Below are 70,490 nucleotides of genomic sequence, written 5' to 3'. Positions count from 1 at the left end.
CAGCAGCTGCCAAAGGGATGCGGGCAGGGCCACGACAGCGCCTGCCCTTGAGATGGGGCCTTGCTGTCCGCTTTGCCACAGTCCCCAGCACTCCCTGTCGTCTGTCTCCCTGACAGGAGGCTGAGGGTTAGTTCCTCACGTTGTCATACTTGTGCTGCCGATCTTCTCACAGAGTAGAAACGTCCCTCTTTGCCCACATCGCCTTCAAAAGTGGGAAGGTGAACTATTGGCTAAGAGTGGCCTGTGGTTATGAGTACGCTCTGCTGCTGCTCTGATTTCTGTTGCTGGCCTGGGCCCTGAAGGGGGCTGAGCTGGCAGCCTCTCACCCACCGTGTGAAATGCCCATCCATTCACGTGACATTCAGGGCCCTCGAGGTGCTGGTTTTCACCTGATGCCGCCGCCAGGAGCTTCTTGCTCTGCACCCCCTGTGGGGCCGGGCTCTCAGCCCACATCCTCTTCTCTCTCCTCACGACAGCCCTGTGCCGCCCCCCAGAAATGCTCCACGCCCCGGGAAGCAAGGGCGTCACCGGGTCCCTCACCAGAAAGAAACGCTTCCTGCCTTTAGCCCATCCCACGCAACAAGGGCCCAGAGGAACCCATCGGACCCACCCTCTGATTCTCCCACACCTGCTGGGTGTCCCACAATGCAGTTCAGCTCTGATGCTAACCAGAGTTGGTGCAGACCCCACAGGTTAGGGGCTCGGTCCCACAAGACTGCCCCCACTCCAGACGCCAGCCGTGAGTGGGGTCCCCAGGCTGCCTGCGCTTCTGCCCGGATGACCACAAATTCCGGGGCTCCCACACCCCCGACTCCAGGTTCAATAATTTGCTAGAAGGACTCACAGAACTCGGCTAAGTGCCATCCTTACTCTTACAGTTGATTGTCAAAGATCCAGGTGAACAGCCAGGTGAGGAGGGACGCAGGGCGGGGTCTGGAAGGGTCCCGAGCACAGAGTTCTGTCCCCGTGGAGTTGGGGTGCGCCACCCTCCCGGCACGTGGATGTGTCCACCAGCCCGGAAGCCCCCAAACCCCACCATTTCTGGGTTTTCATCGCGGTTTCATGACACAGCATGGTTGGTTAGTCCTTGGCCGTGGGTGACTGAACTCAGTCCCCAGCCCTCGCCCCTCCCGGAGGTCAGGGGTCAGGGTGGGGCTGAAAGTTCCCGCGCTCTGAGCGCTTGGCTGGTTTTCTGGCCCCCAGCCCCGTCCTGAAGCACCCCCCCCCCCACCAAGTCACCGCATCTGCACACAAAACACGCTCCTGTCGCGCAGGAAATTCCCAGGGCTTTGGGGGCCTGTGCCAGGAACCCGGGGCAAAGACAATATATATTTTTATTAATGCATGCACGCGCGCGCGCACACACACACACACACACACACACACACAAGCGTCTTTCCTTTTCAACTGAGTTGCCACCTGGAGCGCTCAGACCGCAGCAGATGGGGCTCCAGGAGCCACTTCTTTCTCTGGGATTTCCCTTCTTTCCTTCCCCACCGTCCTGTCCCCATGGGCTTTCCTGCCTCCCTTTCCCCCAGAGCCCCACTGCGTGCCTGCCTGCCTGCCTGCCTTCTTCCTTCCTTCCTGCCCTCCCTCCTTCCTTCATTCTTCCAGTATACGTGCTTACTGAGCATCCGCTCTGTGCTAAGTGCCCTGAGCTGGGTGCTCTGAGCTAGGTGCCCTGAATTGGGTGCTGTGCACTGGGTGCTCTGAGCTGGGTGCTGTGCACTGGGTGCTCTGAGCTGGGTGCCTTGAGCTGGGTGCCCTGAGCTGGTTGCTCTGAGCTGGGTCCCCTGAGCTGGGTGCTATGCACTGGGCGCACTGAACTGGGTGCCCCGAGCTGGGTGCCCTGAGCTGGGTCCCCTGAACTGGGTGCTGTGCACTGGGTGCACTGAGCCGGGTGCTCTGTGCTGGGTGCCCTGGCCCTGAGCTGGGTGCTCTGCACTGGGTGCCCTGAGCTGGGTGCCCCGAGCTGGGTGCCCTGAGCTGGGTGCTGTGAGCTGGGTGCTTTGCGCTGGGTGCTGTGAGCTGGGTGCCTTGCGCTAGGTGCCCTGAGCTGGGTGCCGTGAGCTGGGTGCTCTGCACAAGGTGCCCTGAGCTGGGTGCTTTGCACTGGGTGCCCTGCGCTGGGTGCCCCGAGCTGGGTGCCCCAAGCTGGGTGCTTTGCACTGGGTGCCCTGAGCTGGATGCCCCGAGCTGGGTGCTTTGCACTGGGTGCCCTGAGCTGGATGCCCTGAGCTGGGTGTCCTGAGCTGGGTGCCGTGAGCTGGGTGCTCTGCACAAGGTGCCCTGAGCTGGGTGCCTTGGCCCTGAGCTGGGTGCTGTGAGCTGGGTACCCTGAGCTGGGTGCCGTGAGCTGGGTGCTCTGCACAAGGTGCCCTGAGCTGGGTGCTTTGCGCTGGGTGCCCTGAGCTGGGTGCCCTGAGCTGGGTGCTCTGTACAAGGTGCCCTGAGATGGGTGCCCTGAGCTGGGTGCTCTGTACAAGGTGCCCTGAGATGGGTGCCCTGAGCTGGGTGCTTTGCACTGGGTGCCCTGAGCTGGGTGCTCTGTACAAGGTGCCCTGAGGTGGGTGCTTTGTGCTAGGTGCCCTGAGCTGGATGCCCTGAGCTGGGTGCTCTGCACAAGGTGCCCTGAGCTGGGTGCTTTGCGCTGGGTGCCCTGAGCTGGATGCCCTGAGCTGGGTGCTCTGCACAAGGTGCCCTGAGCTGGGTGCTTTGCGCTGGGTGCCCTGAGCTGGTGCCCTGAACTGGGTGCTCTGAGCTGGATGCCCTGAGCTGGGTGCTTTGCGCTGGGTGCCCTGAGCTGGATGCTCTGAGCTGTGTGTCCTGAGCTGGGTGCTCTGCACAAGGTGCCCTGAGCTGGGTGCTTTGCGCTGGGTGCCCTGAGCTGGATGCTTTGTGCTGGGTGCCCAGAGCTGGGTGCTGGGGAAACAGCTGTGAGTGAGACGCAGGGACCGGCTCTGGTTTGTGGGTCTGTGCCTGGCCCCATCTGGCAGCTCTCCACGAGGTCCTGGAAGCCAGGGGTCCACTGGCACCTAGTGGCCGCTGAACTCCCCGCTGTCCCGTAGGACAGAGCTGACCCAACTGAAGTGTAGTGTGTGCACACGGGCAGTTCAGATGTTCTAGTAGACACGTCTACAAAAGGACGAAGACACTCACAACAGCCAAAGATGGAAACAACCCAAGTGTCCATCACTGGGTGAGTGGATGGACGAAATGTGGTCTATGCATACAATGGAATATTAGTCAGCCATAAAAAGGAAAGAATTTCTAATACATGCGACCACATGGATGAAACGTCCAGATTAGGTAAACCCATGGAGACTGAAGCAGATCAGTGGTGGCCATGGGCAGGGGGGAGGGGAGTGACAGCTGAAGGGTACGGGTTTCCATTTGGGGTGACGGAAACGTCTGGGAACCGGATAGAGGGGATGGCTGCGCAACACTGTGAATGGACTACGTACCACCAAATTACACGCTTTAAAATGGTGAATTTTGGGCCGGCCCTGTGGCTTGGTGGTTAAGTGCGCGCGCTGCAATGCTGGCGGCCCGGGTTCGGATCCCGGGTGCGCATCGAGGCACCACTTCTCCGTCCATCCTGAGGCCGAGTCCCACATACAGCAACTAGAAGGATGTGCAGCTATGACATGCAACTATCTGCTGGGGCTTTGGGGGGAAAAAATAAAATAAATAAAATCTTTAAAATGGTGAATTTTATGTGATGTGAATTTCACTGCAATTAAATAATAAAGGAGTAAACTTAATTTGAATAATCATTTTTAACCCAATAGATCCAAAATGTTATCACTTCAACCTGTAATCGATATACGTAGTTATGAATGAGATATTTTACGTTCTTTTTCTGAGCTAAGTCTTTGAAACCCGGCGTCTGTTGGACGCTGGCAGCACAGCTCAGTGGGACCAGCCACATTTCAAGTCTCAGCAGCCAGGTGTGGCTGGAAACTCGCACATTAGACAGAGAAGTTCTAGAAAGAGGCAAGGGCTTCTGGCTTCTTCAGAGGGGCCTCCGGAAAGTAAACCCCTTCCTGCGAAGCCCCTCTTCGCGTAACTTCTGTGTGTTGGTTTCTCATAAAGTCTCTGTGGCCTTGCCCCCTCTGACCAGTCCGTCCTCCCAGAGCGGAGGGAGTGTCGTGGGTTGGATGGAGGCCTCCCCAAAGAGACGTCCACCCAGAACCTGGAATGTGACCATCTTTGGGGAAACGGTCTTTGCAAATGTGATCCACTGAGATCGTCTCGAGGTGACATCATGCCGGATTATCCAGGGGCGCCCTACATCCAATGACACGGGTCCTTATAAGAAAAGGGGACACGGACACAGAGGGCACGGCCACGTGATGGCAGAGGCAGAGACGAGAGACACGCAGCCACAAGCCGAGGGACTCCCAGGATTGCCAGTAGGGGAGGAAAAATTTTCCTGGACCATCTCCGGGTCCCGGCTAGGTCTGGAAATTGACCAACAAGGATAGATGAAGAGGAGAAAGGCATCCACCTCTGGTTGAATCCCTGCCGGCACACGGGAGCCCGCACAGGAGCGCGAAGGCCCAGGGAGGTGCCCAGAGCAGGAAGCCATCGGTCGTAGCTTTAAGACAAAGAAACAACACATTTGTGAAGAATTGACAAGACAGAGGGGTTTGGGCTGGGGAAGTAAGTGGTGAAGAAGCTACCGGGAAGATAAGGGTGAGTTTACCCAGATTCGTTAGTGCAGGTTTCTCAGCCCCAGATTCCCCGTCCTGGTGAGAAGAGTGTCTCCCTTCCTCCGGGTGCAGGAGGGCCCCTTCTCCTGGGGGTTTATTCACCTGTTTCAGGGAAGAAGGGCAGAGCGACCTTCCTGCTTCTGCCACTTTCTCAGACTTCTCCAGCTTGGGGCATTCCGCATGCCAGCGTGCAGTATTTTGGGTCAGAGTGCCCTGAACGCCATCAGCCAGAAGCACCCAGAAGCTGGGAGAGAGGTCTGGAACAGATGCTCCCCTGAGCCTCCAGGAGGAACCAGCCCTGCCGACACCTTGATTTTGAACGTCTGCTCTCCAGAACCGTGAGAGAATGCATTTCTGCTTTTTTGGAAGCCACCCGGTTTGTGCTAATTTGTCACGGCAGCCCAGGAGGGAAAAAGGAAGTGAGAGACAACAGCATCCGTGTCCCAAAGAGCATCGCCCCCCGCCCCATCATCCACGGGGCGGTTAGAACCTGGCCTTGCGTTGCTGGGCCTGGTTCAGACCCTGCTCGCCTGGGGACCTGCAGGAGCCTCGACTGCCCCGCCTGTAGGATGGGGAGAACAGTGCCGCCTGCTTCCTGGTGGTGTGGGGATGAGTGAGATGTGCGGGGAAGTGGGTAAACATGCCAATCCCAGGGCCGTGCAGGGAGCAGAGGGGCCCCGCAGAGCAGCGACGTGCATGTCTATCGTTCCATCTTACAGGTAAGGAAAGCCAGGTCCAGTGAGAGACGTGGCTTGGCACAGAGTCATGCGGCAGGGCAAGGCCGGCTCTCTGAGCCCAGATCCCGATTCTCAGGATGCTCTTTCTGTTTGGCCTTTTCTCTAGCTACCCCGGTCTTCCCAGTTCCACCAGCCTGAACCGCCCAGGGGTCACCTGCCTGCCGAGCCTGCACAGGCACCACACCTTCCATCTTGCTGCCTCTTGGAGACAATGCCCTTCCCGCTCCTCCCCCAACGAACCCTGGCTTCCACCAGAGCTGCTTCCCCCTGGAAGCCCTCCCTGACTACCTTCTCCCTCTGGGGGCCCTCCCAGGAGCCCAGCCTGGATCAGCAGGGTCCCTGCCCTCTCCCCCAAGGGGAGAATGTGAATTATTGATGCCTTCGCAGTGGGGCAGGTCTAAACAGGCAGAACAGGGGTTGTGACCGAATTACCTAGATAATTAGGAGAAAGCAGCCCCGGGGACCGATGGCTGGCTGCATTGTGTGTGGCCCCAGGGGACGCAGCTCTGGTCTCTGCCCATGTGAGCGTCTCCCCCTCTGCATCCCACAGGGATCAGAAGTGGAAACACAAACTAGAGTCAAGAACCCAACTGGCTGGTCCTCTTGTGGGAAGAAGGCATCTCAGGCCCTGGTTATGCCCCCCGTGGGGCCACTTTTGCAGGGACCAAGGGCCGCTGTGCCTCTCCAGGGACAGGACAGTCTTCAGGAGCCACCGGGAGGCTCCGAGATGCCCAGCCCCGCCTCTGGTCTGGCAGGGAGGAATTGTTCCCGAAGGGCTGACTCATCTCCTAGGCATGTCACTTCAGTCCCTCCTCACCGCCCTGACTTCCCAGGGGCTCGGACAAACAGAGAAGTGGGAGCAGGAGTGGGGAGGTTGGTGGCCAGTTCTGAGCGGGGCTGGGGAGTAGGGGGCAGGGGAGACCCTCCTGCCGCCCCCACGGCTCTCACCGGGGGCTCAGGATCCAGGTCCGTCCTGCCCGGGCCTTGGGAAACTTTCTGTCCAGGTTCCCTGTGCACGTGAGTGTCCTGCCAGCTGGGCTGGCTCCACCGCCCCAGCCACATGCAGTTTGCTCTGGCCACAGGTGGCCCCACAAGAGGTCAGCCAGCCGTTCCCATGGAAACTGCAGGGAGTCACCTAAGGCCCTTCCTTCTTCATTCTGTCCCTGCCTTCCAGAAAGCCCAGGACAGCCCACCGACCTGGCCTGGGCCTGAGTATGACCCCCCGGGCTGACCCCACCTCAGACGAATGAAAGGACCCTGAGCTCCCAGGAGTCACAGTGTCACCGGCCGAGGAGCCGCCTGGTCTGATTTACTGGAGAGGCCCCACCGTAAACCTGGGCCGGGCAGGCCTTGCGCAAGATCCCCCTCCCCCAGTTCCTGGGCCGTGGGCAGGGCCGTGAGGTCCCCAGCCTCCGAGGCAGTGTTTCCATCCTCCCCACGGCCACGTGGCCGTGCGGGCGCCCACATTCAGATAAACCTCTCAGCCAGGCCAGGTGGCGATTTCTGAGCCCCAGGGGAGGAAGGAGGCCGCTGCGATGACATCTGTGTGTGTGGGTACGAGGCTGTCACACCTCATATCCTGCCTCCTGTACGGCAGCCAAAAGGCTCGGGGGGACTTGCTCCTGATTTGCTGCTGCTTATAATAACTATTTCCAGGCACTGGTGGGTGGTACAGAGTTTTTATAGGCATGTCCTCTGGGGGTAGGAAATAAAAATAGAGAACGCCTAGTGAAATTTGAATGTGAGATAAACAACAGATCATTCTTTAGTGTAAGTGTACCCCATGTAATATTTGGGACATACTTATGCTAAAAAAGGCTTCACTGTTTATCTGACATTCAAATCTAACTGTGCGGCCTCTGTTTTCTTCTGACAACTGCATCTGGGAGGTAGGACGGCCCACAGATTTTGAGGTTTTATACCCTTGACTTTTCCTTCCTTCCCTCCCCGCCTCAGATTTAGCTGTTTGTGTCTGGGGGGGGGGGGTGGCGTCTAAGTACTTCAATCAGGGTTGATACTTTTGACGGTCTTGCTCTGTCCCCCACATACCATCTGGCCACCGATTCACATCCCCCCAGCTTCACCCGAGTGAGGCCCTGGCCACGTGAGCCAGCTGGTCCTCCTTCTGCTACATTACGGGCCACCTCGAATAACTGTACGGGTTCTACACAGTGCAACTCTGTATTGAGAAGAGCAACCTCTGCAGTTGTGCAGTGCACAACCTGCACAACCCTATATAGCAACCCTTTTCCCCGCGTGTAGATTTTGACCAGCAGGAGTTTTCTTCCTCTCATTTACTCCTCAAACTGGGCTGCCCAAGGACACCATCCCGTTCCCCCCAAATCCCTCGATCCAGAGAAAACTTGAGCAATCTGGGAAGGCACTGAAGCAATGTTGAAAAACAGTTGAGTGCCCAGGCCGTGTACAGAAGGGCTTTTGATGCTCGGGGCCGACCTGACATCTGCTGGAGGGGTGCTCCTTTCCCGCTGCCTGGCGAGCAGGCTGGGGTGCAAGGAGCTGGATTAAAGATTTCCTGCCCGCCGCCCGCCCGCCACATCCTTTCCCGCTCCTCGTCCTGGCCAACCCCGAACCTAGGCATAATTTTAGAAACTTAATAGATGCCGCGCTGCACATTCTTGGCCTGCAGCCCGGGGGGCCGGTCCTGCAAGAATACAGACATTTCTTTCTTAGGCCATGTCCATAGAGAGCCTCTGTTTTCCCCGGGGGCAGGTTTCTGAGGGGCCATTGTACGCAGACCAGCTCCTCGCACACTCGCTCCTTTGTGGGGTCCCCCCGCCACCCCATCCCACCCGGGCTGGATTATTTTGCAGGGTCAGTGCCAGCTTCTCTTTGCCTTTCCTGAGGTCCCCAAAACCACCAGAAGCAGTGGGGCCACAGATTCACAGACCCCAGATGGTGGTGGCCGTGAGGACCCCTCTGCAGATCGCTGGGGTCGTTCAATGTCTTGAAACCACAAATGACGGACGGGGCCCTCTGGGCCCAGGGAAAGAAGGCCGGCACGATTGTAGGGTCTGGAGCTTGGACGACAGTGAAGGCGTTTGTTTCCTTCCCAGGCCACAAAGGCCTGCACGGTCTTTTCCGATTTTAAAGAATTGCCCATTCCCGGAATGGGCGTTCTTGAGGCTTCTGGAGAGTGAGGGAGAAGCTGGCAGGAAGGAGACACAGCCAGCTTGTAAGGTCTGCGGGGCAGTCGTGTGCAGGCTCTGGGCTGCCTGCTTCATCGCCTTCATCTTCCCCTCAGCCCCAGCACGTGGGGGACCGCTGATGTGCCCATTTTACAGATAAGGAGACTGAGGCTCTGGGAGGTGAAGTGACTTGCCCGTGGTCACCCAGCCAGGCAGCAGCACAGCCAGCACTGAAGCCTGGATCCTCTGCCTTGGGAGTACCCCCATCTTGTTTTTTTAAACAGCTTTATTGAGATATCATTCACACACCATACGCTTCACCCACTTGAAGAGTGCTGTTCCAGCAATGGCTTTTAGCACACACAGTCGTGCAACCATCACCACAGTCAGTTTTAGACCATTGTCATCATCTTGAAAATAAACTTGTGCCCTTCCAGTCCCCCCTCCCCCCAGCCCCGAAGCAAACGCTCATCTACTTTCTGTCTCTCTGGAGGTGCCTGTCCTGGACATTTCATGTGAGTGGAATCAGACAAATGTGACCTTCTGTGCCTGGCTCCTCTCCCTGAGCGTCATGTCTTCAAGGCTCATCCACGTCGCAGCCTGAGTGGGACTGCGTTCCTTGTATGACTGCGTCATATTCCGCGGTGTGCACAGACCACGTTGGTTCATCACTCGTCTGTTGATGGGCATTTGGGCTGTTTCCACCTTTCGGTCTTTGGGGCTCGTGCTGCTGTGAACGTTCCCGTACACGTTGTCAGCTCTCACGGGAGTCCCCAGGCTGCAGCCAGCCGTTCACACGTCCACCCACAGCCCCTTCTCGGGCTGGGGTTTCCTTTCCTCGGATCCCCCTGCCCAGTCAGATCAGACCTCTTCCCCAGCACCCAGCTCACATCCCTGTTCTCACCGTGACTGCTCCCGGTTCCTCTTCCCTGGCAAGGGGCGGGGAGGTGGCTCTGCTCTCCGTCCTTTGCCCTGTCGCCCACTTGCTGCGTGATCTCGGGCCACTCGCTCAGCCTCTCTGGACCCCAGTGCCTTTATCTGTAAAGTGAGGATCTAATTCTGACCCCACGGGGCTGCTGTGAGGCTTGAGGGGGCAAGAGCTCCGTGGGCTGGAAGCCTGGAAGGGGCGATGCGGTCTTGGGTGCGCATTTTCTCATCGCTTCCCCCAGCCGTTCTCCCCCTGCCAACTTCCAGCCCCGAGCTGGGCCCTGGTTACGTCATAAACCTCCCTCATCCTGCCCTCAAGGAGCTCGGGCTGGAGCAGAGATTCCTAACCAGGGCTGAGTTTGCCCCCCGGGGACATTTGGCAATAGACATCTTTGATTGTCATAGTGGGGTGTGGGTGCTGGTGGTATCTGGTGGGTGGAGACCAGGGATGCTGCTCAACATCCTACAGTGCACAGGACAGCCCCACAGCAGTGAATGATCCAGCCCCAAATATCAATAGCACCGAGGCTGAGAAACCCCGATCTAATGACATTATTGTTCCTCACTCATTTTTCATGTGTGTATATTTATAACCTTGCCTCTTGCCAAAATAGATTAGAAGTAACTAATAAAGATACAATGAGATTTTCTTTAAATGAGGAAACTGTGGTTAAAAAAGTAACAGAAGGGAGAAAAATAAAACAACACCTGTGTTAGAGCACACTACTGCTTCTAAACTGGGATGTATATTTGGTCTGAGCTTCCTAGTGGCCAGAGCAAAAAGGGAAACAATGAATTTCAAGATTCTCAGCGTTCCCAAGTTGAAAACAAATTAAGAGCTCAAGGAAAGTCTGGCTTTCCTGGGCCTGAAGAACTCAAGTCTGTTCTCTTACAGGCCCTTACACAGGGGCCATAGACATGTGCTGGAGCTGGTGGCACTGTCCTCAATGAAAGCCCTACAGGAAACACAATAGCAAGTGTCACATTCTCCAAAGCGGGCCTGTGAGGTAAGGCTGAGGCCAGCTCTGCAAAGCCAGCTCTGCAAAGGCAGCCCTTCTTCAAACACCTGCCCTGAGCATGGTGGTTTACGTCCCCAACTTGATGGCAGGAAGCAGTTCAGGACGGTGATGGAACAGGGGCTCTGGAGCCGGACTGCCCAGGATCAAGACCTGGATTTACCCCCCAGTAGCTGTGAGACCTGCGGCCATTCTCTAAACCTCTCTGAGCTCAGTTTCCTCATCCAGAAAATGGGGCAGAAATAGCACTTACCTCCCAGGGCTGTGGGGAGAATTAAATGAGACAGCGTGTACCCAAGGCTGCTCCAGGGCTGGCAGAGCAAACGCTTCACCTGTACCAGCTGTGACTTCTGTGCCGCAGAGGCTGCTTGGGAAGTACTGTTGGAACACCTGCCCTTTTACAGGTGATGAAGGACTCAGCCTTTGGGGTGGGGTATGCGTATGGGGTCCAGTCCTGCCCTGGAAGGCAGCGCAGGGGTGAAGGCTTGTGGCTGGGGGAAACCCTGCTGCCAGACGCGGTCAGATCGGATCCTGCTCGAAACCTTCTCCGTCTCCTCATCACGTAAGGGCAGCATCTAACGCTTCATCCCGGACCCGTGGGGCCCGCCCCTGACTTACCACAGCCTTTCTTCTCTGCACCCACCTCCATCCTGTGCCCCAGCAATTCCTAACTCCAGACAGTTGTCAGCCCACCGGGCGTTAGCCCATGCAGTGCCCTCTGCCTGGAAAGTTCTCCCTCCCTCTCTGCCTCGCTCACGTATTAAGACTTGACTCGAGGGCCCGTGCCCTCTGCTTCAGCAGCACAGATTTGGTTCCCAGGCACGGACCTACACCACCCTGTTAGCAGCCACGCTGTGCTGGTGGCCCCCATGCTAAAAAACAGAGCAAGATTGACGTGGATGTTAGCTCAGGGCAAATCTTCCTCAGCAAAAAAGAAAAAAAAAAAGAGAGGACTTGAGCATCAGCCCCTTGAAAAGCCTTTGTTGAACTTCCTTCCCACTAGGGAACGGTAGTTTCTTCTTTGTATCCCCCTCCTTCCCCAGCTACTCCGCTAAGACTGCCGTCAGAATGCGTATTCATTCACTCACTCACTCATGGACTCATTGCCTCAATCACTCCCTCATTCATTCACGCACTTGCTCACTCATTCATTCATTCAAAAGTCAATCAACTATCGGGGGCCTGCTGTTTTCCAGCCACTGTTCTAGGCCCCGGGGATACAGCAGTGAACAAAACAGACAAAAATCCCCACCCTTGGGCCTCTGTGTCCCCAGCCCTCGTGCCTAGGAAGTGCTCAATAAACGGCCCCAGCATCAAGTTCTCCGGCTCTATCTTCCGCCTCCCCATACCCGCGCCCCGTGCCCTAGGGACACTGCTATTCAGTCCCCCAGACACGCCCCACAGGCTCCCGCCTCCTTGCCCTTGCTGGTCCTTCTGCCTGGAATGCCCAAGGTCGGCCCCTTTGTCATCCCCGCTTTTCGGGGGCAGCGGCTCAGAGAGGTTGCAGAGCTCACCTCAGGTCACACAGCTGATGTACCCAAGGGCCATCGTCGACCTCAGGGCCTTCTGACTGCAGAGCTGGCTGTGCAGAGCCTGTGGCTCTGACCCTGACCGCTTGTGACGGCCTAGGGTCCAAGGTCAGAGAAGGGAGGTGACCTCGAATGATGCCAGGAGGCCCCAGCCGGGGTCCAGTGAGCGGTCCATCAGCATGCAGGTGCTCTGGAGAAAGGAAAGGCAGTCAGAGCCTGCGACCCCGCTGGCCTGGGTTCAAACCCCAGCTTCACCACCTACCGAGTCCTGTAACCGGGCCGAATTACTTCACCTCTCTGAGCCTCAGTCCCCCCATCTATAAAAGGGGTTTATAATAGTCTCTACCCATTGGGTTATTGTAAAGATTAAAGGAGATGCCACATGTAAAAAAACAAAACAACATAATCCAATAATTGTTAACCATTGGATTATTGTTCATAATTGTTATTGTTAATAGTACTTTATTAATTAGAGTTGTTTAAAATAAATCGTAAGAGGACTCAGCCACTCTCTTCAGGAGTTGACACTCATCAGCCTTGGCCTCACCTCCCCCAGGAAGCCCTCCCTGACCACCCCACCCAGATGCACCTAGATCTTCTACATCCTTCCCTTGTGCCCTTTTCCCATTGACTGTTATTAACGCATTTGGCAGTCTCATTTAAGGCCTGTCTTCTCCCCACCAGGCTCAAACTTGATCTTGGCCATTACCTCTTTCCTGCCACTGTGGCTGGCATCTAGTACTGATCAATAAACATTTGCCGCATGACTGAACGGGGACAGGGTGGCCTGAGATCTTTGCTCTTCCCTCTGGGGCCCAGGGGAGGGAAAGCAGGTCCAGAATTCCTCTGCAGGGCACCGATGGGGCCCAGGGGGCCCAGGTGGGTGTGGGTAGGGAGAGGAGTAACCCCCGGCCCTGGAGACTGTGCCAGGTGCCCGTCTGTCTTCACGCTGCTGGGGCACTGCGGGCAGCGGTGAGGCCGGCCCCGCACAGCCTGGTGGCGTGCATCTCAGCGTCGCACCTGCAGACTGAAGGCTGCTGCCAGGTCAAGTGTAGCACCTGGCACAGTGAGCTAGGTCCGCCTTCTTCACCTGTTCATTCAGGTGTCACCTCCTCGCTGTGTGGCCTTGGGCAAATCACTTCACCTCTCTGTGCCTCAGTAGTGACCTCTGTAAAATGGAGACCACAAAAAGCTTACCTCTCTGCATGGCCGTCAGGATTAGATGAGAACATCCACGGTGCCCAGCTTGAGAAATACTCTGAATATGTGATAAAATGTTGTTTTTATTATTCTTGACTCTTATTCATTGACCCAGCAAGTATTTACACAGCACCTACTGTGTGCAAAACGAGCTGAGGGCCAGGTGCTAGAGACACAGTGACCAGGATCCTATTTCGAACAAGCCAGATTCTTCTAGGAATGTTTATGAGACCGTTGGGGAAATGTAAACCCAGACTGGATGACACTGGATGAAATGCAGGAATTGTTCATTTTTTTCCGGCAACTCGTAGTTTTGGGGTTATATTTTTCAGAAGAGTCCTCATCTTGTAGAGACTCACACCGAAGCGTTTACAGATGGAATGATCTGTCAGGGATTTGCTTCAAAATAATCCAGTCTGTGAAATTAAAATTATTTCTCCAAAAAAAGTTTATTAAAAAAAAAATCGAGTGGCAGGGTGGGGGCGGGAGGACACAGGTGCTATCAGATGGACCACAAGTAGATGGTGTTGAAGGTGTTCTGTAATGGTCTGTAATGAGCTTAACAGAAAAGCAATCGATTAACTAAATGGATAATTACACATCCGGCCTGAGCAATGAATGCCCTTGGGGAAAGTGGGGAGCCGGGCGGGGGGACAGGAGGCTTCCATGGTCCAGGTCCAAGGCCACAGCGAGAGTTTGGTCTTGATCCTCAGTGGGCGGATGGTGACACCTGTCTCAGGTGTGCTTCGAGAACTCGAGAGTCGTGTTGAAGCGCTCAGAACACACAGACACCCTGCGAGGGGCTCTTTCTTCTTTTCCTCAGTCCCTCTCCTCTTTCTCACTCCGCATCTTGTCTCATTTCCTTTTCTTTCCCTTCCTCGCCTTCCCTCTTTCTGTGTCACCCTCCCTCCCGCTCCCTCCTCCACCTGCTGTGGCCGCAGAGAACATGTGGCAGGGAGGGGCCGCACACTGGGAAGGGGTGGGGGCCAGCGAAAGCGCTCGCCAACCTCCTTCCCTTCTTGCCAACCCTCAAAGAAGTGTGCGGGGTCTCGCCTGGAAGCAGACGCAGCAGCTTTTCATCTGCGAGGAGCCCCAGGCCTCTTGGAGGTCCGTGGGGGTCCCTGAAGGCAGAGCCGACACTGAGCTGTGTCCCCACCCGTCTATCTGCCCCGTCTGGACAAAGGACAGCCCTTGTCTTCTCTGCTTAGCATTTGCCCAGAGCTGTGGACTGAACGTGCCCCCCAAATTCATCTGTTGAATCCTGTTCATCTGTTGACGGTAGTCAGGGAGGGCTTCCAGGGGGAAGCAGCTCTGGTGGAAGCCAGGGTTCGTTGGGGGAGGAGCGGGAAGGGCATTGTCTCCAGGAGACAGCAAGATGGAAGGTGTGGTGCCTGTGCAGGCTCGGCAGGCAGGTGACCCCTGGGCGGTTCAGGCTGGTGGAACTGGCAAGACCAGGGTGGCTAGAGAAAAGGCCGAACAGAAAGAGCATCCTGGGAATCGGGATCTGGGCTCAGAGAGTCGGCCTCTGTTGAATCCTAACCCCAAGGTGATGGTGTCAGGGGTGGGGGGGCCTTTGGGAGGTGATTAGGGTACAAGAGTGGGGCCCTCATGAATGGGGTCAGTGCCCTTATAAAAGAGGCCCAGAGCTCCCTGCGCCTTCCACTGTGTGAGGACACAGAGAGATGAGCATCCGTGAACCCAGAAGCAGGTCCTCACCAGACACCAAGTGTGCAGGCGCCTTGATCTTGGATTTCCCAGCTTCCAGAACTGTGAGAAATAAATGTTTGTTGTTTATAAGCCATCCTGTCTGTGGTATTCTGTTTTAGCAGCCCGAGCGGATTAAGACACCCCGCATAACACCTTCTGGACCACGTTCTTCATGGCCCCAGCCCAATGATGAAGTCCACGGGGCAGAATTCAGCCAGAAAAAATGCCCATCCTCCCAGCCCTGGCTTCGGGCCGCTGAGGGCCTGGGATCCAGGTTCCCACGGTGGGAGGAGAGGGACGGAGGCCGTCACTGCCCTCTGAGGCCGCTCTGGGGTGTCTCCGGCCCTGGCTGGTTCCTGGAGGAGGAGGGGAAGTCTCCTTCTTGCTTGCGTTGCTCCCGCTTCCTGACACGGGGCGCCTGGGTCACAGATGTCTCACGTCAGAAGACAGAGGTGGTGGTGACTGCCAGCCAGCAGTTCCCTAAAAAGGCCTGGGTCGCAGCCCTTGAGAAAAGCAGTTGGCAGAGTGTTTCGGAGGCCTGGAAAGGTCTACGCTTTCATTTCCAGCAATCACACTGCTGGGAATTTGCCAGAAGGAACTAATCCTAAAAAGAAAGAAAGGCCACATGCCCAGTGGTATGTACAGCAGCAACATTTATAACAGGAAATCGCTGGCGCAACACGGATGTTCTAAGCCCTGGGTGCATTCTTAAGAAGTATTTGTGAAAAGGAGTTATGAAAACTCTTCATCAACATGGAAAATACTTAACGACATCACGCTAAGCTAAAAACCCAATGTGCGCATGCGCAGATGGCGGCCGGGCCAGGGGCGCGGGGGTCCATCGATTTTCCTAATGGTCTGTAATATTGTCACATTGGTCTAAATGCAGGAAAACCGGCCTGCGTGTGGCGGGGAGGGTTCCAACCCCGCTCCCCAGCTGGCAGCCGCATCCCCAGCGCTCCGCCAGCTAAAACTGGGGTTTCTGTTCCATTTTGGAAAATGAAGACTGACATCTTAAGGCGTGTTTCCTTTTTGGATGATCCTGTGGCTTTCTGGAAAGGAAGAGAAGGACGTGTGGAAAAAAACCAGGGAGGCCCCCGAACCCCCCTGGGAGGCAGAGCCCCTCCAGGCAGGGATTTGGTCTTTTTCACATCAGAAACTTGTTGACAGCTCAAACAGCCCAGCCTCTTTCCTGGAGACTGAGGCAGGGATGTTTATTTTTTCTAGAAGGTTTAAAAAGGTCTTTGTTTTATTGCAAAAGCAATACATGCCCAGGCGCCCCGTCTCTTCAGAGAGAGCCACCCTTGGCTGTTTGCATCCTTTCTTTCTTTTAGATCTTTTCCATATCAAGGGTTTTCCAATTTTTTTTCAGCTACGAGCCACAGTGAAAAAATAAAGCATTGTAACTCAGTGCACACACGGACACTGGCATATAACTAAAACAGAAGATTCATGCAATGATCCTTATTATAAGGAATGCTGTGGGGGGGGGGTGTCTATTCTGTTTGTGACCAGGGAACCAGGCAAAGAAAGGATTACTGAGGATCTGGTCAACAACTAACATGGTCTGTCAATTGTTTTTCAGACAAGAAGAAACTATGTGTTCTCTTTTGCAGAAATTGATGTCGCCATTTTGCAGATGTTACTATCTTGCAGAGAAACACGTATTTGCAGCAAAACCCCTGCAAAATGCTGCAGCACCAAGCGTCCTAACGTTACTTTAACTCATTAGCATCTTAAATTCTCCTCTTCCGGGAGGGTCCAAATAGCCATTTTTAGATCATGTGGTGTATGTAATAACATGTTTACCTGCTATGCATGCGCCCTGGATGAACATAATTGTTACACAGTTGTTACAAATAAACCTGTTATCCTCTGCTCTCTTGCGTATAAAGTCTCTAGGGAACTGAGCTGGGGGGTGGGGGTGGGGCACTGCTTTGAGAACTATCCCCGGTGTTCTCTGTTGCTTGTGCAAGCGATAAACCTTTTCTTCACCCACTTCTGCTTTGGTTGTGCTGTTTGGCTCCGCACTCACAAAAAGAACGAACCCATCGAGGTCAGTTTGTCGATGCAAAATAATCAACAACCAATCTCTGGATGAGAGAAATCAGGTGCCCTTTACTTGAGCCAGAGGGAGGATCATAATCCGGGAAGGCAGTCTTCACAAGGGAAGAACGTGTTCCAGAGAAATGCGGTGTTTGTTACAGTCATAGCTGTTTAGAACAAAGAATGTACATTAAACACACTCAGGATGCGTTTTCATCAAAGTTTCAAAGAGATATTTAGTTGCAAATTAGCGGGTCAACATGACCCTGATGTTGGGAAAGGGAACTTATTTTAGGAGTGCAAATAAGGGCGTTACCAATAGGGCTGTACTGGCTTTGTAGGAGCAGAAGTATGCACTTTTTTTTTTCTTTTTTCTGGTGAGGAAGATTCGCCCTGAGCTAACATCTGTGCCAGTCTTCCTCCACTTTATACGTGGGTCGCCACTACAGCATGGCTGTCCAGTGGTGTAGGTTTGCGCCCAGGATCCCGGCCTGTGAACCTGGGCTGCCCAAGCAAAGCGTGCTGAACTTAACCACTACGCCACGGCCGGCCCCTGCATTCTTATTTTAATGGTTAAAGCAGACGTACAATGTATGTTTGATAGGCCTTAACTCAGGCTTTTTTTTAGTTCAAGCCAAATGAGTTTTGAATCAGAATAGTTACCCCATATACCCCAATATGTGAAAATCCCCTGTCACTGTTGCCTGTTCTGTTCTGTTCTATTCCATTTCATTTAAAAAGACACATGATTGGTCATAACCCAGTCAAATGGTTTCACGCCCCACTTCTTGGTGTGCCTTTCAGCGAAACAACGGCTGTAGATGTGAACACAACAACACGACACCCATTGTTGGCACTGGCTGTGCTACAGCCCGCCTTTTGCACTTGAGCATTTTGCAGCCCGCTTTCCGTAACTGGACAGACAGGGCTGTTTCTTCCTCCTTCCCGGTGGCAGAGGAACTTATGGAGTGGTTTTCATAACGCCATGTGTCCTGCTCTGTCCTAACAGCCATTGGCGTTGTCCCCGCTTCCGGCTGTCCCCAGCGAGGTTCTGCGGGAGCCCTGTCCCCGCACAGCTGCAAGGACGGCCGTGCGCTGAACTCCCAGCGTGGAACCCCCGGGGCAAAAAGCAAAGCGCCCCTCAGCCATCCTGACTGCCGCTGGGACGGCCAGGGAGGGGTCGTGGAGGTGTGCGTCTGGGGGTGCAGAGGACCCTGTGCTCCGCCCAGGGCACCCCCCATCCGATGACCACAGGGACTTGTCTTCTGTGATGTTTCACAACTCGCATGTGATGCTGGGAAATACCTATGTCTGTTTCAGAAATGAGTCGGGTCCAATTCACTTCTCGTTTCTCCTCCTCGCTTCCTCTTCTGTCACTGGAGGGCTTCCGAGGAGGGGACCCTCCTCAGTCCCGACTCCAAGCTCTTCTGTGCCGCTGGCTTTCTCTCCTGGGGCCTTTGGGCCTTTTAGATTGTGCGACTCGGCCAGCAAGTTCCCCGGTGGTACAAGCTGGCTCCACGCGTGCGTTCACACGAGGGGGCATGGGACCCCTCGGGTGCAGTGAATCGGAATGGGCTTTTTATTTGCAGTTCTATCTTAAGTTCAAATCCTAGTTCTGAGACTTACAAGTGGCAAAAGCTTGGGTCTCGTTGCTTCATCATTTATAAAACAGAGATTGTAATTCCTACTTGGGGAAAAAGATAGAATAATGGGTAAGAGCACAGACTTCAGAAAGAGCCTGGCTGGATTCTGATCTTGCCTTCCCGCTAACTAGCTGTGTGACCTTGGGCAAGCTGCTTAAACTCTCTGTGTCTCAGTTTCCTCATCTGTAAAATGGGAGCATGACGGTACTGCCTCATAGGGTTCTTGTGAGGATTGAATGAGTTAATATACACGCTGGATTGATGCCTGGCTATGTGTTTATTATTGTTATTGTTATTATTAAGAATGATAGGTTGTCATGAAGATGAAACAAAATGATGCATTTAAGAGCAGCTGCTACTGCATTCGGCATGTAGCGAACGATCACGATTTTTTCAAAAATCCTGATTTTAGAAAGAGGATATTCTTGGTGCAGAATGCGGTAGGTCTAGCAATGAACATTGAGCCCTCGATCTGTTTAGCCAAGGAAAGAGAAGAAATCTTAGAGGCCCCTTCCCCTCCAGACTGCCCACTCTTTATTCACGTGCCGGCCTGTGCTGGGCCTCCAGGACACATCCGTGAGCAACACACGACAAGGCCTGCCCTCCCAGAGCTGGCAGTCTAGCTGGGGGGACAGACATGGAATCATGAACATAACGTCGTTAATTAGAAGGTAGTCAGTGGTACAAAAAAGTGGGGGCAGTGTCAAGAGGCCGAGGGATGGCTGTAATTTCAGATAAGGGTCAGGGTGGGCCTGGTTGAGAAGGTGACATTTAAGCAAAGGCTTGAAGGAGGGAGCGAGCCATGTGGATACCTGGGGTGCCAGTGTCTAGGCAGAGGGAACAGCCAGTGCAAAGGCCCTGAGGCAGGACTGTGCTGGAACAGCAGGGAGGCCTGTGTAGCTGGAGTGGAGTGAGTGAGGTCAAGGGTGTTTGGAGATGAAATGGGGCTTAGATCACATAGGGCTCTGGAGGCCTTAGGGAGGGCCCTGATGCCTCTCTAGACTGTGAGGAAACTGAGTCAGGAGATCAGGTTGGGGGTGGTTGGTAGTTTGTACATGAGTCATGAGTACATGAGTGTATGTCATGAGTACAGTCACTGGGCTGGGACCATTCTTATCACGAGGTTGTGGCTGCTGCTAGCAGATGAAAACTGATTCCAGCAATAAATGGGGACACGCTCATAGGCCTTGTGGGTTTTTGTTCTGGATGGAAGGGGAGCTGAACAACAATAGCAACACAACGGTAATAATAACAGCTATGAACAACTGAAGCCTTACTGTGTGCCAGGCATGGTGCCCTTGCCGAGTTCATCTCATTGTCATGGCCACACTGGGAGACGGCAGGACAGCGGAGAAAACGGGGGAATATGGAATTTGGGGCTGGTGAGGTCCTGTTGCTGGGTGAGAGCCAAGAAGGGGACTTTGGCCCAGGTCTCGTGACAGACGCGAAGTCATCACCACTGCTCAGACCATTTCCTCAAACCGAAGGGGCTGACCGTCCGCCCGCCACCCCAGAGCTCTGGTCAGACCCTCTGGAGGTTGGGCAATTCCAGGCTGCCCTGGACCCACAGGCACAGCCCCTGCCTGCACTTCTCCTTCTGGCTGGGAGAGAAACCGGCCTTGACCCAAGCTCTGCAGCTGGCGCCAGGCGCCCAGAGCTGGTGGACAAACACTGGTGTTCAGATCCAAATTCCAGGCAGCACAGAAACAGCTCAGCAGTGGTGCGCCTGGGAGAAAACCCCAGACAGGGAAGCTCATTTGAAAGTCGGATGGGCAGGTGGCACCGGTGTCTGGTGTGCAAGTGACAGAGGACCTCGTGGGTGCCCCGAGTGGGAGGAGGAAGTTGCCCAGAGACCCCGGATGGATGGGGCGAAGTTGACAGACTGTTCCCTTTCAGACGGGGAGGGCAGGGGCTTGCTTCAGCAGAACTGCTTATTTCTGTTTTGTGGATTGAGGCTCTGTAGGAGACCATTGGAGGGAAAGGCTCTGAGATTCAACAGCTTGAAAGACACAGGTCTGTGTGTTCTAGAAGGCTCGAAGCTCTCTGTGACCTAGTGGCTAAACACGGACTTGGAGCCAGGCAAGTGGAGTTCAAATACCACTGTTACCATTACTAGCTGTGTGACCTTTGGCAACTTGCTTAACCTCTCTGGCCCTCAATTGCTACATCTGTAAAGTAGAGATGATAATACTTCCCTCATAGGGTTGTTGGGGGAGCAGTGCCTGGTGCACCATGTGACTGTGGGTTAGATAAATATGATTCCCGGATTCATGCTCCGCCCACCCTACCCTCCTCCCGCCCAGGGCTGTGGAGTGGATCTCAGAGAATGAAGCTCTTCTGTGCCATGAAGACATGTGTTTCCTGGAGCCTAGAACATTGAGAAAGAGCCAGTGATGACTGCAGAGTCACAGGGTACTCGTTTATTATTGATTTATTATCTATCTCCCCTGCTCCCAACCAGAACATAAACTCCAGGGGTACTAGGACCTTGCTCTTTATTTTGCTACCCTAGTCCTCGCCCCTGGAACAATCTCAGCCCCCAGAACATGTCAGCTCAGGGAGCGGACAGGCTGTGTGGCAGCCTCAGGAGTCAGCCAGACCCCATTCAAATCCCATCTCCAGTCACCTTCTTGCTGTGTGACTTCAGGCTTGTTACTTAACCTCTCTGGGCCTCAGTTTCCTCATCTGTAAAACAGGAGGGTTTTTGTCAGGAGATAATGAATATAAAGTGTTTTGTCCAGGGTCCGGCCACCAATGGGGACTCAGCTAGTGTTTCCCGTCACCATCGCCATCATCATCGTTCTGTATTGGCGGCTCATTCTGCATCCTTGGCCCATTGCTGTGGCTTGCCTATGTCTTGTTAAATAGAAACACAGGCGCTGGCTGCTGATGCCACGGCCCACGGGCAGAGACCAGGCCCTGCCCGCAGACTCGGGCCTCCTGCTCCGGCCAGGAGCAGACCAGGCGGGTAGCACTGCCAGATAGAACAGAGAGCACCCAGTTCAATGTGAATTTTAGACAAACAACGGGTGATTTTTTCAGTTTAAGTATGTCCTGGGCAACACTGGGAATATATTATACATCTGCAATATTTGGGGCCTACTTACACTAAACAACTGCCTGCTGTTTATCTGAAATTCAGATTTAACTGGGCGTCTCGTGCTTTTATTTGCTGCGTCTGGCAAGCCTACCAAGGCCTTTCTCTGCCCCTGAGCTCAGCTGGGTTGGGCTCCATCTTGGCAGCAGCAGAAACAAAGGGGTTATCTGGGCCAGGGCCCCAGCAAGGACAGGACACCAGGATCTGGGCAGAGGGTGGGGGCGCAATGTCAGGCAAGCCTCTCGTCCCTCTGGCCTCAGTTTCCCCATCTGCCTAACTCCCCAGTAAGAGTCTCTGTGGCACAGGGCTTTGGGGAGAATGAATCACGTGACGTGTGTGGGAAACGTGTTTTGGAAATGGAAAAGGTGTTATGGAAACATTAGTTACCAGAATTCCTTGTTATGAATAACACAGACCAGTCAGAGGAGGCTGTTTCTGGCAACTGGGTTCCTTTTTTGAAAATTCATTTTTTTTAAACTACAATTTGTATTTGTCCTTAAAACGTTAGAACATGGAATATGGAGAGTAGCAAAAGGAGAAAAAAAATTCTCATCACTCAGAGACAACTATTTAGAGACTTCTTTATCTTTGAAAAAGTGTGAAGCCTTTTTCCAGGTGTGTGTATGTACTTTTTTTTTTCTTTTAAACAAAAAATGGGATCATATTCTGCGTTCTTTTAGGCAGCCTGTTTTTCTCCCCAGCTGCAGTCATTTCTGAAGTGTCAGAATACACCAGAGGAAGGTTCTCCCTTTCCGCCTGGTCCGCGGGATTCCAGGGGTATAGAAGTGTGTGTGTCCTTCCCAGATCTCCTTTCGGGCCCTTTTGGGTTACACGGCTGCAAAGTCTTCACTGGGAAGAGACGCTGTCACAGATGTCATGTAAAAACTGTGTGGGCCCCTCCTGCTGTGTCCTAATAGAGCACACAGGAATTATCTGGTTTACCTTTTTTTCTAATTGAGATAAAATTCACGTAATATAAAATTTAACATTTTAACCTCTGCAATTCAGTGACATTCAGTCCACTCAAAATATTATGCAACCATCACAATTATCAACTTCTAGAACATTTTTAGCACCCTCAAAAAGAAACCCCATTCCCATGAGTGGTCACTCCCCATTTCCCACTCCTTCCAGCCCCTGGCAACCACTAATCAGCTTTCCATCTCTACAGATTTGGCTATTCTCCAAATTTCATATAAATAGAGTCATATGGTATGTGGCCTTTTGTGTCTGGCTTCTTGCACTGAGCATCAAGTTGTCAAGGTTCATCCATGTTGTAGCGCGTGTTGGTACTTCATTCCTTTTTACGACCAAATAATACTCCATCGTATGGATTACCACATTTTGTTTATGCCTCCATCAATTGATAGACATTTGGGTTATTTCTATCTCTCGACTATTGTGAATAATGTTGTTATGAGCATTCCTGCACAAATTTTTGTTTGAATACCTGTTTTCAACTCGTGTGTGTGTACCCAGGGATGGAACAGGGGCTGCACCATTTTACATTCCCACCGGCAACGGACGAGGCGTCCAATTTCTTCACATCCTTCCCAGTACTTGTTATTTCCCATTACCATGACCCCACAGTGTATATGAAATGGTAGCTCATTGTGGTTTTGATTTGCATTTCCCTGATGACTAATGATGTTGAGCATCTTTTCATGTGCTTGTTGGCTATTCGTATATCTTCGCAGAAATGTCTGTTCAAGTCCTTTGTCCATTTTTAACTTAATTGTTTTTTTTCTGGTAAAATATACAGAACATAAAATTTACCATTTTAACCATCTTTAAGTGTACAGTTCAGTGGCATTAAGTACATTCACAATGTTGTGCCACTGGCACCATTATCCATCTCCAGAACTTTTTTAACAAAAGACTATTTTTTAAAAGCAGTTTTAGTTCATGGTAAACTTCAGAGGAAGGTACAGAGAATTCCCATATACCCTCTGCCCCCACACATACATAGCCTTCCCCATTATCAACATCCCCACCGAAGTGGTACGTTTGTTACAACTGATGAACCTACGTTGACATCATGATCACCCAAAGTCCATAGTTTGCATTAGGGTTCACTCTTGGTGTTGTCCATTCTTTGGGTTTGGACAAATGTATGACATGTGTCCATCATAGTATCATACAGAGTATTTTTACTGCCCCCAAATTCCTCTGTGCTCTGTCTATTCATCTCACTCTGACCCCCTCCCCAATCCCTGGCATCCACTGATCTTTTTATTGTCTCTATAGTTCTGCCTTTCTCTAGAAGTTTTTCATCATCCCAATGCCCATTTTAAAAATTGGGTTTTTTTTTTGTTGTTGAGTTCTAAGAGTTCTTTATAAAATCTGGATACTAGACCCTGATCAAATGTATGATTTGCAGATATTTCTTCCATTCTGTGGGTTGTCTTCTCATTCTCTTGATAGTGTCCTTTGATGCACAAAGGTTTTTGATTTTGATGAAGTTTAATTTATCTATTTTTTCTTTTGTTGCTTGTGTCTTGGGGGTTATATTTAAGAAACCATTGCCTAATCCAAGGTCATGAAGATTTACACTTTTGTTTCCTTCTAAGAGTTTTATAGTTTTTCCATTTTGAGTTAATTTTTGTATATGGCATGAGGTAGGGATCCAACTTCGTCCTTTTGCATGTAGATATCCAGTTTTTCCAGCATCGCTTGTTGTAAAGACTCTTTCCCCATGGAATGGTCTTGATACCATTCTCAAAAACCCTCTGATCACAGATGTATGAGAGTGTATCTGGACTCTCAATTTTATTTCATTGATTTATATGTCTATTCTTATGCCAACACCACATGCTTTGATATACCGTACCTTTGTGGTAACTTTTGAAATTGAGAAGTGTGAGTCCTCCAACTTTGTTCTTTTTCAAGAGTGTTTTGGTAATTCGGGGTCCCTTGCAATTCAATATGAATTTTAGTATTGGCTTACCTATTTCTGCTAAAAAGGCAGTTGGGATTTTGATAGAGATTACATTGGATCTGTATATCAGTTTGGAGACTATTGCCATCTGTGATGGTTAATTATTTATATGTGTTGACATGGCTAGGCTATAGTAGCCAGTGATTCAAATAAACACTAGTCTAGGTGTTGCTGTGAAGGTAGTTTGTAGATGTGGTTAACTTCTACAAGTTGACTTTAAGTAAAGGAGCTTATTTTGGTAATTTGGGCCTCATCCAATCAGTTGAAAGGCCTTAAGAGCGAAAGTGAGATTTCCCAGAGGAAGAATTCCTCCTATGAACTAGAGCTTCAGTTCCTGCCCAAGAGTTTCATGTATATTCTATCTATCTATCTATCAATTATCTATCTATCTATCTATCTCATTTTCTGGTTCCATTTCTCTGATAGAACTCTGACTGTTGTACCACATGAATGTCTATTTATTTAGGCCTTCTTTAACTTCTGTCAGCAATGTTTTGTAGTTTTCAGTGTACAAATCTTAAACTTCCTTAGTTAAATTGCTTTCTGAATTTCCTTTTTTCTTGTTCCCTGCCAGTGTACAGAGTTGCAACTGATTTTTGTATGTTGATCTGGTGTCCTGCCACCTTGCTGAATTTGTTTATCAACACTAACAGTTTTTTTTATGGATTCTTTAGGATTTTCTATATTATAAGATCATGTCATCTGTGAACAGAGAGTTTTACTCCTTCCTTTCCAATCTGGAAGCTTTTTATTTCTTTTTCTTGTCTAATTGCCCAGGCTAGGACTTCCGATACAATGTTGAATAGAAGTCGTAAAAACAGACAGCCTTGCTTGTTTCTGATCTCAGGAGGAAAGCATCCAGTCTTTCACTGTGGAGGATGACGTCAGCTGTGGGCTTTTCATAGATGCTCTTTATCAGGCTGAGGAAGTTTCCTTCTCTTCCTGGTTTGTTCAGTGTTTTTATTATGAAAAGGTGTTGGATTTTGTCAAGTGCTTTTTCTGCTTCTATTGAGATGATCATGTGGCCGGTTTATTTTTCTTCCTCTGTTGGAAGTGTTGGGTTGGAAATTCGATCTCTGTGGTTTTTTGGGTATTAAAAAAAGTTACAGTTTTACAACTCTCCCCATAAATAATCACAAGCTCACAGCCCAGTGTGTTTAGGACAGATAAAAACAAAGCCAGCTCCTGTTGTGGCTCAGCAGTTGGAGGGAGAAAAACAAATGAGGATGTGGTGGTAAAAGAAAGAAATTCACGTGTGTGAGTGCTTTTCCTTCTATAGAGGGGAAGAAGAAACACACAGGGCTGTTTCTTGAACATTTTGCTTTGACAGATTTTCTGTAGGGCTCATGTCCTGCTAGCGATGGTCTATGATACTCTGGTTTAATGTCAGGAAAACAGGTCTTTTTGACCCCTGAGAATGGAGAATGGCAGAGACCAAGCATAACCCAGCTTCCTCTATAGCTTTAAAACAATAAAAGGTTGGCCTCATTAATAACAGCTACCTGGCAACTCCCATGCTCGGGAAGACTTTGAAATCCCGTCCTCCAGTTGAGTAATACGTTCACAGCTGATGGTAGCTGGGGCAGCGTGGCAAAGGTGGTGACAGCTTTGGATAGGGAGGGAGGGGACAGTTTGCTGTGGGACCTTGGGCAAGTCACTCTCCCTGTCTGGGTCTCAGTGTCTCTAGGGTCTCAGTGAAAAGGCCGGGGATTCCACCACCAGAGGAGTTCTAGGATCCAGACCTATGAATCCACCACAGGGCTTATAGGCTCTCCACCCAAGTGGCATTTCTCTAGATGGCCACATTAGGGATCTGCCCGTCTCCAGGACTTTGTACTCTTCAAGCCACACAGGCTCGTTAATGCCCTATAATGACTTCCCAGAGGGCCCTCTGGATCAGGGCTGCTGTTATGACAGGAACAGGCAAATGGGGCTCTTATCAGATACGTAGACAGCACCCATTTACGGGCAGAGGGTTGAGAGGATGTTGAAACAGAAATTACTAATTTCCAGAGCTTTCAGAGATGGAGTGAGACAGTACCTAGGGGCACGGGCCACCGTGGGGGCATGCAAAGTAGGAAGACAGATGATAGGTTTTATTTAACACTTAAGGTGTGCTAACCCCTTTGCCTGCATTATGTCAGTAGATCTTAGGAGATGGGTACTGTGATGCCCATTTTACAAACAGGAAACTGAGGCCCAGAGACACTGGGTGATTTACTCACAGGCAACACGGAGTGTCTTGGGCTGTCCGGATGCGTCTGAACGTACAGAATTGAGTTATGGGGCGAGAAGGGTCGCCCTCCGGAGGACAGGGAGCACGGGATCCCAACTCGAGGTTGGTGGTCCGTTGACTGAGAGCGGGAAGAAGGACTGCCAGATGGAGGACCCAGGGCAGTGGGGAGAGCAGGGGCGGGAATCAGGAGAGGAGGGTGAGGGGTGTCCGGGGCACGGACCGGGGCTCCACGTGCAGGGGCAGAATCCGAAAAGGGAGACACCAGGAGGCGGCGAGTGGGGGGCTCCGAGGTCAGCGCGAGGGTTCCAGGAAGTGAGCGGGGCCTGGGGTGTACGCCGGGGGTGACCGCAGGGCAGTGGAGATCGCAGGGGAGGAGGGGGCGGGCAGGAGCGGGGGCGGCTCTCCGGCGGGTGTCCGGCCGCGCCGGGCGGGCGGCGGGCGCGGGGCCCGGCAGCGCGCGGAGGCGGGAGCAGCCGGAAGCCCGGGCGCCGCTCCGCCCCGGCCGGTCCAGCCCGCCCCGGCGCCGGGCCCTCCTCCGCGGCCACCCCGCCCGCCGCCCGCGCGCCCCGCTCAGACCTCCCGGCTCGACTGGCGGCGCGGGCGGCGGTGAGTGCGGGGCGCGCGGCGGGGAGCGGGGGCCCCGCGGCGCCGCCACCTGCCCGGGGCTCGGAGCGGGGAGACCGGGGCGTGGCGCGGGTGGTGGCGGCCGGGGACCCCGGCGGTCCCGGGGGTCGAGGCGGAGTGAGGGCGTGGGAGTCCGGCCCGGGCCGGGTCTCCAGCCTCCCGGCGCTGGTCCCGGCCGTGGGACAGGCTGGGTCCCGATCCTGCTTCCCCGAGGGGGCCGATCGCCCGCGGACCGCGCGCGCCAGGGTCGTCGGGCCCCTCCTCGCCCGCGGTGCCGCCCGCCCCGGAGAGGACGCCCCGGGGCTTTTCAGGAAAGTCGCGATTCGCTCTGGTGGCAGCGATCTCAAAGTTGACATGTCCAGAGTCGTCAGCCGGGGATTCAGAAACAAAAACAACACGCACAAAAAATCCCGACGAGTTTCTGGACGCTGGTCCCAGAAATTCGGCGTCTAGGGGCCACGGCATCTGCGTTTTTGCCCCTGCCCCCGGGGTTCCACGCAGGATCCAGGACCGCCCTGGGCGGATGCCTGTGTGGACACCCGGGGGCCTAGGGAGCCCCCAAGAGGTGAAAATGCGGGACTCACCGCGCGCGCAGGGAGCCGTGGCCATGGCTAGACCCCTCCCCACGGGGTAAGGTGGGCCCGTGTGAGCTCTGGGGGTGGCCTGGACCCCGTCCCCTGCCGGCGCAGGATGGATGCTTCGGGGAACCTGTGGCAGAGGTGGACGTCGCCCCTCCTCTCTGCTCTTCAGATCAGTTTGGATCTGGACAGTGGGGTCGGTGTGGTGCCCGCAGATCCTGGTCAGGGCCAGGGAGAGGAGGTGTGGGGGGAACGAGCGTGTTCTGGAAGGGCCATGCATTCCAGGGATCGGGCCAGTTGGACTTAAGTAGTTTTCTAGTCGCTTTTGTGTTTCCAGATAGTGAGGCTGATGTCGTTGCCTGTTGGACTGTGCTTTGGTGGTTGGGAAATCCACAGTTTCTGGAAGCCACAGGGCCTTCCCACCTCAGCCATCAGGTTTGACTCTCCAACTTGTCTTCTCAAGGGAAATAAATCCTTTCCTTGGGCCAGTGACCTGGTGCTGGTTGAGGGGCTGCCTGGAACACGGGTTGGCCCTGAATTTCCCCTGGGGCCCTTTTAAGGAAACACACGGTTTGCATTGGTGTGTGTTGACTGCCCTATTTCCCTTCCTACCCCCACCCCCAGTCTTGGCAGGGCGACTTTTATTTTTTTTATTTCTTTGTGAGGAAGATCAGTTCTGAGCTAACATCTGCCAATCTTCCTCTTTTTGCTGAGGAAGATTGGCCTTGGGCTAACATTCGGGCTCATCTTCCTCCACTTTATATGGGATGCTGCCACAGCATGGCTTGACAAGCGGTGCGTCGGTGTGAGGCCGGGATGCGAACCTGTGGACCCCAGGCCACTGCAGCGGAGCGTGCTCACCTAACCGCTTGTGCGGGCTGGCTGGCCCCAGCAGGGTGACTTTTAAAATAGAACTACTTTGGATGCTGTGTGAAGAGAGGCATGAGCTGGTATCTGGGACTCCACTATTGTTTGGTGTCATTGTAACTGGATCAGAAGCCAGAGAGCAGGTGACTTGCCCTACCTGGCATAGAAGAACAATCATGTTGCGCTTGGCTTTCCTCTCAGCCTTGCTCTGGGAGCTGAAGGTGCACCAAACTCTCTAAGAAACATTTGTTGTAGATCTACTATGGGAGAGGCCAGTCTTCCTTCCCTCTTTCCTGTTACTTTAAGGCATTAATAATAGATGTTTTTATTCACATTTGAAAAAGTATCCTTGTAATGTTTTTGTGGATTAAGTGAATCGCTGATTGCTCTGAGGCAGAGGATCAATTTCTTAAGTCTCTAAAATACTAGATTGAAGTGATTCTCTGTCTTTGAAGTCAACTTCCCTTTGTGTCTTCACTCTCTTTTATGAGCTGGCTGTGGGGAAATAAAATGCTCCCCTTTAAAGGGCACAGACGAAATGGCTCCTAGTCCTGAGGGGTGTACGCTGTGGGTGGAAAGGGGAAACACACACAGGTGGAAAAGCCAGTGCTCACTAATGCGTGGGAGGGGCTTGAGAGGAGTGGAAAGGAGGGAACTGTGAGCCTGGGGCCAGGTTAGGGGAGTTGAATAGAAAAGCAGAGGCCTGAGTACCTGTGGCAGAAGGGACCTGTGGACATGGTGGGCAGCCTTCCAGACGAGCGGAAGGGTCTTAGCAAAGCTTCAGAGGTGGCACAGACAAGCCCGGGGTTGACAACAGTGAGAGGGGAAGCGCTGAGAGGGAAGGAGCTGGAAGTCATTTCCAGCCTGAGTTAATTTTCGAGGAGATCAACATGTATGTGCTCTGTTGCTGTTAGCCATTCCTGCTGGTCGGAGGCCTGTATCACGCTGCTCTGGGAATGGGCTGGTACCCTGCAGGGACTTAAAATTCTCCCCCCCAAAATCAATCAATCCAAGCTACAGTGACAGTGGGGAAAAGGGGATCCATAGGAGAAAGTCCTAGTGTGTTGGCACGGCCACTTGTCCTCTTTCATTTTCACTTTTACTGCAGTAAAAATAGCCCAGTGGGCGGGGTGGTCCATCCATCAGGCAGATAGACCTCCCAACTCGGCCTTTCTTTGGTACAGATGTGTGTGTCTTTGGTGCCCGTTTGGCTGCCTGTGGCGTGTTCTGAACTTGGTTGGTGTTCACTTATATTGAAATTGTTATTTGAGCTCAAAGTGGGACTTTCCTGGGTCCCCACAATTTCATCTTGTTGTTGGAAGGTGAGTTGGCACCCTGGGCAGCCGTGATAACACTTCCGTGACTAATGAAGTTGCCCCTGGGCTGCGCACTGTTTCAGTGAAGAACTGTGTGTAATTTCATAGGGTTTAAGGCATGGACAGAAGAAAGGCAGTATGGAGGATGTCTGTGTTGTCATTCTCTGCTTGGCCCGTACTGGGTGGGAGGTTAATTCACCATCCTGAAAGCCGGAGGCACTTTTTTTTATCGATGTTAACTTCAGAGAAAATAATGATGGAGAATTTAAGCTGCATAGCTCCTGGAGCTTTAGAGTGGACAGTGTTCCTGGGGTAAATTGACTTGCCTTAACCTTGAATCCAAGGACGTTATTCATAGATGATGCCTTGATATTTTTAAAAGTTATATGACAGTTTGGAGGATCAAGAAGATCAGGCACAATCTCACTATGTGAACGAAACAGCTAGCCTTAGTTTTTCTTGTTGGGTGTCTTGATCTTTTCTTATGGTGCCTGTTTTTGTATGAAGTTGTAATCAGGGTCCATGCAATTTCGTCTCCTGATGCAGTCCTATTAATGTTCTCATTGCCCCGTTTCATCAAGAAACCATCATTCATGTGGAAACTGGGGATGTGGTTTCACCAGGAATCCAGAGTGAAATTACCCTCTCTGATTCTGGGGGAGCAGCCCAGCTCCCCAGTGGAAGCATTTTCCATTCCACAAATCACTGTAATTTGTAGTTACACCGCACTTGAACCTGGCTTTCAGATTGTGGTAACTTTACCTTTGACTTGTGGAACACATCGCTCTGCAGAAACAGACTGAATTCAGAAGATGCAATTTGAAAACGTTTCTTTGACGTATTTTTCTGTGAGCTTCCACATTTTTACTGAGATATACTGAATTTGAGTTTGTTTTGGGGTCAAATAGCCTAAGAACTATAGTGCAGTTTCTAATTTCCTTTCCTGAAGGGGCCTGGAGATCCCCCTTTTCCCTTGTGTCTAAATTCTGCCTCCTTATTAATCTAGAGTTTAAGAAGCACCATTTGCCTTGGATGTTTTCTGGAGCCATAGGCAAGTTAAATTCTATTAGGACAGAAACAGCGTTGCAGAATCTTTGTATTTTAAAGCTTGCTAGCCAGTGGCCCTCAGTGTAAGGATTTTGAGCAATATTCCATTTAATAAATGTACAAGTTGCATAGTTCCTTAGGGTTTATTGAAATCAGGTTTCACTATGCTCACATTATTGGAAAGAACATTTTTCTCCGGAGACCCTAAAAGACCAGATCTTTTTGGCCTTCCTAGCCGGTTCTCCACCTGTGTACCAACTAGGCTGTTTTCTTAGGAGACTTGGCAGTTTGCATGTATGCCCCTTTTTTGCTGAAGGAATGCCTTTTTTCCTGGGGTCATTTCTGTGATATATTCTCAGAGACGCTGCCCTGGGTTTCTTTTCTGGAGCTGGAGGGTGGGTGCGGGGAGTGGAATTGAATAATCTTCCTTTTTCTTCCCGCAAGAATTGATCTTAGAGGATTAAGTTGGTGATTGAAAAGCTGCTTTATCTTCTTTCTCAAGGCCCTGCCTGTTGTGCGTCGATCTGATGCTGAAATCAAGAAAACTTCTACGTGCAGCATGAGGGTGTATTTTTAGAAGACTTTATCACCCACGTGTGGTTGAAACCGCTCTGTGAGAGTTCGGAAATCTGCATCTGAAGGGAGGGGAGGTTTGTGGCTGGCATCATTGCTTTCAGCTTGGAGGAGTTGGGAGCGTCCTTAAACTTTAAGGCCTGACCATTATGCTTAAATTTTGAGATCTCTTTCCCTTTCTCTCTCTTTTTTTATTTCCCCGATTAGAAATATTAGAAACCCTCATCATCCTCCCCGCCTCTACTTAATCTTTGGTATTTAAGCAAAATACACTTAAAAAGTGTATTTTTTTAAGAAAGTATTTTTTTTTTTTTTGTGAGGAAGATTAGCCCTGGGCTAACATCCGTGCCCATCTTTCTCTACTTTATATGGGACGCCGCCACAGCATGGCTTGATAAGCGGTGTGTTGGTCCGTGCCTGGGATCCAAACCTGGGAACCCTGGGCCGCCAAAGCGGAGCATGCGCACTTAACCACTGTGCCACCAGGCCAGCCCCAGAATACACTTTTTAAAAATTTTGTTTTTTTAAAATTGAACTTGAATGCCTTTGCGTGAGGCCAGCCTGTTCCAGTTCGCCCTATAGTTTAATTTTAGATTTGCAGGAAAGTTGCAAAGTTGGTACTGGGGGTCCCATAAACCCCTCACCCAGTTTCCCCCACTGTTTACATCTTATATCGTCACCACAGAACATTTGGGAAACTGAGAAACTGACATTGGTACCTCGCTATTAAGCAAATCCAGACTTGATTTGGAGCACATCAGCTTTCCCACTGATGTCTTTTTCTGTTCCGCGGTCCCATCCTGGGGACCACACTGCATTTCATCGCCCTGTCCCCAGTCTCCTCTGGTCTGTTACAGTCTCTCAGTCTCTCCTTGTTTTTCATGACTGTTTTTGAGGAATACCTGTCAGGGATTTTGTCTGATGTGTTTCTCATGATCACACAGGGGTTATGGTTTTGGGGAAGAAGGCCACAGAGGTGAAGTGCCCTTCTCGTCACATCCCATCAGGGAGTACGTGACATCGCTAATGACGTCATCCTTCTCCGCTAGATTAAGGTCGTGTTTGCCAGGTTTCTCCGTTGTAGGATTTTTTTTTTTCCCCTTTTCATCGACTATTCTTTTTTTTTTTTTTTATAATTTTATTTATTTTTTTCCCCCAAAGCCTCAGTAGATAGTTGTATGTCATAGCTGCACAGCCTTCTAGTTGCTGTATGTGGGACGCGGCCTCAGCATGGCTGGAGAAGTGGTGCGTCGGTGCACGCCCAGGATCCGAACCCAGGCTGCCAGCAGCGGAGCGCGCACACTTAACGGCTAAGCCATGGGGCTGGCCCTCATCGACTATTCTTTAAAAGCAATAAATCCAGCCCATAGCCAGGAGAGGGAGGCTGGAGATTAAACTCCACCAGCCGGAGGTGAGAGAATCTGTGTGTATCATTTGGACTTCTTCTGTAAGGAAGATTTATCTTTTCCTTATTTAAAAAATACACACTTCTAAAGAGCCCGTGCTGTGGAGCTCGCCATCGTCTACGGGATACACACGCACTATGTATCAGCTCTGCAAGGGGGTGCTCTGCGCGTGGCTTTCCCAAAGCCCCATGGGGAATCCAGAGAGATGTGGAACACAGCCTTTCCCCTGGAGGGGTGTCGTGTGGTCCAGTTAGGGAAAGGAGTCTAACTTGCAGACAGGAAGCAATCAGGATGCACGAGGAAGGCATATGTCATCGAGGGCTGGATGGTGTGGGACGGTCAGGGGACGTGGGACAGGCTTTGAAAGAATGCCATGGGTAATGTTTACCACCCTCTCCTCACCTTATCCGTTAATCTTGCTAAAGGCGAGACTGTGGTTTTCTGTAATTTTCAAAGACATGACCGTTACAATACCTGCAGTCATCTGGAATTTAGCCAGAATTGAGGAAATAAACAAATACAAGACTCCCAAGTAATGCAGATCTTTATCATCCAGCCAGGTGCCCAAGCTTGTTATCTTACCCATAGGAGGCACCCAAGGAAACTAGTAACTCTTCCTTCACACAGAGTTCTTACACCCTGGGTTCTGGTTTCCCCGTCCTCAGAAGCTGTGAGGCAGCAGATGGAGGGAGCGATGGGGGCTGCCAGCAGCCCCAGGTCGGACCGTGGGCAGCCTGGGACAGCACAGAACCACAAGAAGCTGACACAAGCATTTTCTTGTTTGTTTATGTTTTAGACTTAAGAAGGCAGTGAGAAATATGGGCTCGATTTTAGAAAATGGTTAAGATACTTTTTGGGAGAGATGTTGAAAGAGACCGTCGATCAGAGTGAAGCAGCACACTGGCGTTTTCCCTGTGTGTAGACGTGGTCTGGGGAGAGGACCTCCCTGGCTGCGGGCCATGGGCCTTTCCTGTGTGTTTACCCTCCTGGGGAGTTGTTGGGTGGCTTTGCTATGGTTGGTTTCTCCTGGTATTCTGGGCTTTGAGGCTTATTTTTGGAGTCTGAACTCTCCTTCTTGGCAGGAGTTGAAACTTTTGGGGGGTTTTAAAGTCGCTCTTGGGCTGCTGGTTAATTAAACAGAAACCTTTTGTAGGGTCCTTCCCCAAAGGTCCAGCTTGGTACCCGCCTCGCCCGGGCCAGGCCCTTGGTGGTGTGAAGGCTCCCGTAACCCAACCCCACCCTCCTGGTCAACCATTGTTTGCCTGCCCACAGGACACAGGTGTGCCTGCTTCTGTGTGCTCGGCCACGCTGTCCCCTACCTCCTGTTCTGACATTGCTCATGTACCCTAGATCCTCCACTTACCTTGGAATCTGGACTCAGTTTCCCCTTTGTGTCTGCTCCCACATCTCCCCATATTGGTTAACTTTGCCTCCCTTAAATGGGTTCGTTAAGGCCAGTGAGGGAGGGTCTATGTGTCCCCAAACCCTCGTCCACTGTCAGCCTTAAGAACCTCCCTCATGAAAAGTGGATCATAGCACAAAATGGGAAGACAAGAACTTGATGTTGGTGAAATAGGATGTTATTTGTATAAATTCGGGGATGATATAGTGGGAGTTGTAGAATGTTCAATGCTCGTCTTCTCATCAAACAAATAATCAGAAGCTTTAATCACTCTGCAAACATTCAGGGAGGGCTGAGGGCCAGGTGCTAGGCAAGGATGTGAGACAGAGTTCATGGGACAAAGGGCAGTGATGACGTCATTTCACCCAGAGGCAGGAGGACATGGGAGGCTACGGGAGGCCAGCCTGGGGAGGGCAGATAGGGGTTTGCAGAGAAGGCTTTTTTTTTCCCACTAAAAAAAAAGAGATTTAATTTGTTTTATTTCAAATTAAATTAAAATTTTAATTTATTTAATTATAAGTATGTTATAATTAAATATATTAAATTATAATAAATTATAAAAGTATAAACTTAAGTTATAATTAATAAGTATATTTTATTTAATTTACAAGTTTTTCCCCCACTGTCCAAAAGTAGAGTGTTCCTATGAAACCTTTGGTAAGCTGAAATGGCATAGAGCAAAGAAGCAGTTACTGTTAATTTATATGGGAAAAAATTTTGGCATTCCCAGACCCAAAAAATAACCTACCAAGTCATTTATAACACATAAAACCTAAAACCACACGAACATATAGTGAAAGTAGGAATGATATGATGAATACACAGCCTATAGAAAGTAGAAATAATGTATGCACAGTGGAGTTTCACTTACCCGAATCGAGAAGACAGGAGCACGCTGGAAGGCTGAGGGGGTGGCAGTGATGATGGTGCTCTAGGCTGAGTCATCAGAGATTGGGGTGTGGGAGTACAGGAGACTGGAGTGTAGGAGAGAGGAAGAGGGTCCTCTGTGAACATCTCATCAGGGCAGGCAGGTCACTAACATCTACACCTTTTTCTATGTCTCCTGCCTCAATGTCAAAAGTCGGGGTTCGTTGTCTGCTGTGGGTGACGAGGAAGGCTTCAAAGACGACGGTATGCTTGACTGCTTAGCCTCTCTTAACAGCTGACTGCAAAACAAACGCTGAATGCTATTTTCGCCTTTTTTCATGAAAGTGAAAATCATCTTCAGATGTCTTTGGGTTATTGAAAACAGGTACTAATGTAGGTCTTTAGTAAAAGAGGAATAGTGTAAAGTGAAATTTCAGATAGTGGTAGAAACCTGTATTTAATTTTCTTAACTTAATTTTTTGATCATGTGATATTGCTATGGCTCAACATACAAAAGACCAGCAATGGTGTAGGAGTGAAAAGTGTTCGTCCACTGCATCTGCCAGCCCACCTCCCTCCCCTGCGTACAGGGAGCCGCTGTTGTCAGTTTCTTGTGTACCTTTTTGGAGACATTTTGTGCATATTAAATAAGGAAATATGTATATCCTCCTTCGTCGTACACAAATGATGGGCTACTGTTGGGGCTTTTTTCACCCTATGATACATCTCAGAGATAACTGATTTCTGCCCATAAAACTCTGCCTTGTTCTGTTTTTTGTTTTTTTGTGAGGAAGATTAGCCCTGAGCTAACATCTGATGCCAGTTCTCCTCTTTTTTTTGCTGAGGAAGATTGGCGCTGGGCTAAAATCTGTGCCCATCTTCCTCCACTTTATATGGGATGCCACCACAGCATGGCTTGACAAGCGGTGCGTGGGTCTGCGCCCGGGATCTGAACCTGCGAACCCTGAGCCGCTGAAGCGGGGCATGCAAACCTAACCACTGTGCCACCGGGCCACCCCCTTCCTTGTTCTGTTTTGATGGTTGCATACCATTCCCTGGTGTGGACAGGCCGTAACCCATGGCCCAGTTCCCTGCCAGTGGACAATTAGGTGGTTTCTAGCAACATTGCACTGAATACTCCTATGTGCTCATCATTTATCACTTAACTATGCAGGGAGTTATCTCTAATACAGATTCCTAGAGGAGGAATTACTGGGTCAAAGGACTCATGCATGTTAAATTTTGATAGGTACTTCCATTCGGTGAGCCTCAGTTTACCTTCCCACCAGCCCTGGGTGACATCCGCACCCAGCCCAGCTCCATGTGCCACCAAACGTTTTCTTCTTTGCTAGGGTGAAAATGGCAAATCTAACGATGGGTCAAAAATATCTTGGTATCAGGTCTGGGTTTTTTAAAAACACAAACCTTTTATTTTAGAATAGTTTTAGATTTACAGAAAAGTTGCAAAGTTAGTGCAGAAGTCCCATATACTCCATCCAACTTGCCCCGTTGTTAACGTCTTACATCATCATCAGAGTGTATTTGTCACAACTAGGAAACTGACATTGGTACCTTACTATTAACCAAACTCCAGACTTTATATGAATGTCACCAGTTTTTCCACTGGATTCTGTCCAGGATCCAGTCCAGGATTCTTCATTGTGTTTAGTTCTTACGTCTTGTTCTCTGGTCTGTGACTTTTCTTGTTTTCCATGACCTTGGCAGTTATGAGGAGTACTGCCTGGTCCCCTGTAGAAAGTCGCCCAGCCTGGGTTTGTCTGATGTTTTCTCATGATGAGCCTGAGGGTCAAGGGTTTTGGGGAGGAAGACCACAGAGCCGAAGTGCCCTTTTCTCACTCCCTCATATCAGCAGATGTGTGATGTCCACACAACTTCTCGCTGACAGTATCAAGCTTGACCATCCGTCTCTGTGTCCTTTTAACTGCATCTCCCCACTTTGGAGAGAGGAGCAACTTTTCGTAGGTGAAGATGCCGGGGAGTTGTCTAGGGGTGGGCCACGGTCAGCCTGATGGGTGTGGCGTTGAGGAGTGGGGGACCATGGGAACTGCGTGCAGACCCCCGAGTCCCTGGGGACCTGGTGTGGAAGGGCTGGTGTGGAGCGAGCCCCTGAAGGACGTGGAGGTGCAGGGCCGGGCCAAATGAGGAAGTCCTTTCAGAGGAGGTGCCTGCAGCCGCGGGACGGGACAGGAAACAGGAAGTGGGCTTGGAGGGGTCGTGGTTGAGGGAGGAAGGAGGCCGGTGGTGGGGGGTGAATCAGTGGACGAGTAGCGGGAGCCAGAGGGGTTGAGGACCAGGGCTGAGGGAGAAGGGGCACTTCGTTTTTACATTTTAACGAGGAAAGATTTGAGCCACCTTAGAGATCTCAGGAGAGGGGCTGGCTGAGAGGCGGGATTGGCAGGAGGGGACATGATTGGAGCAGAGTCCCCTAGGAGATGGCAGGCCATGCTGGGATGGCCGCATTCACAGGGTTCAAGTGAAGTTTGAGCCAGACAAGGGCTCCTTCTGAGCCGAGGGTGAGTGGAGAGATGCCTGGGGATGAGGGTGGGAGGCTGAGGGGCTCAGGTCTCTGCTGGGGGGCAGAGGTGTGGGCACTGGGGGCCCCCACTGTGAGAGTGGGGAGAACCCCCTTGAGAATCTGCAGGGCCGGTCGGGATCTGGGCCATCACCTACGAGGCGGGGTGTATGGGGTGTATCTGTTTCCTACGGCTGCTGTAACAAATTACCACAAGCTCGGTGGCGAAAATAACACAAATTTATTCTCTTAGAGTTCAGGGGGTCAGAAGTCCAACACGGGTGTCACTGCCTAAAATTAAGGTGTTGGGTTTCTCCTGGAGCCCCAGGGGAGAATCCCTTTCCTTGCCTTTTCCAGCTTCTAGAGGCCGCCTGCCTTTCTTGGCTCATTGCCCCTTCCGCCATCTTCAAAGCCAATATCGTAGCATCTTCTCTCTTCTCAGGCCTCCTGCCTCCCTCTTATAAGGACCCTCGTGGTTACACTGGGCCCACCGGGATAATCTCCCCGTCTCCAGGTGCTTAACTTAATCGCAGCTGCAGAGTCCCTTTTGCCATTTAAGGTAACATGTTCACATATTCACAGGTTCTGGGAATTAGGACGTGGAGAAGTTTAGGGGGGCATTATTCTGTCTACCACATTGTGGGTAGGGGTAGGAGGGTCAGGCTGTAGGGAATTTAGACAAAGATGTGAATGTCTACCTGTGAAGCCGTGGGGGGTAGAGGCCCCAGAATGGGAACCCGAGGTGTGATGGGGTCTGTGCTTGGGTCTTCCGGCCTCTTGGCAATGAAACCTCTGTGTCACTGTGGACAGGTGACCCCCTCCCTGGGCTTTACTCTGCTTCCCTGTAAGTAATAGAACTAACGCTTTTAGAGTAACCCAGTGTTCTGAGCACATGCACTCGCTTCATTATCACACAGCCCTCTGACATGTAGGTACTATCAGCCCATTTTCCAGATGAGGAAACCGAGGCACAGAGAAGGAAGCAACTCACCCAAGTTCACACAGCCTAGAACTGGCAGAGTTGGGATTTGAACTGAGGAAGCTTGGTCCCAGAGTTTTCTGCTCTTCAACATTCAACTTGCCTTAACATTCCATCCTCTCAGTTTTCTTTTGGCCGTTTCCATTCCCCTCTTCATGCCCTGCCTGCTCATGTTCTTCTGTGTTTTCTCTTTTCTCAGAGTAACCGTGGGTATTCAGTAGGCCAGGCTGAGGTCTCGCCGTTCCTGCTGTGCTCTGAGAGATGGGTGGCGCTCACTCACTCTTGTAAATGACAGGAACACACAGGTGTTGCTGAAAGTCCCACGTGTGACAGTATCTTGGGCACCAGGCAGAGACGTCTCCCCCCATGACATCTCTGAGCTCAGTGGCTGTGGCCTCGGTTTCCCCACCAGCTCAGTTCCTGATTGGATTCTCTGCGAAGCCCTTTGTGTCTGGTACAGTTGTCCAAGGAGAATTCTCATTGTTGGGCATTCTCTCTCTGTCTCCTGTCTTCCTTTCCCTTTGGGCCCTGCCGGCCTGCCTGTTGGTCATTTCACTGGAAGAGGATGGGGTGGGAAGGAAGAATGACCCGAGGCTCCTTAAGTCTCTCATCTGCCTTGCCGGTTATAAATGAGACTGAGGATGGAGATACCTGCAGAGGTGTGGGCTCTCCCCTTTCCTGTGCACACGTATCAGGAGGAGTTTATGGCATCTCGGGGTACAAGCTAGTTACAGGCTCTGAATTTTCTTGACACCCATGAAAAAAGACAGATGGTCATTTCTGGGGAATGGATGACACACCACGCATCTTGAACAAGTGGCTTTAGAGCCACCCTAAGGACCAGGTAATGAACATGGAGTGACAGATATTTCTGAGTTTGGGTGGTGGCAGCGAGGAGCCTGCTCCCGAGTCCAGGTTTTGAATGGATGATGTGGTCTCAGGAAGCGCCCCTCTCCTTAACCCTCCTCCACGACCCCGACCAGAACCAGGAGTGTGGGTCTTGGCAAAACCCAGGGGTGCCTTCTGCAGGTGGGAATACAGCAGCATCAGAAACCTGCGTCGAGGAGAACTGAACCGATCTTGGGGTTCGGAGGTTGTGACTTTTTTTTTTTCCTTCTGATTTTATCTTGCTCGTGTTTGCACGCCTCCACACTTCCCTTTTCAAGCTCTTTCCACCCCTATTATTGTCCTTACATAAACATCTTCCTTGAAAAGCTTAGTTTTCTCAAGTTCTAAGCTGAGGCTATCCGGGTAAGACCCTCCGATTATGTCGGCTTCCTAACGTTGATGCCATCTAGGATGGGTCTCAGTGTCCTTTTTATACCTGGGTATTGTTTTCTGCAAACATCTGTTGAAGCATCAGGGTGACCAACCTGTCACAGTTTGCCTGGGACTTTCCTGGTTTAAGCACCCAAAATCCCATATCCAGGGAAACACCTCCGTCCCGGGCAGACTGGACACTGGGTCACCCTATGAAGCACCCAAGATGTTTTGAGCCTAGTTCTAGGTTCTGGGGATGCAGATTTTAATAAATTTCAATCTTTGCCCTTACAGGGCTTACAGACTGATTAGGAAGACAGACAAGTCAAGAAAAGTACTCTGTGACAAATACAGGAGAGAAACACGTGTGGGTAACAGCTAACATGTCCTGAGTGCTCACGTGTCCCTCGTTGCTCTGGTGCTTTTCACAAGGGGATTCGTTTAATCCTCCCAGGAACCTTAAGAAGCTACGACTGTGCCATTTTACAGATGGGAAAACCGAGGCACCAAAGTCCTGCCGTGGGGCGTGGGGGAGCTGGATGTGACCACAGGCGGTCTGGCTCTGGACCCTGCACCCTTGTTTCTGAACTGTATAGAGAGGTTAGGGGAGGAATTACTTCTCCCTGGGGAAGGCCAGAGAGAGGTTCTTGGAGGAGGTGGCATGCAGGCTGGGGTGTGGTAGGTGAGAGGGCAAAGAGGAAAGGGCATGTTTGGGGACATCTCAGCAAGCCTGCAGACACATAGGAGATTTGCAGTGGTGGTGGGAGGTGAAGTGAGAGACCAGCTGGGGAGTGGGGGTCCAGTGCATCCTGGGAACCTTCCATCCCAGGGAACCCAGGACTTTCGGTCACCCTAGTGAGGGGCACGTTGGAGGGGTGTCAGAAAGACCCCAGCGGTCTTGGTTTTAGGTAAACGGGGGCCACTCGGTGGGTTGAACTAAGACTACTGGTGAATGTGGTGGCTGGAGTGGCAGGCCTTGGCTTGTGACATGGAGGCTAGAGATTTCCAGCGATGCCTTTTTTTTCTTTTTATTGAGGTAAAGTTCACCTAACATAAAGTGAACCTTTTAAAGTGTCCAATTCAGTGGCATGTAGTACATTCACAGTGTTGTACAACTATCACCTCTATCTAGTTCCAGAATATTTTCATCACCCCAAAAAGAAACCTCGTCCCCATTAACAGTCCCTCCCCATTTCCACACACACCCTCCCCCCAGCCCCTGGCCACCGCTAATTTGCTTTCTGTCTCTGTGGATTTACCTATTCTGGACATTTCGTGTAAATGGAATCATTCAATATGTGGCCTTTTGTGTCTGGCTTCTCTCACTTAGTGTCATGTTTTTGAGGTTCGTTCCAGCGATGTCTTGGAGCCGACTTATCAGTGATAGAGCTGGTTGGCCGGCCATCTCCAGACATCATCTAAACTCAGACCCTGCCCTTCGAATTTAGGATTCCAGGCAGAACGCTCCAGGCTTGGCTCTGCAAACACCGAATGAACGCCTGTGCGGGTGCAGAATGAGTGGGCGCCTGACATAGCAGCTCCCACGGGAATATTTCAGGGGATTCTAAGGCTGTTGAGGCTGCATTTATTAGGAGCAGATCGGTTGCTGAAATCGAGTTCCCTCATGCAGTTTATTCCCACGTCCTGAGGTTTCAGGATCAGTTCATTAATATCAGTTTGGGGCGCGAAGATCGCTGGACCCGAGCTGTGGCTTCTTTCCAGGATCTTGAGGGCTTTTTCCTCCTCTTTCAACAGTGATATTAAAGCGGAGGCTAGCTGCTCTGAGACTCGGTTGGCAAGAGAAGCCTTTGCCTTTTCCTCCCAGGAGGCTGCAGCAGGCAGCTGAGGCGTTCCAGCGCCACGCTGTCGCTTGAAATATGCAACTTTGGACAAATGTTGCATTTCAGAAATTCTGAGATCTCCCACTTCGTTGTTTGTCTCCCCAAAAACAAGAGGGAAGAGCTTTGTGGGTATCTACCCTTGGTTGATCATTAAGATCCTGGCCCCTGATCCTTATTACAGAAGCAGCTCATTTTGAATTGCAAAGTTCTCAGTGACAAAATTAGTTGGAATCTGTAATAGGCAGGTATTTTTTCCTCGTCTTGGGTGTGTGCTGTGAAAGTCTGCAGTAAATGCATCTTCTTACGCATGTTAGGGAGGCAAAGAGAAAGAGAGAGGTGACTCCTCGCGAGGCGTTCAAATGTGTTACTTCCGCTGAGAATTTCTTTTCCTTTCACGTTTTATTTGGGGGCGAGGTGTGCAAAACGAGACTGCTGACTGTGTCTGGATCTCCCAGCCAGGGAGGTGTTTTGGTGAGTTCTAAATAGCTCTGGAGTCTGACAGGTGTGGGTTCAAACCCCAGCCCTGCCCCTGGATCTGTGTGACTTTGGAGAAGTGACTTAACCTCTCTGGGCCTCATTTTTTCCGTTTGTAAATTGGGATGATGATAACAATAATTCCTGACTCGGTGGTGTGAGAATTACACGGGATGATGCGTGTAAGGCATGAGTTACAGAGCCGTTGCAGTCAAGTAAGAGCCCACGGGTTAGTTCATCCTAATGCGGTTGTGAATCCGGGATGGGGATGTGGCATAGAGAGAACAAGATGGGGAGTAGGCTTTGCTCAGGCCAGAACCTCTGGACTCAGAGATGCCAGAATAAGGTTTAAAGAGCCTAGTTATCTGGTCCCCCTTAGCATCCTTCACTGTCTTCCTGGGGTGAGGACCCAGCAGATTCAAGACCCAGAGAAGTGAACGGTGTAGGAGGAGGTGGTCGCCACCAGCCCAGCCCTGCTCGGCCCCAGTACAGCAGAGGGGAGTGTCCCGGCTGGTCACCCTCACCCTGCCCACCTCCCTCGGTTGTGGCTCACGAGATTAAGGTGTGAGAGGGCTGGTCATGCCCGGAAAAGAATATACAGATGTCAGGAACACTAGGGCTTGGTCAGTAAAAGGTTAAAATGCATTCGGATGCATTGCCTTTATGACAGCAAGAAAAGAGGGACACATTTTAGAAATACTAAATGAACAAATGTTGGTGATGTAGAAAACTCATTGTGCCCGAATCCCTCACTCCACACTGTGGGTTCTCAGGGGGGACCCAAGGGAGTGAAAATCGGTTCTTAGGGGAGAGGAGAGAGGTAAAAAAAGTCTTAGATATTACAGTGATGTGTGGCCCTCCAAAACTCAACCCAACCCAATGAAATCTTATTTCTTAGTATTTAATTTCTCTTGTTAGGCAGAAATCAAATTATATTTAAGTTAATTAATTAAATTTGCATATAATTTAATTTTTCTCCTTGGGGGCGGGAGTGGGAGGATGCCGGGGAGGCAGCTGTAATGAAAACAAGATTGAGAAATCCTGTTCTGAACTAGGGTTGGATAAACGAGCCTCTCCCAGACTCATTCCCGTAGGTCTAGGAATGAATATCTGTAGACCCCTCACCGCCCATTTCAGAGAATCTCTTTCACCGAGCAAATCGTTGAGACTCGGAACATGGGAAATGTTCAGCTAGGGACCCCCGAATTCCAAGTGGCTTATTTACAGATGAGAAAGTGGGGGCCAGGCGCAAGTAGCTGGTCATGGGCCGATTTCTAAGGCCAGGCCCAGTTCTTCTGGCATCAGAAATGCCTCCTTTTCCTTTTCTGTGACGAGTGGTCACATTCAGCATGTAACATTTGGCCCCAGGACAGCATGGAAATGTGGGACCCCTTGTGCCTGAAATATTCAGAATTTCAGATGGCGGCACAGAGCCTTCGAGAGAGCGCGGGCCCTTCTGACTGCAGGGCCCTGTGGGATGGCTCGGGTCACACGCCCACAAGGCCAGCCCTGGTCACATTTTCCATATTTGAAAAATGCATTTGGAAGGCCTCTCTGGATTTGGAATTAGCTAGTGAAAGAGTCATTCCAAGATGGTGAAGACAGATCTCCAGCTCAGCATTTTCTTGATTTCTGTGGGGACGGGTGGAAGGTGGATGGAGAATCGCCTTCAACGTGTTCTTTTAAATGGACAGTGGAGAAAAGGCACTCTCCGGGGCATAATAACAAAGTCAAACAACGGGGAACAACGGGGAGGGGGGAGGAGATCCCCGCGTTTGTTCCTTTACTCCCCCCCACAAAGCTCCCTGTAACTGTGGCAACCTGGGCTCCCCGGAAACCCCCCAACTGCCCAGGCCACCAGAGGGCTTCTCGGGGCTGTGCTTTCGCGGGGCAGAACTGGGGTTTCCTGTTCTCTTCAACTCGGAGACATTTTCCTGTGGTTTCCAGTTTGTCCCAGAAAAGGATGTCATTGTGCTAGCGGCTCAGCACACAGGCGGCCTGACGTGGAGTGACGAAGAGTTCTCTGGTGGCAGTGGAGTGGGTGTCCGTGTGTGACTGTTTGTGTGTTTCTTTGTGACTGTCTTCTCTGTGTGTCTGTGTGTTTGTCTCTCTCTGTGTGCCCGGGTGTATGTCTGTGTGTGTGTGTCTCTGTGTGTCTGTGTGTGAATGTGTCTCTGTGTGTGTGTGTCTCTGCCTCTGTGTGTGTCTGTGACTGTTGTGAATGTGTCTCTGTGTGTCTGTGACTCTGTGTGTGTGAACGTGTCTCTGTGACTGTGTGTGTGTGAATGTATGTGTGTGTGTGTTGGGGTGAAAGACTGCCTCTCTTAAGAGTGTCATGCTGGGGCGATGGGGAGGAGGGGTGGAGGCGGGTTGAGCATATCCTTTTTGGAAGGGTGGGTGGGTGGGTGGCTAGGGGGGCCTCCTGCCTCTGGGGGGCGGGGGGAGCCAAATTAAAAAGAAATGGGGGGGGAAGAAAAAGAAATGGGACTGACTGGCGTGGCATTTCCTGGCCTGGGGCCTGGGGGAAGGAAGGCTGTGGAATTTATTTAGAAAGCTTTCAAACCAGCTGGTTTTTTTTTTTTTTTTACAATTCTGGCCTGTTGCTCTTGTTCTTTTCAGAATTATAAGCATGTTTATGTGGCTGTTTGATCCAAAAGCAGTGTTCCCAAGAGGCAGTCCTGAAGTCCCAGAAAGTAGGATGTGACTACAAGAAAGATGGTGCGCGGTCGATAAAGGGGGGCCCCAGGCGTCAGTTTCCAGAGCGAGCCCCTCAGGCCCTTCCTTCCTCTTGAGGTCACGGAAAGAAGCCCCCCCCCCGCCCCTAACACCTGCGCATTGGCTCTTGACGACACCGCTGCTGGCCGCGTGTCTTCACTTCTGGAGGAGAGAGGCAGTGGTTTTGAGGAGAGAAGTTCCGCCTCTCGGCTGAGTCATTGCCTCCCAGTGGTTTGGCCCAAACTATGTGCACAGTTCAGGGCACCCCGAGACTTTCTTTCCCTCCCAGAGCACTCCGTGTGCAGCCATGGCAGAGGGTGCTGTTCTAGGCTTTCTGTGTTTTCTGCCCTTGTGGGTTTTTCTGTGACTCAGTTTTCATAAATAAACGTGTAGGCAGCTCTGGGTCTGCCTTTCCTGAGACAGGAAGGGACAGCGCGTCCTTGACGGTCAACACACATCTAATTACCGCAGAGCTCCGAGGCCCTGCTCCCCGGCTGCAGTCTCCCCGAGCCCAGGTTGTGCCCGAAGCAGATGTGGGGGTTCTTGGGGCCAGCCGGGAGGGAACGTCAGCCGACTCCGGGGTGAGCCTGGTCAAGAAGTGTCCTGGGGCTGGTGTTTGTGGCCTGTCTTCCCTCCTCCTCCTGTATTTCTGTGCCTGTGTGTCTGAGGAAACTGGCAACATACCCTAACTACTTTTCACAGTTGTTCTCATGTTTAAACCCTGAACCTGTTTTCACCAAGATGTCCTATGGTCTTGTTAACCCTTCCCCTCCTGCTTAACCCGCCTCTGTAGACGTGTGTGAGGACCCTGGTTTCCTCCACCCACACACAGGGGCCTCCTGAGGTTTGCTGCTTGCTTCTTTTACAGACCTGCTTCATCTACCCTTTCTAGGCTTGGACCTTTCCTCTCTCTGTAACCTTCCATGGCTCCCACTGCTCCATAGCATTGCTGTCCTGTAGAACCAGAAAGTGAGCCACATAGGTAATTCAAAATTTTTTAGCAGCCGGCTTTTAAAAAGTGAAAAGTAACACGTGGAGTGAATTTTAACAGCATGTTACTTAACTGCATCTATCTAAAATATTATCATTTCAACATACAGTCAATATAAAAAAATTATGAATGAGATATTTCACATCGATGTCTTAAAAAGTTTTTGAAGGCCAGCCCTGGTGGCCTAGTGGTTAAGTTCAGCTCGCTCTGCTTCGGTGGCCTACGTTTGCTTCCTGGGCATGGACCTACACTGCTCTGTTAGCGCCCATGCTGTGCTGGCAGCCCACATACTTAAAAAAAATAGAGGAAGATTGGCACGGATATTAGCTCAGGGCAAAGCTTCCTGAGGAAAAAAAAAAAAAGTTTTTGAAAGCCAGGGTGTATTTTATATTGACATCATATCCTAAATTGGGTGTTAAAATTTTATCAAAAACATTTGATCTCGATTCAGAGTTCATTAAATTTGCTGTTGAAAAAGTAGATTCACATACCCAAGGTGTCCCACGCTTACATAAAAGTTTTCCAGTAATTAAGTTGTGTATTAGATTTTAAATTTTAATTGCCTAAACTTAAATATGACTTAAAAACTTACTTTCTCAGTCACACTAGCCACATTTCAAGTGTTCAGCAGCCTCTTGTGGCTGCTGGTGTGACCATATTGGACAGCCCAGATGGAGAAGATTTCCATCCTTCCAGAAAGTTCCATTGGACAGCACAGGCTTATAAAGTCCAAATACCTCCAAAGGACTTTCAGAATTTTCTGGAAGCTGGCCCCAACCTATCTAGCTTTATTTATTGACTTTGTTTTACACATGTTCACTTTCCCATGCCTCTTTTTCCACTTAGAAATGCCTTTTTCTCTCTTCCCCGGGAGAAATCTCCTCTTTCGAGCTCGGCTTAAAGGCAGAGCTTCCTGAAGGATTCTCCACTTCTCCCCACAGCAGAATTAATGACTGCCTCTGCCTCCCACGGGTTCTAGAAGCCGAGGCAGAATGCGTGGGAAGAGGCGCAGGCTGGTCGGAGCCCCCGGACCGTGGCTCGCTGCCCTCGCAACTCGTTTCCTCACTTCTCCTGGGACAGGTTTGAATGGATCTTCTAACGCAGTCTTAGCCCTGCCCCGCTGGAAAAACAGAGCCGCACAAAGAAGGGCACTGTGTCCTCTCCAGCTGCCCTGGGGCTGCTGCACATGGGCTTCAGACAGGAACACAGCCCGGGTGCGGGAGATGTAATCCTAGGCGGGCATCAGCTCCGTTGGGGAAAAAACCCTTTCTCTGCCCTCACAAAAGGAAACATGTGCCTGGCTGCTCTCATGCTCAGTTTTCAACATGGAAACTGGTGTGTGTGTGTGTGTGTGTGTGTGTGTGTGTGTGCGCGCTTTTTAAAAAAATATAACATACATACAGAGAAGTGCACACGTCCTCATTGTACAACTCGAATTTTCGCAAAGCGAACGTGTCCATGCAGCCAGCCCCCAGATGAAGAGAGAGAACATGAGCAGCCCCCCAGAAGACCCTCCTTCCGCCCCCTTCCAGCCTCTCCTCCGCCTTCCAGCCTCTCCTCCGCCTCCCAAGAGTAACCACTTTCCGGCTTCTAGGCCCATGCTTCGTTTTGCCTGTTTCTGGACTTTATATAAATGGCATCATTTACGGTGAGCTTTTTCGGCGTCTGGCTTCTCTCGCTTGGCACTGTAATTGCGATAGTTCCTGGTCGGGTTTTGAATGCCCTTGTGTTTTCCGTCCCCCTGAACATGATTAGTGAGACCACAGCAGTTACAAAGAAACGAGAAAAAACACTGGATGTGAAAGTTGGGTCGCCTTTGGGCAATGGTTTTAAGTGCGAAGAAACTTCTGCTGGAATTTGGCTGATGTTTGCCCTTTGAGATTGTCTCGGTTTTGGTGATTTTTGGTTGTCATTATTTACCTTTTATCTTTATTTAGGGAATCCCTTGTTAAGGTGACAATTCTTGGGTCTCCAAGGAACATTAACCCCCATTCCGACTTTTGAACAAGGCTGGACATGAGTCATTTCCTCAGATTTTCTGGTTGTCAGGTGGAAAATTTAAGATTAGAGTGGAAAAGGAGCCGGCCCTGTGGCTTAGTGGTTAAGTTTGGCACACTCCACTTCCGTGGCCCGGGTTCGATTCCTGGGTGTGGAGCTACACCACTTGTCAGCCGTGCTGTAGTGGTGACCCACATACAAAATAGAGGAAGATTGGCATGGATGTTAGCTCAGTGACATCTTCCTCAAGTAAAAAGAGGAAGATTGGCGACAGATGTTGGCTCAGGGCCAATCTTCCTTGGGGGCGAGGGGGCGGGGTGCGGGAAGGCGGGAAATGATTAGAGTGGAAAAGAGAGAAATGTCCATTGAGTGTCTGATCTGGTCTCTTCTGGTTTTGCTGTAGGTAAAATGTCTGGTCCAGGATACTACCAGGCGGCCGCTGGGCCTTCCTCGGTGCCAACTGCGCCCCCGTCCTATGAAGAGACAGTGGGCGTTAACAGTTACTTCCCCACGCCTCCAGCCCCCGCGCCTGGGCCAACCACGGGGCTCGTGACGGGCCCAGATGGGAAGGGCATGAATCCACCTGCGTACTATACCCAGCCAGTGCCCGTCCCCAACGCCAACGCAAGTACGTGGGGTCTCCCTGGTCCCCCTACCGCCCTGACCTTGGGTACTCCATGAGAATGAAGAGAGTGACCAGGGTGGCTCTGCCTAAGGGTCTGAGCCAAGTGCCAGCCAGTCCAACTTGACCCTTTATCCTGAAATTTCGCATGCAGGCTAGGTTCCGTATCAGTGAGGCCCGTGGCTTTTCCACAATAAGGAACGGTTTACGAGCCTTCCCAAGTCTGCTGTAAGCCCATCCTTGGGCTCTTACCACAGAGGGACAACCAGCTATCCCGGAGAAATTTGGGAAGGGGAGTTTACTTTTAAGGGCCCCCCCTTCCTGCTGAGGTTGGTGGGAGAGCTCTGCGCGAGGCCAGGGCTGGAGGAGGAGAGGGAGAAGAAATAGCCCTGAGTGAGGGAGCCCGCCCAGCCCACCAGCACCCTTCGCGCACGGTGCTCCCCTGCCTCCCAGCAACCTCTTCACGACCTTGCCCCTGGGTACCTCCTGCTGCCCAGGTGTGCCCAGTATCACCAGCAGCCCGGGAGGAAATCCCCAGCTCAGAGCGGGGGGGGGGGGGGGTGCCCGTGAGTCAGGCCGCCTGGGTCACCCACCCTCCTCTGCATCAGTCTCCCCAGCTGTAAAATAGTGCTGCTCAAGTACCCCATCAGGGGGTGGTTAAGATTACATAAAGCCCTCTGAGTCACCATTTGATAAAAGTGAACTAAAGTTGTCATTGTGCTCAGCTAACTGTCCCCCCTTGAGATGGAGGAGGACCAGGTAATGACTTCAGACTGTTTCAGATCACGCTCTGATCAATACATAACTCATTCTTGCACTCAAAAAAGACTTAGTAAAATTTACATGTAAGAGCTAAAGTATGCAATACTGCTTTTCTAGAAGGTCTTTCTAGGAGTATGAAGGTCACTTAGCTCTGGGCAGTGGGTAACTTCCCCTAATGCATAGATTATAGAAATGGCATTCCAACAATGTGGAAAGGAACAGAAGGAAGTCACTTTGACAGAAATATGAGGTTAATCAACTTTGCCAAAAACATAAAGAACAGCCTGAACTGGAAGGGCTTCCTGATTTACATCACTCTAGATTCCCTTCTGGTGATTGTGAATGTCTGTACATGTTTTCACTTTTTAGTGTGATTTTATGTGCTCATTTCATGTATCGACACGGCTCCCCGGCTTGTCTTAAAGAACTGGGTCCGTGTTCCTTGGCCGGGTAAACTCCAGCCTTATCTCTGGGTGTAGGAGTTCATGAAGGAGCCCCGTGTGAAAAGAGGGAATTGTTCATCACGGTTCACTCTGTACCAGGCACCACGTGGGGTTCTTTACCACCCTTATCTCGTTTAATCCTGGCAACAACTCTGTTCCTTCCATTTTTTAAGTAACAGCTTTTTTGAGAGAGAATTCTCATACCGTAGAGTTCACTCTTGTAAATGATATATGATTCACTGGTTTTAGTATATTCACAGAGTTGTGCAGCCATCAGCACTAATTCCAGAACATTTCCATCAACCCAGAAAGAAACCCTGTACCTGTTAGTGTCACTTCCCATACCCCCTCCCCCAGCCCCTGCAACCACTAATCTATGGATGAAGAAAATTGAGGCCGAAACCCATCACATCGCTGTTTCTGAAATTACCACCTTTGTAGAACCACTCAGGGAGCTTAAAAAGCAGTTTGGGGACCCTGCCCCAGACCTGCCGGATCAGACTGTCTTGGGGGCAGGGCCCAGGACTCTGCATTCTCAGTCGGTTCCCTCCGTGATTGCACGGAGAGTCGAGTTTGAAAGCCTGGTTTAGCTGAGCCAAAGTCCTCTTCCAGGAGCACACGGTCTTTTCCCATCTCGTATGTGGAGGTTTTGCGAGCCCCTCAACTGATAATTCTGGAAATCTGCCACTGCTTCTTCTCGTGTTGTCATTTTTCTCCCCACCCCAACTTTTGTTTTTTATAAAATACACATGACATAAAATTTATCATTGTCAAGCATTTCTTTTTTTTGTGTGAGGAAGACCAGCCTTGAGCTAACACCCGATACCAATCCTCCTCTTTTTGCTGAGGAAGACTGGCCCTGGGCTAACATCCATGCCCATCTTCCTCCACTTTATATGGGACGCCGCCACAGCATGGCTTAGCGAGCGGTGCGTCGGTGCGCGCCCAGGATGCGAACTGGTGAACCCTGGGCCGCCGCAGCAGAGCCTGTGCACTGAACCGCTGCGCCACTGGGCCGGCCCCATCAAGCATTTCTAAGTGTACAGTTCAGTGGCATTAAGTACGTTCACACTGTCATGCAACCATCACCACCATCTGTTTCCAGAACTTTTTCATCTTGCAAAACTGAAACTCCATACCCATTAAACACTAACTCCCCACCCCCTCCCGCCGGCCCCTGGCAGCCGCCATTCCACTTGGTCTCTGTGACTTTGACTCCTCTAGGTGCCTCATACGTGGAATCATACAGTGTTTGTCCTTTTGTCACTGCGTTATTTCACTTAGCATAATGTCCTCAAGGTTCCTCCACATTGTGGCAGGTGTCAGAATTTCCTTCCATTTTAAGACTGAATAATATTCCATCGTGGGTAAGGGTGGACCACATTTTGCTCATCCATTTATCCATCGATGGATACTTGGGTTGCTTTCACCTTTTGGCTCTTGTGAATAATGCTGCTGTGAACGTGGATGTGCAAACATCCGTGGAGACCCTGCCTCTGCCTTTCTGCTATCTAATGAGTGTTTTCCTCGTTTGCTGATCAGCCTGTGTCTGGTGTTCTTCTTTCCATCAGTTGCCGTGCAGACGGTCTACGTGCAGCAGCCTGTCTCCTTTTTTGACCGCCCAGTCCAGATGTGTTGTCCTTCCTGCAACAAGATGATCGTAACTCATCTGTCCTATAACGCCGGTGCCCTCACCTGGCTCTCCTGCGGGAGCCTGTGCCTGCTGGGGTAAGTCCGTGGTCCACTCGGCCCCCGGGCTCTCTCACCTCCCTCTCTTGTAGGATTTCTCAACTGCAGCACATACTTCTGTGTTGTGGGGGGCCTTCCTGTGCACTGTAGGATGTTGAGCAGCATCCCTGGCCTCTGCTTACTAGATGCCAGCAGCACCCCTTCCCCTACTGTTCTAACCAGAAATCGTCCTCCTGGAGCATATCAGGGCCTGGATGCCACTGTCCCAGCCATCGTTTCTCCTTGCTCGTCTGCTCAGACCACTCCCTGCGTGTAGGGACACGCACGGCAGCCGCGTGCATCTGTGTAGGCTGAGGCTGTCAGGGATTTCTTTTGCTTCTAGAATTTCATGACCTAAATAATAATGTTTGCCTGACTCTGAGATAAGCTTTAAACAGTCCGTACATTAAAATACTTTATAGTCATCTCTTCAAAACTTCTTATCTTTTTATGACCTCAAGTATTTTTCCCGTTGCCCGTACAAGGAGAGTGTGTAAATATTTATGTCTGCACCAAGGGTATTATATTGAGAGAGAGAGGAGTTTCTGTACTGGGAGCAATTTGAAGAAACACAATTCAGTTTTTTTCCCCAAACGGACAGAGGCGGCATCCTTCTTCCTGGCTGTGAGTCACTCCGTGAAACCACAGGCCCTCTGTTTTCTTCCTTGAAGGAAACGGTGTTTGTGCGTTTCTTTTCAGGAGTGCTTATCTCTTGTACAACAGCTGGCTCGTTCCTTATCTCCTGCTTGTGACTCAGGTCGGGCAAGAACGGTATTTCTCTTCCTAATTTCCAAGAGAGGCTCAGAGCCCCAGAGAGCTTGATTAACTTCCTTGAGGACACGTGTTCAGGGGGCAAGAAATGAGACCGAACAGGTTTCTTGGCTCCCGATTCCCTGTCCTGTCCAGGGGACTCCACTGATGGCTGTCATCTTCACTCCTCGGACAGAAAAAGCTAAATATTTGCCTTTGGACATTTATATTAAAACTAATTTTTATCTTTGAAATCAGGGAAAGACAGAATGGAAATGTCTACTGAGTGTCAGCCTCTGCTGATCTGGCTTCCAAATTGAGGCAGCTTTTCTGTCCCTCCCTCCTTTTTCTTCCTTAAATATAGTACCGTGGGTTCAAATCCTGCCTCCTGCTGCTGTGTGACTGTGGGCAAGTGGGTTCATCTCTCTGTGCTCCAGTTTCCTGGTCTGTAAACTGGGGGTTATAATGCCCACCTTGGGGGGTTGTTGGGGATAAAATAAGTCAGTGTGTGTGCAGTGCTTCATGGAGCCATGTCTGCCCATGTAGGCTGTAGATTAGGAATCTCTCTAAATGGCCTGGCTGCCCTATTTGAACTCGGGGAAGCTTACGCAATAGGAGGAAATTTCTCTCACGAGGTCGTTTCCTCATCAGGGTATTTCCTGATTCTGCTTTGTGTAAATCAGTGTCTTCCTGTAAAATGTTGTTTTTTAACTACGTTTTTGACAAATGTTGCTTGTAAGGCTGTGTGGTGTTTTCTGACACCAGCCAGCTCTCCAGCGCCAGCTGGGTGTCCAGTGATTCAGTTCAGTCTGACACTCACTACCTGGAGTTAGCACAGACCCCACAGCTTAAGGGCTCAGTCCCACAGACTGCCCCCACTTCAGAAGCCAGTCGCAAGTCTTGGGCCACCTTCACTTCTGACCAACCAGCTGTAATTCGGAGGTCCTGCTATCCCCTCTTCAGGTTCCGTAATTTGCTAGAACAGCTCACAGGACTCAGGAAGGCATTTTATTTACGTTTACCTGGCTTATCACCAAGGATCAGATGAACTGCTAGATGAAGGAGGACCTAGGGCAAGGTCCAGAAAGGTCTCGAGTGCAGGAGCTTCTGTTCTCCTGGAGTTGGGGTGTGCCACCTTCCTGGCACATGGATGCATTCACCAACCCAGAAGCTCTCCAGATTTAGTTGTTCAAGAGTTCTACCCAGCCCCCTTCTGCTCCCTGGGGGTCTGTGGTTGGGGCTGAAAGTTCCAACCCTCTAACCACTTGGTCTTTCTGGTGGCCAGCCCTATCCTGAGGCTACCTAGGGACTCTACCCTAGTCACCTCATTAGCATAAACTCAGATGTGATGGTCAGGAGCTTGTTATGAGTAACAGAAGACACTCCTGTCACTCCAGAAATGCTGAGGGTTTGGAGCTCTGTGCCAGGAACCAAGGACAAAGACCAAATATTCTTTCTTATCCTGCAGACTGTAGGAAGGTCCTGCCTGTGGGTGCTGATGGTGGATGCCGTAGGCTAAGAGATGTTATTTGGGGAGCTTTATTTGGTTGTTGCTGTAAGAAGCAGCCTACATATGGAAAAGTGATCAGTCTAAGACAGGTCGGCAAACTATAGCCCGGGGGCCAAATTAGCCCATCTTCAGTTTCATTGGAACATATCATGCCGTTTGTTTATGGATTATCTATGGCTGCCTTCAAGCTACAACTGCAGATCAGGGCCCGTGGAGCCTAAAATATGTCCTCTCTGGCCCTTTACAAAAGAAGCTCACCCAATCTAAGACTTTGAAAGATGCTCAAAGGACCCAAGATTTGAGAATACACCCAGGACGGCCTGTCTGTGGGAGCAGCCCTGGCGTTGGTTGGTTTGTCAGTTTCCTAGGGCTGCTGTAACAAATTGTCACAAACCTGGTGCCTTAAGACAACAGAAATTGATTCTCTCACAATTCTGGGGGCCAGCCGTGCACAATCAAGGTGCCCCCGAAGGCTCTGCGGGAGACTCCTTCCCGGCCTCTTCCAGCTTCTGCTGGTCCGGGCCTTCCTGGGCTTGTGGCCACATCACCCCAGGCTCTCTCTCTGTCTTCACATGGCCTTTGTCCCTCCCTGCACTTCTGTGTGTCCCCTCCCCTTCTTGTAAGGGCACCAGTCATTGAGTTTAGGGAGCCCACCTGGATAATCCAGGATGATCCCATCTTAAGATTCTTAGTTAGATCTGCAAAGGCTTTTTTTCCAAATAAGGTCGCATTCGTCCGGGGGTGAGGACGTCCCACGTATCTTTTTGGTGGCCACCGTCCAGACTACTACAGTGGGTGACACGCTCTGCGTGTGCCTGTTTCTGTTCTTGCAGGTGTGTGGCGGGCTGCTGCTTCATCCCCTTCTGCGTGGACGCCCTGCAGGACGTGGACCACTACTGTCCCAACTGCAAAGCTCTCCTGGGCACCTACAAGCGCTTGTAGGACTCGGCCAGACCTGGAGGGAGCCGTGTGCTGCAGAAAGTCCTTTCCGACTCTCACCCAGCCCCAGCCCTGGCGGAGGGTCCACCTTGGTGGTCTCACCCCTCCCGGGGCTCCACCTCCGTGTCTTCTTTTTGGGGGAAAATACCGCAAAAGTAACACGTCTTCAAACCCCAGAAATTGCTGCTTGGAGTCGTGCACAGGACATGCAAAGACGTTCACCTCGAGGGCTGGTTCAAGGCTTTCCTGCCCACCGTGACCCCAAGTCATCCCATTTCACTGTGACCGTTGCCCCGTCTGAATATCCTCTGGTGATTTGCCATTGGCGGGCTGCTTTTCTTGCCTTGGTGGGCCTTTCTGGTGGTAGTCTCAAACTGAGAAGCCATGAGTTGCCTTATTTTAGAGACTGTTCTGGCCCAAATATGGCTGAACCAGCCTATAGTGCCTACCATTGCATCTGTCTGCTCCCACTTCTGATGACAAAACTCTTGCCTTATAGACTAAGGCCTTGGTTCTCAGATTCTGTAATTGCGGTCTCTTCATTAGCACACAGATTCACTTTGATTTCTTAATTCATTTTAAGTACAAGGAGGGGCTATTCACACCCACCAGACACATATCCACGAGGTCATAAACGCATGCTAGAAATACCGGGCTGGATCTTATCATTGGTCTGCCTTCCCTCGGTTCTTTGAACCAGATCCTCAGCCACTTTCCATGAAGTGCTTTTTTCTCGGAATTGTTTGTATTAACAGTTTTTATGACCTCCTTTTGGTCTTAAACACCTTTGAACATAATTTTGAAAGGAAGGATTTATAGAACCATCTTCCCTAACCGTATGACTGGCATCATTTTCCCATCTGCCAATGCATTCTCACATTTTTTTTTCTTAACAGAAAAAGTAATGGACCATTTCATCCCCTGCCTTTCCTTGGGTTTAGTTTGGTTCTTAAGAACCTCTAGATGGAACTGTTAAAGTGGGGCCCCTTTGGGGTTCCCGGTGGGGTGTTTGAGAACACAGGAGAAAGGATGATCAAGCATGTGTGGGTACCACGGTGCTGAGATGGGGACTTGGACTGGTCAAAGGAATCTGGAGTCTGATTTTGTTTTTCTGAAATACAGTTTGTTGTATAACATCGGAAGACATGATTTCCAGGACTCAAACAGCAAACCAGAGTTCTTGGTTAGCTGCTGCATCATCTTTGAAATCAAGACAAAACCGTGCTTGACTTTCAGGAGCTCCTGTTTTGATGATATATAGGCACAGGGAATGCATGTGAATAGTATTATGTGGAAATCAACCTAGACCTGGAATGAAAATCTGTATATTGGTTGAAAATTATAGTCGTAACCGTTGATTCAGCTTATTCATTTGATGTTTTGAAAGTTCCAGTAATTATTTTTGCAACAAATATGGATACTACATAGTACTTTGGTGTTATCTGCTTTTAAAAAATAAAGTCTTTGGTTCACTCAGTGAACTACTTATCAGTTTTTACAGTGTGAAGAAAAGTCTCGTGTTGTGTTTTTAGCCCTTGCTACAAAGAGCCTTTATTTGCTCCATCACGGTAGAAAATCCTTCGTGATAAAAACTTCAGACTTGCTGAATATCCCGTGCTGTCAAGATGACCGATGTTGAGCTGGGTGGATTATTGCTAGCGAGTCAGATTCCAACACTGGGTGATTGGAACCCAATGGGCGTCATCGATGGCAGCAAGCCATAGCTTTCAAGTTTTAATAACATGCACAGAAGAAAGCCGTCCTCATTCATTCTCCGAACAAAACAGGCTTTGTTAATTGATAGGGTGGTTGTGAGATGCTAGAAGGAGGGCATTGTAACTTGCCAGGAATATGAATGTCCTCCCTTTTCTTACCTGGTGATATCGCTTCATTTTGGAAGGTGCGAGAAAATTAAAAAATCTCTTGGTGTGGCTTACATTGTCAATTAAATCCTAACTTATGGTCTGGAAAAATTGCTGCTCAGCCCATCCTGATCATGTGTTTTTCTTTCATTTGACAAAATTGAAGGCCATGCATATTTAGCAGTTTTGCTCACATCATGGTATAGAAATGATTTCAAGCTGTTATTCATTACATATGCAGAGTCTTCAAAACGAGAGCCCTATTTCAAGGATGGTAAAATATATGTTCTGTGAAACTTTAAAAACGACCTCAGATGCCTGGAGTATGAAACATTCATTGGACATTCCATTTTATTGTTCACAGTATGGGCTTCCTCATATTTTTACAAATTAAAAGGCTCTTTTGTTCTGCCGCTGTTTGCTGAAGGGTTTAGAGTTAGTTTGTTGCAAATACTGAATCACATTCAATTAATGAAAGAGCTTTATGTCTACTTGGACCTCAAAGAAGAATTTTACCAGTTTCAAACCCCAAATGGCTACATCTCTTGTATGTGTTCGCCCGTCCGGGTGAGGTGGGGTGACGTGGCCTGATACGTAAGTGTTGGTTTGTGTCTTGTTAACCACAAGTATTAAGTTCTTGCATCTATTTAAGCCAACATGAGCACGTGACTGATTCCTGGCTGACCACAGCATCACCCACAAACATGTTTTCTCGGGGACAACTGGCTTTCCAGTTGCTACCGAGAACACTTCTCTTGGTCACTGAACTATTTATAAATGTGGCTTCATACATTCACACACAGTTTGGCCTCGGTTTTCTCCCCAGGGACAGCCTCTCATGTCCGGGATGTTAAAATCCTTCTCTGACTTTCTGGGCTCAACGAGTTCTGCTAGGAGTAAATGTAGATGTTGGAATTTTACTTGGAAAATTCCGATTTGCACGTTGGATCCTATTAAAGTTATTTCCTGCATTTACGACTCACGTGTTTACAATGAGTTGTCTGTTCTTTATAGACACGTGAGTGAATTGAAAGTGGATCCAGCAAGGATGATAAGAGAGAGAAACCAGGAGATTTTTTTTTTAGTCTAAGAATTTTAAGGAAACAAGATTCTGAGGCTAACAAAGATTTAAAAAAAAAAACAAAAAACAGTTCCCGGCCAAGTATACAGTCTAGTGCATTTAACTGTTTCGTGACTGTTCTTTGCAGTATTAGGAAAATTTGCACATTGAAGTACCTTTTTTTCCCTTTTAAAGAAACTATTATTTAGAGCAGTTTTAGGTTCACAGCAAAATTGAGCAGCAAGTCCCGAGATCTCGCATATATCCCGCACATGCACGACCACCTATTATCAACATCCCCCAACGCATGGTACATTTGTTACAATCGAGGAACCTACATTGACACATCGTCACCCAAAGTCCATGGTTTGCGTTAGGGGTCACTCTTGGTGTTGTACGTTGTGTGGGTTTGGACAAATGTATAATGACGTGTGTCTACTATTTTAGTATCGTACAGGGTAGTTTCACTGCCCTAAAAATCCTCTGTGCTCTGCTAATTCATCCTCCTCTCCTTCCTAACCCTTGGCAACCACTGATCTTTTTGCTGTCTCCATAGTTTTGCCCTTTCCAGAATGTCACATAGTTGCAGTCGTGCAGTATATAGCTTTTTCAGACTGGCTTTTTTCGCTTAGTAATATGCATTTACGGTTTGTCCATGTCTGCTCATGGCTTGATAGCTCATTTCTTTTTGTCGCTGAATAACATTCCGCTGTCTGGATGCCCCACACATGTGAGTACCCTTAAAGCTCTTGGTATTGCAGTGTCTCAGGTGATCTTGTCCCTGGTTACCCAAATGGGCAAAATCAATTTAACGGGTGTGTCTGACAGCACAGGGTCACCATAGAGCAGAGTATCGTTTGTGAAACCTGTGGTTATATAGTTGTGTGTTTGTCTAAGGGGGTCACAGTGCAAAGTCAGTGCCAAGGGCAACAGCTGAGAGCCTCTGCTCTGGCATGTCTTTGGTTTTAGTGTTATTTATCATTGATTGACTCCTGCTGTGTTAGAGGCGTTGTGCAGCTGGGGCACCAAACACACCCCTGCCCGGGAGGAGTGAGCAGTGGGCCCAGACTGCCCTGCCGACATTTCTAGTGCCTTTTTTTTTTAAGCTAAAATTCACCTAACATTAAAGTGTAGAATTCAGTGACGTTTAGCATATTCACGCTGTTGTATAACCATCACCTCTCTTGAGTTCCAGGACGTTTTCATCAGCTCAACATAAAACTCCAGACCCATTAAGCAGTCACTCCCCTCCCCTCCTTCCCCAGCACCTGGCAGCCACCAATTTGCCTCTGTTTCTTTGGATTTACTGATGTTTCATATAAATGGAATCATATAATATGTGACATTTTGTGTCTGGCTTCTTTCACTTTGCATCATGTTTTCGAGGTTCATCCATATTGTAGTGTTTTGTTCCTTTTAGTGGCTGAGTAATATTCCGTTATATGTTTATACCGTATTTTGTTTATCCCTTCATCCACTGATGGACATTTGGGTTGTTTCCACCTTTTGGCGATTGTGAATAATGCTGCTGTAAACATTTATTTACAGGTTTTTGTGTGGACGTATGTTTTCCGTTCTCTTGGGTGTAGACCTAGGAATGGAACTTCTGGGTCTTAATGGTAATTCAGTTTAACTTTTTTTTTTTTTTTGAGAAAGATTGGCCCTGAGCTAACATCTGTTGCCAATCTTCCTCCTTTGTTCCTTTTTTCTCCCCAAAGCCCCAGTAGATTGTTGTGTGTCTTAGTTGTACATCCTTCTAGTTGCTCTATGTGGGATGGCACCTCAGCATGGCTTGATGAGTGGTGTGTAGGTCCACACCTAGGATCAGAACTGGCGCACCCCGGCCCACCGCAGTGAAGCACTCGAACTTAACCGCTATGCCACTGGGACAGCCCGTCTGTTTAACTTTTTGAGGAACCACCTGGTGGCTTCTTAAAGAAATATTTCCTATTTCAAAGCCACGTCTAGCAAGGGCTACCCATTTGGAACTGCCCTGGCGTGGAGAACTTTGTCATCCTCTGCAGTGGGAACCGTTTGGAGCAGCCTGGTGGCAACAGAGCTGGATTCGGAGCAAGAAGATCTGCGCCCCGGGCTGCCCTGCCTCAGCTCCTCGACTGCTCTGAACCCCATTCAGTCCTTCTGAGGTTCCCCCTGTGCCTGAAAAATGAGGTGGGGTGGCTGCTGCCCTCCACGTGGACCCTCTGTGTGGAAGGTGCTGTGAACTCTAAAATAGAGTCCACAGGTGTTCAACTGTCGTTCCTCTGTTGACTTGTGTGCTGATCTTGGGATACGGCAGTGTTGGGGGGATGCTCTTCCCTGCCTTGTGGAATTGATGGTGGAGGGGGAGAGAGAGACCTCAAATGAGAAAACCCAACATGACAGACGGTACAAACCAGGAGGGAGAAGTGCAGAGAAACAGTGGATTATAGTGATTGTATTTTGGTGGGGGGGCACCTCATCCTCTAAAATGATCCAGTCACCCTGATGTTAGGAGGCAGCCTTTAGGGTTCAATGCCAGATGAGTCTGAACGCTGCATTACGAAAGTTTGTTTCTGCTCTGGGTCTTCATGTGATTTCATTTGCTGTTGCTCACTGTCTGGGTGGAATCACTGGTTTCTTTCCGTTTTCTTTGGAAGAGTGGCAGCCCTTGAAACACAATCCTTTTCTCCAGCTCGCAGTCTCCTGACTTCCTGTTGACTGGCAGGAAGGGCAAGGCTGGCTTCCAGTAAGTGGGTGGATTCCGGCGGGGTGCGGCTCTGTGTACTCGCCTGTGGTCAGTGGAGGATGTCACACTTGCCCAGAGGGCTGCAGGGATCTCCCAGGCATCTGCCCGTGAGGGTGGGGACCCCCTCTCACACCGGGGCTCATCTGAGCAGACTCTGCTATCCCCAGTTCCTGGGGACATCGTGGAAAAAGGGAAAGTGGGAGACACTGGACAATCGCTTTCAACTTTCTTTGGGGATGTTTCTGCTTGGTTCTCGGGGGGTCCCGGGCTGAGCGAGTGGGGAAGGGAGCGTATGGTAAGGACGCAAACAGCTCATTAGGATAGTTTTCTAAGCTATACTTTGCATTTCTTGTTCGTGTCTGAAATTAAAGTGGTAGGAAAATAAATGCTTAACATAAAAAAGCCTGGTGGGGAGGTGGTGGGTTGGGGGCTCCCCTTTCTGCACGTGCTGGACCCTGAAACTCTGCCCAGCAGTGAGCTCCCGGCAGCTGGGGGGTGGGGTGTCTCTGATGGCAGGGTGTTCATCAGGCTCCGTCAGCTGGCATCTGATCTCCGCGGGCCGCGACTATGTCATCATGGGATTCTTTCCGTGTTTCGCTGAGAGCCTTTCTTTTTTTCTAACTGGGCATTTTCGTCCTCTCAAGTCTAAAGGAGATACTCCTCTAAGGTCTAAAGTCTTAGATCAGCTCAGGCCTTTATCAGTGACCAGACCGCACGTGTGTGCACGTGTGTGAGTGCGTGCCTCTGTGAGGGTGTGTGGGGGTCTGGGTGTGTGTCAGTGTGTCTGTGCATTGTGTGTGAGTGTGTGGGTATTTGAGGGGTCTAGGTGTCTGTGATGGGAGGGCCTCTGTGTATCTCTAGCTGCCTTGAGTGTCTGGCTGAGTGTGAGTGTGCATGTGTGTGAGTCTGGCTATGTGTTTGTGTCTCTTGGTGTTGCAGGAGAAAGGGAAGCTACAGAGCTGCTCAGAGCTGCACCCTCCTGGAAGCAACCCTCTGCATGTTCCCTCCAGGGCTTCCCGAACATGCCTTCAGTCCTCCAGCTTGGGAGCCCTCCAGGAGCTTTCCAGACCCCCCACTCCAGCAGGCAAGAACGATCATTATTCCCTACATTTAAGCCGTTTGGAGACGTGCACGTGCTTGCCCCCAGGTTGCGGGCTCTGGTCTGGTGTTTGGTTTTAGTTGTGAGGCTCTGTCATTGATGTGATAGAACTGATCGTGCTTCTATTCGTTCAACAAATGCTTTTGTGGTGTGTGACGTGTTCCACAGACACAGCAGCGAATAGACAGGCTCCTTGTGCTTGGAGAATTTAAACAAGAGCGTCATCATTTTAGGATTGCTTTGCACGTTCTGGTAAGGTTATCATGTGGACTGATGCTTCTTTGCATATTGTCTTCACCAAGCCTGCCAAGAACTCTTCCAGGTGGAAAGGAAAAACATTATCACCATTTTACAGAGAAAGTAATAGAGACACAGAATAAGTGTGATTTGCAGAGGGCCACGGAGCAATCTACAGCAGAGTGACTTCTGGTCCTAAAATGCACCTTAGGCTTATTAAAATACAGATTCCCAGGCCTCTCACCTGGAGATTCAGACTCAGAAGGCCTGGGAAGGGGCCCAGGGGTAGGCATTTTTGAAAGACCGTCCAGGTGGTTCCTGAGGTCAGGTGAGTTTGAGAAATGCTCTCGATTTGGCCTGGGACCAGATCAGGCGGAGAGAAGGCACTGAGGTCACGTCTAGGGAGAGCTCCCAACCTTGCACTATTGGCACCTTGGTCCAGACCATGCCTTGTGGTGGGGCTGCCCTGTGCACTGCAGGGTGTTGCACAGCATCCTTGGCCTCTACCCCCTACATGCCAGTAGCACAGCCCCTCATCGTGACAACCAAAAATATCTCCAGAGATTGCTAAATATCCCTGGGGGGACAAAACTGCCCCATTGAGACCCTCTGGGCTAAATACACAAGTCAAAGCAAACATTCCCCGTGTTTGGGCATTGGGATGTCCCTCACTGACCCAAACATGTGCTTTTAAAGATTTTATTTATTCATTTTTTTTTCCCCCAAAGCCCCAGTAGATAGCTGTATGTCATAGGTTCACATCCCTCTAGTTGCTGTATGTGGGACTCGGCCTCGCGTTGGATGGAGAAGCGGTGCCCCGGGGCACGCCCGGGATCCGAACCCCGGGCCACCAGCATCGGAGCGCGCGCACTTAACCACCAAGCCACGGAGCCGGCCCAAACATGTGCTTTTAAAATATGCCCATTTCCATAAAAAGATATGAAGCCCTGATACAGGCTACAACGTGGATGAACCTTGAAAACGTGATGCTCAGGGAAAGAAGCCAGTCACAAAGACCGCATGTTGTATGATTCCGTGTCTATGAAACGTCCAGGATAGATGAGTCCACGGAGACAGAGCAGACTGGTGGATGCCAGCGTCTGGGGAGAAGGGACTGCGGAGGGACTGCTTAATGGCTGTGGGTCTCCTTTGGGACTGCTGAAAATGTTTTGGAACTAGATAGAGGTGGTGGTTGCACAACATTGTGAATGTAGTAAACGCCGCTGAATTGTTTACTTTAAAATGGTTAATTTTATGTTAGGTGAGTTTCACCTCAAAAAAAGTGTCAATTTTTGTGATTTACTGTGATACTTCGTACAATGAGAGTGGAGGGAATTGTGAATGCAGCATAAACCGCAATGCATATTCAAATGAGTTTGGAACTATTAACAAGTGTGGTAAGAGTACAGCATATAATTAAATAATATTTAAAAGGCAAGCGTAGAAATTGAGGGCGGGGCCTCAGTACGACCGTCTTGGGCACTAGTACAGTGCCAGGTGAGAGTAGGGGCCAGCGCACGCTTGTTGGATTTGAGGAGGAAGAAGAACTGATGGCTGTTCCATCAAGAACTGTGGCTGAGCCACCTGCAACCTGCTGTATGGCTGGGGGGCAAGACATTTAAACTTCCCAGGCCGAGTTCCTCTCCTCTCTAAAAAGAGGCAGCCTGATCCTTCCAGCTCTGAAAGTCTGTGCTGGGGAAAGGACAGGTCCAGGGGAAGGCAGCTGAATATGCCGAACACACCGTAACATGCAGGAACATGCCAGAACACGCCAGAACATGCCAGGGGCTGGCTCTCTTGGGTGAGCTCAGAAGCTCCTAGGTGAGCTAGGAAACCCTCAAGACTCGGGCGTGGCACCTAAAAGCAAGTCTCAGTTAGGACCAGGTAGTGTTCCGCTTTGATAAGCTGGATCAGAATAAGCCAAGCAGGTGAGACTTGACTGCAAGAACCAGCCACCTGTGTTCCCTTCCCCCCGTCTGCTGCCAGGCGGGGGCGTCTGCATCAGCACACTTGGCTCAGCGTGAGGACGGAGCCAGTGGCCACCTCTGCAGGTCATTTGAAAGCCCCTGCATTCCTTTCACCTGTGGGTTGTGGGGCTGCCTCCCTCCCTGCCTGGCCTGGGAATGCCACCAATGGTGACTCTTTTGCATTCACTGACCCAGGGCGAGGTGTTTCTTCCTTGGGTCACGGTTAACAGAGCCCGTCCCTGGAAGTAGGAACAAATAAATCCTCGGGCACGGTTACAAACCGCACCTGGTCTCATTTATGACCTTGCAGGCCCCAGCAGCTGGTGTGGATGGACTACCAGACAGGTGTATTCTGTGTGGAGGAGGTGGGGTTTGGACGCAGGTGTTGATTCTAGGGCTGAGGCCCAGGGAGGTGGCCAGTGGGTCTCTGAGTAGCTAGGAAATAGTGGAGAAGGTGCCAGAGAGGCAGACCTCTGAATACAGGAGAAGTGTTCAGACTCCACTGTAGAATCTCCTCCATAAACAGCCACTGACGAAGGGCTTCTGCGTAGGAACTTTTGTTTTTGGTAATAACTTTATTGAGATATAATTCACGTACCATACAGTTCACCCATTTAGTGTACAATTCAGTAGCTTTTGAGTACATTCACAGAATTTTGCAACTATCACCACAATCAATTTTACAACAGTGTCATCACTCTAAAAAGAAACTTTGTACCTTTTCGTTGTCATCCCCTCTCTCCCCAACCCCACCACTCCCAGCCCTAGGCACAGCCACTGATCTGCTTTCTCTCTATGGATTTGCCTGTTGTGGACGTTTCATGTAATGGGATCACCTGGTATGTGGTTTTTCGTGTCTGGCTTCTTTCACTTACTGTAATGTTTTCAAGGTTCCTCCATGTTGTAGCATGAATCAGTGCTCCGTTCCTGTTGATGGTCAGCTAGTATCCCCTTGTATGGATAGACCACATTGTGTTCATTCATCTGGTGATGGTTACCTTTTTATCTCTAAGAAGTTTGTGGTTCATCATTGCTATCTACTGTATCAGCTATTCAACAAAGAATTAACTGCCATTGGTCAGTGAAATGATTGTTAGTTTTTTCTATATTCCTTTATTATGGTAAGTTGAGGTAGGCACTTTTGAGGATGAAACGGGTTGCTATTTATGATTATGCCAGACAACAGATGTGAATCGGGGCTGTCCTGGGCAGAGCTGAGGTGTGGACGCCCCGCTCCTGGCCGGGTGAGGGCAATGACCTGGCTGGTTCCAGCAGCCCCTGGTGAGAGAGCCGAGTCCTGTCTTCATTAAGAACATATGTGTGGTTTCCCAGGCCTGACCACAGGCCATTACGAAGGCTCTACCTGGCAGGGCCCTGGGGAAAGCTGCCCCCGCCGTGCCCCCCACTTGGTGACAGCCAGCCCTGCTGTCTCTGCGGGGAGTTTCAGTCAAGGGCTCAGACACCCTGGCCGGCCATGCTCTTCACATATCTGCATTCCTGCCTCTCTTTATCTGAGGCCTGCAGGGGGGCTCTCCTTCTGGTGCCTCTGCTGAGCCTCCTTATGGGGGGCTGCGAGAGCGGGAGACCTTGAAGACGCTCTTCCCACCCCCTCCACCTCAGGGTGCATAAAATGGCCAGAACCTTTTGTTTCAGCGCTCCCTCAACAGTGAGAACCCCCCATGTCTGGCTGATCCACCTGACTCTCCATGGGTGCCCCCTTCCCGGGGCGGGGGTCGGGGGGCACCTCCTCCGGTTCAGCCTCTTGCTCACACCTTCCCCTCGCAGTAAGCGATTGCAGCCTGATTAACCCATTCCTTTGTGGCCTGTTGCTGTCACGGCTGCTGTGACACCTGCAGCTGACCGTGCCCCCGCTGAGCTCCCGACAACGGCTGGAATGGTTGCTTGAGCTGCGACTGTGGAACAGTGTTGACCAGCAAAGGGTGCAGATAAGTTAGTAGACAGGTCTGTGGGTGCTGGGAGTCACCGCTGTCACAGAGTGGCCGCGAGTGTCGTGTTGGAGACCTGCCGTGGGCAGGCCGTGTCCTGTCATCTGTGTGAAGGCGCCTGGCGGGTGTGGGAAGGGTCTCCTCTGAGGCTTTGAGCCAGGTGGCTGGACGCTGGGTCCTCCGTCTGAGAGGAAAACCCGCTGAGCTCACCTGATGATGACTTCAAGGGTCCCCAGCCCCACCTGGATTCTTCTCTTGAGTGGTTCCCAGAGAGGACGGCTCACCGAGACCTCACAGTGCCCTACACAGCAATGAGAATTCTAACTTTGTGCCCCAGATATTTTGCTTAAAAGTAATGCAAGGATGAGTATTTGATCTTTGACTGTGAACCTGAGTTTGGCTCTTGGATGTCCACGCTCCCTGCCCCCATTTACGTGTTCGTTCTGAGTAGGTATGACATTCATCTAACATTAACCAAATACTGTTGAGCACCCACCTGTGTGTGAAGACCTGCGGGATTAATTTCTAGAAGCAGAGTTGCTGGGACAAGGAAAATGTGCTTCCCCTCCCCCCAGCAAGCATTTATTATGGACGCAACGTGCAGGTGTTTTGAAGGATACAAGACAGAAGCGTGGTCTCTGCCCCTGACAACGTTATACTGTCTTTTCAAGGGTTTCACATCCATGGCCTTTATCCGCCTTCCATCCTTCACCTGTAAAATGTCCAAATCCCTTCTCACCTCTCTTTTCCCTCCTAGCACTGTGTTCTCATTCTGCACCAGCTGTCAGCGTCACATCCGGGCTTCTTGCCCTCTCACTCGTAAACAATTTATTTTTGAATAAGCATTATATGCCCCAGAACAACATTCAAATGGTACAGTGGAAATGGACCCTCTCTCACACCTCTGGTCCCTCATCTGGTTTTTTCCTCAGACAAAACCACTGTTCCCAGTTCCTGGTGGATCCTTCTAGAGAGTTCTACATATTAACAAGCACATACATGTATTTTCTCTCTTCTCTCTTTTCTTTGAACAGATAATGGTGGCATAAAACATGCGATACTCGACCTCTTGCTTTTTTCATTTAAAATAAATATCATAGATCTGGCTCGTCCTCTTCTGCAGCTGCATGCTACCCCACTGTGTGGATATACGCAGCATTATGCATCATTTATGTAACCCACCCATCCTTGTATTGAAGCACATGGCGGTGGTCTCCAGTCCTTGGCCGTTATAGGCAATGACATTGTGAATAATCTTATGGATTCACTGCTTTGTACATGAACAAGTATAAGGGTAGGCTAATACGGTGGGCAGAATGGCCCCTGAAGATGTTGTTATGAGAGGTTCGGGGATTTGATCGGAGATGTAAAAAAAACTTTCCACTCCAAGCAAATGGACTGAAGGTATATTTTATTATATAGAGGATAGTAAAGGCGATAGTGCGCAAACAGATCCGAATAGGTCAAATAATAAGAGGGAAAAAACACCAGCTTGACTGGAAAGGGAAAACATCCACATCGGCTGAGATAGCAGCAGATCCGAATAGGTCATCTAATAAGAGGGAAAAACATCAGATGGATCGGAAAGGGAAACACCAGATCGACTGAAGGGAAATGACACAAATCAACCGGAAAGAGAAACACCAGGTTGACTGAAAAGAGAACACATCAGATCAATAACTTCACAATAAATCAATTACTCACAATATCCACGCCCCGCTGCCGGGAGAGTCCTGTCAATGGACACGGCTGGGCAAGGATCACACGTCCTGGGCAAGGCGTCCCTTCCACAGGTGGAACTCTCACCAGGTCTCAGTCTCCAGCAGTTTATATACCATCGGTAATTTTCAGAGTAAGCAGTTACAGGTTTTGCAGAGCAAGCATCTAGGGTTCCCATGTACAAGTGGTTATCAGTGGCGTACGTGCACTGAGCACCACCACCCCCGGCTGTCGTCCCAGCCCAGTAGTTGTGTACGTGCATTGTTTACCTTGCTTATCATCCCAGGCCAGCACAGATGGCCAGTCTGCCCCAGGCTGCGGCGCCCAAAGGGCCTTGAAATTTTTACACATTGCAACTATCTCCATGGGAGAAGGGCCAGTTCCCACCACGCAGAAAGCAGCTTTTATATTTCTTTTTGTGCTGGTGGCTGTAGGTCAATGGAGCGGCCAAACATGGCTGTGCCCATGTCAAGACAGATGTCCACACCCTAGTCCCTGGAACCTGTGACTATATTGTGACACAAGGCCCAAGGGGACTTTGCAGATGTGATTAAGCCTGCAGACCTTAAGATGGGGTGGGCCCAATGTGGAAAGCCGAATAATGGCCCCTCAAATATGTTCACGTTCTTATCCCCAGAACCTGTGAATATTGCCTTGTATGGCAAAATGGACTTTGCAGATGTGATTAAGTTAAGGACTTTGAGATGGGGAGAGTATCCTAGATTATTCACGGGGGCCAATGTTGTCAAAGTGGTCCTTGAAAGAGGAGACAGGAGAAGTCAGAATCAGAGAAGGTAATATGACCCAAGCACGGATTGGAGTGATGCACTTTAAGATGGAGGAAGGGGCCACAAGCCAATGAGTGCAGGAAGCCTCTAGAAGCTGGAAAAAGCAAGGGAACAGATTCTCTCCACTCAGAGCCTCCAGAAGGCATCAGCCCTGCCAACGCCTTGATTTTAGTCCAGTGAAGTCCGTGTCAGACTTCTGACCCACACAACTGTAAGAGAATACATCTGTGTTGTTTTATTTTGTGTTTGTTTGTTTATTTGTTGGTGAGGAAGATTAGCCCCGGGCTAACATCTGTTGCCAATCCTCCTCTTTTTGCTGAGGAAGATTGGCCCTGGGCTAGCATCCGTGCCCATCTTCCTCCACTTTATATGTGGGACGCCTGCCACAGCATGGCTTGACAAGCGGTGCGTAGGTCTGCGCCTGGGATGCTAACCTAAGAACCCCAGGCCGCCAAAGTGGAGCATATGAACTTAACCACTATGTCACTGGGCCAGCCCCTGTGTTGTTTTAAGTCACTAAGTTTGTGGTAATTTATTACAACAGCAATAGGAAAATAATCCTCCCAATCTATCATGTGAGCCCTTAAAAGCAGAGAATTTTCTCTGGCTGGAGGCAGAGTGATGAGACAGAAGGAAATATTCGAAGCGTGAGAGGGGCCACAAGGAGAGCCTGAGAGGGAATATTGGCCTCCAGGAGTAGAGCCGGGCTCCTAGCTGGAAACAGGAACCTCAGTCCTACAATCACAAGTAACTGAGCTCAGCCAACAACCTCAATGAGCTTGGGAGCAGATTCATCCCCAGAGCCTCCAGAAAGGAAGGCAGCCCTTGGTGGGTTGCATAAACGACATATATCTACATGGTGGAATAGTACGCAGCTGTAGAAAAGAACAAGCCAGACTCGTGATATATAATTAAATAAAACAAGATTCAGAGTGTTGCGTGTTTTATATCACCATTGTATGTAAAAAGGCAGAAATAAGAGAAAAAATACATGTATTTGCTTGTTAATGTGTAGAACTCTCTGGAAGGATCTACCAGGAAGTAGCAATAGCTTGATCTCAGCCTGTGAGGCTCTAAGCAGAGGACCCAGCTGGGTCATGCTGTACCTGGACTTCTGACCTCCAGAACTTTGAGAACATAAATGGGTGTGGCTTTAAGTTGCTCAACTTGTAGTAATGTGTCATGACAGTGATGGAAAACTAATATAGGTAAATTCCTAAAAATGGTATCTCTTCTAGAAGTGGGTCCAAAGTAAGTGCACGTTAAAGTTTAGCAGTTGCTAAATTTCTTCCTCAAAGATGGTGCCCGTTGCTGCCCCTCCATAGTGTACGGAATGCTTGTCTCCCTACACTGTGGCTGGAAGACCATTTGTCACAATGTTTTTACCTTTTCAATGCAGTAGATGAACAGGATATCACAAGGTGGGTTTAAAAGAACACACATGCAACAGTTTCATTAAGGTGTTATTGACACACAGCGAACCGCACTTATTTAAAGAATACGATGTGGTGCATTTTGACACGTTTATGCCTGTGAAACTATCACTACGATCAAGATAGGGAGCACGCATTACCCACAGGAGTTTCCTCGGTCCCCTCTGTCATGCAAATTCCCTGTTCCACACCTCCTCAGGCAACCACTGATCTGCTTTGCAGAATTTGCAGTTTCTAGAGTTTTACAATGGGGACATCCAGTGTGCACTCTTTTTTTTTTCCCCCGGTTCCTTTCAGAGTAACTATTTTGAGGTTCATCCACATCATTGTGTGTGCCAGTAGTTTCTCTTTGTTGCTGAGTAATAGTCCACTGTATGGAGGTACCACAATGTGTTTATCTGTTCAGCTGTTGCTGGACGTTTGGGTTGTTTCCAGTTTTGAGCTTTACAAAGCTGCTGTGAATACCTGTGTCCAGGTTTTTGCACGGACATG

At 50.2% G+C, this 70,490-nt stretch overlaps 1 protein-coding gene across 6 annotated transcripts; it reads left to right on the top strand.

The window, feature by feature from the left end:
• The first annotated feature begins 21,053 nt into the window (after window positions 1–21,053).
• On the top strand, window positions 21,054–56,653 carry LITAF (lipopolysaccharide induced TNF factor). 6 transcript variants are annotated; one of them, XM_087416968.1, is made up of 6 exons: window positions 27,519–27,543; window positions 31,872–32,019; window positions 33,104–33,353; window positions 48,812–49,036; window positions 51,807–51,963; window positions 55,057–56,653. In XM_087416968.1, exons 4-6 carry the CDS (start codon window positions 48,817–48,819, stop codon window positions 55,163–55,165), a joined length of 486 nt encoding a protein of 161 aa, XP_087273094.1. In that variant the 5' UTR covers window positions 27,519–27,543; window positions 31,872–32,019; window positions 33,104–33,353; window positions 48,812–48,816; the 3' UTR covers window positions 55,166–56,653. The 6 variants fall into 6 exon arrangements, with proteins under 6 accessions (XP_087273091.1, XP_087273096.1, XP_087273092.1 ...); XM_087416967.1 differs by lacking the exon at window positions 33,104–33,353; XM_087416969.1 differs by lacking the exons at window positions 27,519–27,543; window positions 31,872–32,019; window positions 33,104–33,353 and adding exons at window positions 27,715–28,191; window positions 28,477–28,574.
• Window positions 56,654–70,490: the final 13,837 nt, after the last annotated feature.

This window comes from Ceratotherium simum, chromosome 26, assembly GCF_057802395.1.
Source record: "Ceratotherium simum simum isolate JZ-2026a chromosome 26, ASM5780239v1, whole genome shotgun sequence".
Lineage (NCBI taxonomy): Eukaryota > Metazoa > Chordata > Mammalia > Perissodactyla > Rhinocerotidae > Ceratotherium > Ceratotherium simum.
The sequence above is the reverse complement of the archived record's forward strand: the minus strand, read 5'-3'. Positions and strand labels throughout refer to the sequence as shown.

Bases quoted from the DNA above. Each gene is read 5' to 3' on its own strand.
- LITAF (XM_087416965.1), top strand. The intron at 49,037-51,806 runs GTACGTGGGGTC...TCTTTCCATCAG, and splicing joins CGTCCCCAACGCCAACGCAA to TTGCCGTGCAGACGGTCTAC. The intron at 51,964-55,056 runs GTAAGTCCGTGG...CTGTTCTTGCAG, and splicing joins GGGAGCCTGTGCCTGCTGGG to GTGTGTGGCGGGCTGCTGCT.